Source organism: Zingiber officinale, chromosome 6A (genome assembly GCF_018446385.1).
Source record: "Zingiber officinale cultivar Zhangliang chromosome 6A, Zo_v1.1, whole genome shotgun sequence".
Taxonomy (NCBI): domain Eukaryota; kingdom Viridiplantae; phylum Streptophyta; class Magnoliopsida; order Zingiberales; family Zingiberaceae; genus Zingiber; species Zingiber officinale.
Genome location: NC_055997.1, coordinates 31593395 through 31665483, shown reverse-complemented (window position 1 = coordinate 31665483; position 72089 = coordinate 31593395). Strand labels below are relative to the sequence as shown.

The 72089-nt window shown below is 35.5% G+C and overlaps 2 protein-coding genes and 1 pseudogene across 2 annotated transcripts; 2 read left to right on the top strand and 1 right to left on the bottom strand.

Moving 5' to 3' along the window:
* Window positions 1-52829: 52829 nt before the first annotated feature.
* LOC121996223 (basic leucine zipper 43-like) lies at window positions 52830-53680 on the top strand. The gene has a single exon (XM_042550101.1). The coding sequence runs from the start codon at window positions 53059-53061 to the stop codon at window positions 53521-53523; it is 465 nt and encodes a 154-aa protein (XP_042406035.1). The 5' UTR covers window positions 52830-53058; the 3' UTR covers window positions 53524-53680.
* Window positions 53681-53848: 168 nt separating this feature from the next.
* Window positions 53849-64243, bottom strand: LOC121996222 (annotated as a pseudogene).
* A 6596-nt stretch (window positions 64244-70839) lies between these two features.
* Window positions 70840-71603, top strand: LOC121993852. Its single transcript, XM_042548141.1, has one exon. The coding sequence runs from the start codon at window positions 70913-70915 to the stop codon at window positions 71393-71395; it is 483 nt and encodes a 160-aa protein (XP_042404075.1). The 5' UTR covers window positions 70840-70912; the 3' UTR covers window positions 71396-71603.
* The last annotated feature ends 486 nt before the right edge of the window (window positions 71604-72089 follow it).

Genomic DNA, 72089 nt, shown 5'->3' with positions numbered 1-72089 from the left:
GTTTCAAACTCCAATCGATTGGGGGGGGTTAAATTGATCAACCAATCAATTGGTTGATGTTATTTTATGCAGAAATTGTCTTGATCGATTGGGTAATCGATCAAAACTTCCCCAATCGATTGGTCAATCGATTGGGAGAGTTTTTGAGTGAACAGTGAGCTTCTGAATCAATCAGTTGATTGATTGAAACCTCCAATCGATCAGCCGATCGATTGGGAAGCTGGAAATCGTGCGATAGAGGCTGAATCAATCAGGCAATCGATTCAAGCATTTTCCAGAGAGCACAGAGGTGCTCTAAATCGATCAACCGATCGATTCAAAGCCTCCCCAATCGATTAAGAGTCATTCAATTGATTGGGATCCGGTCATTGCGCAGGTTATAGCCGTTGGCGAGCGTCTTCTTCATGATCCCTCTCCAACGACGACAACGACAATTTATGAGCTCTCTCCACACTTTCACAATCAGTTCTTGAAGGTGCTTGGAGGCAATTGTAATTATACTTCCAAGGTTCAAGAGGCAACAACAAGCAACAAGTAAGCAAGAAGAAAGAGTTTTCATTTGTATCTTTTGTATTTTCTTCTTGTGGGTGTGTATATTGTTGTGTGAGTTTGTACGAGGCTTCTCCGCCTTCGGCTGCGACCGAGAAGGAGTATTTTTATTAGTGAAGTGTGTGTCGTGTGTGGAGCCTTGGATTAGTCACCTCTTCTTGAGGTGGATACCAAGTAAATCCTTGTGTTAGAGTTGTAATTTTATTTCTTGTTTATTTCACTGCATATCATCACCAAGAAGCAAGCAACGAGCACGCGATGAGCTATTCACCCCCCCCCCCTCTAGCACTATTTTGACCCTAACAATGTTAACAATATGCAACATGTTTATGTTAATGATATGCGCATTCATATGTTTGTTTATGTTGATTACTCCACTTGATGCATGATAATATATTCAATGCAATATACTCTTTGATTAGTTCATTATGAGTATAATAATTAATGATTTGTTCATTCTATGATTAGTTCATATATTAGGATGTGTGTAATAGTATTTATCAATGTTTATTTGATTAGTCATACAAATGATGAGTGGAAATGAAGTTATCACTTAATTTTATAAACTAACTCAAATTAATATTGAGTCAATCATAAATTATATGCATATGAATTATACTGAAAACTGAATAATGTGTTTATTTATATTAGATCATAACAACTAAAAACATCATAGCCGAACTCAATAAGGGTGAAAACTTAATGGAGATAACTATAAAATCTGGCACTCAGGATGCAGTATATACTTGAGGAATAAGAAGTTTTGGAGACTGTAAATCAGGTTATGGTAGAACATGTAGATGGTCTCACTACACAAAACAGACAAGATCTTGATGCCTATAAGACATGGAAGAAAAATGACTCCACTGCAAAAGACATATTGATTAGTTCAATGGTTGATGACCTAGTTTTGAGTATGAGTCGTATCTTACGGCTCATGCAATTTGGGTAGCCCTTAAGGAGAAATACAATGGAGTAAGTCTGAGCAAGCTTCAACAACCGACGATCAAGTTTAACAGCTACAAGAAGCATCCGAATGTTTCAATGGTTCAACACCTCAGGTAGATGTCGAATATGATTCAGAAGCTTAAAACTATTGGTCATGAGTTAACTAATGAACAACATATTCAAGTAGTTATTTGTTCTCTTCCAGATTCTTGGGAGACCATGAAGCAGACCTTAACTCATAGTGAGTATCAAGACTTTCACTGATGTCTCACACTATGTAAAATTGGAGGTAGAGAGAGTAGAATCAACAAGGATTTTTGGAATGACCTATGTGGTTGTTGGTTCTGTTGGATCATTTGGATCAAAGAAAAAGAAATGGTTCAAGAAGAAGGCAAAGAATATAGGAGTTGTTACTGTAGGACAAGACCCAATCAAGAAAAAAAAGGAAAGAAACTAGGAATGAAACCTAAAAGCAAGTTGACTTGCTTTAACTAATTCTTATCCTTTGTGGATTATAGATTTAGTAGCAACCAACCATGTAGCTTGGGATCGAGTTATATTTGTAGAGTATCATCGGGTACCAGATGATAACAAATGGATCTATGTAAGAAACACTACAAAAGTTGAAGTCAAAGAAGTTGGTGTTGGTGCATTTGGCACCAATGATCAAACCCGAGTTTTTATGAATAACAAATGGATTAAAATTAAATGTGTTATTGATCTATCCTTATTATCGAGTGTGTAAGTTTAACTAACTTGATGGGTCAAGAAGACCTGACACCATGTAGGAAGCCCAGTCGGGATGTGCGATTCTCAATTGGTGAAGTCTAGATGTGGGATTCTAGCAAAAGGTTGGGATGTTCGATTCCCGACGGGAGGAAGTTTGGATGTGCAATTCCAGTAGAAAGACCTGGTGGGTTAGATTGGACATCAAGGAGGTAACTGTTAGGACCTTCGGATGGCTAGAGAGGGGGTGTGAATAGCCTCCTTTAAAAATCCAATCAATTTCCTCACAAGAGTTTGTTAGCACAGCGGAAATAAGTAAAATGAAAACTGATACAAGGAAAAGAACAAACCACCACTAACAAAACGATGTACGAGGTTCGGGGATAACTTGCCCCTACTCCTCGGCGTGTCCGTAAGGTGGACGATCCCTTGATCTTTCGGTAGATCACACCCCAGACAAAATCTGGCTAAGTGTTTCTCCTTCTCGGTGGAGTAACCTCTCCACAAAAGTCACAGAATAGATTTGAAAACAAAGCACAATGACTTACAGAGTTTTGTGGCTAACGGAATGAACAAATGAAACTTACAGCCACGAAGCAAAACGCATGCAAAGACAGAAGGAAGTCTTCAGTCAAGAGCTCAACAACACAGCCTCTTGATCGACAGAGAGTTTTTCCAGAACCTTAGCAAACCTCTCTTCTTCCTTCTTCTTATTCTGCTTTCTCACTGTCCCGAATCACTGCAATCAACTCAGGCATCGCCAATCACTCTTCCTTCTCATCTGGTTCTCTGAACTCACACCAATACCATCCATGGTCTTCACTGGTGTCTCTGAGCTCGAACCAATGAGCAAGAGTCCAACTGATCGCGGCCAGTGAACGTTGAAGCCCGAATTGCATCACTTGCAGTGAAATACAGCATAAAGGGCACTTGTTCTTATTCTTCTGATGGAGCTTCATTTGAAATTAACCAATGGCACGATACCTGCAACCTGTAACTTAAAAATCTCACAGCAGATGATTTGATCAGGTGAATCAGAAATCGAAATCAGAAAGCGCAGAAACAAACGACATGTTGTGGATCGGTCAGCATCGATCCATAGCTCTGGACCGATCGGGACTCATCCCGATCGATGCGGAAGAGTCGATCGGTCGTGGACCGATCGGCCTATGGTGGATCGGTCCACGATCGATCCCCTATCGCTTTGAGTCGGTGTCTTTCGATCGCTTTTTCGATCGGTCGTCCGATCGAGATAACCCAATGTATCGCTTCGATCGGTCCCCGCACCGATCGATAACCCAGAGACTTTCTGTGTGGTCACTGATCGGTCACGAGACCGATCAGGTGACTCATGTATCACTGGATCGGTCTGCCGACCGATCCAGACAACCAGAGTATCACTGGATCGGTCAACAGACCGATCCAATGTCCTTGTGTTAGTTTTAGAGCCTCTCAGCCCTAAACCCTAACGTCTTCCTGGTCCAGAGAATGAGCTATCAAGCCCTCTCTGACCTAGTCCGGAGAACGAGCTGCCGAGCCCTCTCCGACTTTGTCTGGTTTAGAGAACGAGCTACCGAGCCCTCTCTGACCTAGTCCGGAGAACGAGCTGCCGAGCCCTCTCCGACTTCGTCCGGTCCAGAGAACGAGCTACCGAGCCCTCTCTGACCTAGTCCGGAGAACGAGCTGCCGAGCCCTCTCCGACTTCGTCCGGTCCAGAGAACGAGCTAACGAGTCCTCTCTGACCTAGTCCGAAGAACGAGCTGCCGAGCCCTCTCCGACTTCATCCGGTCCAGAGAATGAGCTACCGAGCCCTCTCTGACTTTGCGTGCCAAGTATCCGTACTTGGACTTTTCCTCTCCTTATGATCATCCTTGATCATCAATCAGTCTGAGTTTAATTAATATCTGATACAAACTTAAATCAGTGTCAACATCAAAACAACAGCCAGGTCAGACTGTATCAACAATCTCCCCCTTTTTGTTGTTTGACAATACGATTTAAGTTTAGATAAGAAATGTTCATATTTCCATATTTCCCTAATTTTAGGGGAATCAAGATCCTTCCCCTAAGACAGATACGACACCATGTAAGGATAGGGGAATCAAGGTCCTCCCCCTAAAGTCAAACTTTCATTTATCTCTAAACTTAATTATTCTCTCCTCCTTTGTCAAACACCGAAAAGGTGCGAATTAGGTAAGAAAACTTTAAAAAAACTCCCCCTTAACCCATACTATCTTTTTCTTAATTCACCTAGAACACCCTCTAAATGTATTATAAGACAGTGATAAAGAAATAAGAGACATACAAGACATGGCATATGAACAGCATATTAAAAACCAATAAGGAGTGAAACATAAAGAAAGAAAATAAACAGCATAAATAGAAGAAATCAGTAAGTATCTAGGACAGACATACATATCCAACAACCAACATCCAAAACATAGACAGTCAAAATGACATCATAGAACAATGTATATCAATCAGCCTCCTCATCATGAGGAGCATCAGCATCATCAACAGGAGGAATGGGTCCCTGAGGTGGCATGCCGCTGCTCGAGAATGGATAGCCCGGGAAATCCTGTGGAGGTGGGTATCTGGCCATCCAATCCATAATCACATGATGTGTCACTAGCTGCTGACTGCGTAAATCATCGTAGCGCTGGTCAATTCGGACGCGCAACCCGTGAAGCTCAGCAACCAGCAGCTCATCATGTCGATCAAAGCGATTCTCTAGCTCGGTGATCTGCCAGCGCAGATCAGGATCGACCTCTCCATCATCAGCAGCAGGATGAGCAGCAACAGGAGCAGCTGCAACCTGTCGTGGAGGTCCCCGTGGTAACTCACCTAGAGCTCTCCCATCCTTCCACCAAACATCCCCATTTTGTCCTATGATTCCAGACTTGGAAAATGCCCGCTTCCCAAGTCTGCAATCCTGTCTGACCATCTTGACTATTCTACCCTTAGAGACATCAATCTGAAGGGTCTCGAGCCAATCTGTAATTATATGCCCATAAGGCATATAAACAGTGTACCCGCTCGGCTCACTATAGGAGATGATCGAAGAGTAGATGCTAGATATGATGTCAAAGTCGAGACGCCGACACAATCCATAAAGCATCAGGCAATTATATGGTCGGATCTTAGACAATGGTTTAGATGTGATAGGCAGAAGGCAGTTTGTGACAATTTTAAAAAGAATGTAGTCTTGAGGAGATAATCTCAAGGCTGCAAAAGTAGGAAAGTCAACATCTAGCTCATCAAGGCCACCCGGTCTAGGATGTCTGAAGAAGTACTCATAAATATCGTCAGATGAGATATCAAAGGGTGGAGGTAAAGGATCTGGTAAATCAGGAAATATCGAAAAGACATTACCGGAACACCTCCGACAACTGAGATAATCAAAGAAGGATGAGAAACTGAAATCAAGAGTCCGCTTGGCAACTCTTGTTTTATAACTTGCATCATTAGTCTGATGAAGGTTGTTATAAAACTCAGAGACCAAGTCATAGTTGATATCCCATTCTAAGTAGACAAGTGAGTCAAGTTTGTAGTAGGCAATGATTTCAGATACAGTTGGACAAAATTCGTCCATGAATTTACGATCTACAGACCTACAAGGGAGTAATTTAAAGGTTCTTTGACTAAAGGCTTCCTCAAAATTGTGGTTCGGGAATCTCCCGGAAACAGATGGTTGAGGTCAGGAAGGAGCCTTAGACTTCGACTTCTCAGGTGACTTAGAGGTCCCCTCACCCACTGGTTTCTTTCTAAGAGTTAACAAAGTGATATAATGGGGCAAGTAAGTGAGCACTGGAGCCACCCGAAACCAAAACCACAGATATGGTGAGAAATGAGACCGAAATGCCAAGTTCTAGAGAAGTAAGGAGTTACCTTGGTGCCATTGAAGGGGTTCCGGCGTGCAAAGAGAAGAGAAGAGGTGAGGTGTAGGGAAGAGTCAGCTAGGGCTTCCGCGTGAAGAGGGAAAAGAAAGGATCGGGAAGTTTTAAGGGTTTTCTGATGGGTGTACAGTTGATGAAATGATCGGACAGCTGTCCGATAAGGAGGTATCAGGAGCCTCCTGATCGGTCCATGGACCGATCCAGGAATATCCTGATCGGTCTGTAGACCGATCAGGAGACGATCAGTACTCGCTGATCGGTCCCTGGACCGATCAGGGAACTTCCTGATCGGTCTAGAATGATCAGTGGCCTTGCGTACCAGATTGATCTGATCGGTCTCCGGACCGATCAGGGAACTCCCTGATCGGTCTGTAGACCGATCAGAAAGTGATCAGTAGCGGGCTCTGCATGCAGGCTGACCTGATTGGTCCGTAGACCGATCAGTGTCTGATACTTAGATCTCTCCAGTAATTTCAGTAACTGAAATTAGTAATTTCAGTAACTGAAATTCATAGAGATGTTCGATAGTTCGTGGAAGTTTCTCTAGGAAAACTTCCAAGTTCAGAACCTAGAACCTGGAGGATCTACAAGCATAACGATTACCTAAAAATTATGGTCTGAACTTGTTTATAGCCCTAAAGTTGCAGACATTTAGAAAACAAACAACTTAAGGCCTGAAAATTGAAATTTTTGACCTTTGTTATGTTCAGTTTCAAGTTTGTCAAAATATAACCAACTTGCTATCATTCTTTCAAGGACTTGTCCTAGTATCAATCAAAGTCATGAAAAGCATCGTTCAAGTGTATCAAACAGTCCATCAACCAAAGTTTCATAATTTCTAGGTAAAGGTCCAACCAAGTTTCCTTGGTTGGAATATATGAGTAAGATCTAGGAACCAAATACACATGAATTATGTAATGGTCTTCCCCATACTCAATTTATGTCTCTTCAACCTAATTATTCAAGGGATGCATGATACATTTTGAATAATTCGGCTGATCCTAGCATCTCACCCCATTTCTAGCAAACAAAAATCATTTGTTAAACCTTATAGTTTGTGTGAGATGTTCCCAAGTTGCCCAAATTAATTTCCCTATTTCTCTTGTTGTTTTAATTGTCCTTATTGATCATGATGAAGTCCTAATGGCCTATTGAGCCAAACACATTCTCAATTCTCTCCTCAAATGACTAAATTCATTTTCCGGAAGAGGTTTGGTGAAAATATCGGCTAGGTTTGACTTTGACTCAACATAGGTGAGTGCAATGTCTCCCCTAGCTACGTGATCTCTAATGAAGTGGTGACGCACTTCAATATGTTTGGTCCTTGAATGATGGACTAGGTTTTTTGTTAGGTTTATTGTGCTGATGTTGTCACACAACACTTGCACTCCCTTATACGAAAGTCCATAATCTTCTAGAGTGTGGATCATCCACAACAATTGTGATACACTCTCTCCTATGGAAATGTATTCAGCCTCGGTCGTGGAGAGAGCAACACAATGTTGCTTCCGACTTGACCAACTAACTAATGATGAACCTAAAAATTGGCAACCCCCACTAGTGCTTTTTCGATTCAATTTGCACCCAGCGTAATCGGAGTCGATATAACCTATCAAGTCAAAAGACTCCGTGCGAGGGTACCATAGACCTACTCGAATTGTGCCCTTAAGGTATCTCAGAATTCTCTTAACTGCAATTAAATGAGATTCCTTGGCACAGACTTGATATCTAGCGCACATGCCCACAGCAAAAAGTATGTCCGGCCTACTAGCTGTGAGATATAGAAGACTACCAATCATGCTTCTATATTGCGTTAGATCAACTGGTTTTCCACTCTCATCATTGTCAAGGTGAGTGTTTGTCACCATTGGAGTGGATACTTCCTTAGAGTCACTCATTTTGAATTTCTTGAGCATCTCTTGAGTATATTTTGTTTGATAAACATAAATGCCATCTCGAGTTTGTTTGATTTCAAGTCCAAGGAAGAATGTCAATTCTCCCACCAGACTCATTTCAAACTCACTTTCCATGTGAGTGATAAATTCATTCAAATAACCCTTGTTATTTGAGCCACAAATTATGTCATCGACATACACCTGGGCTACAAATATGTTTTCACAATCTCTACGTAGAAATAGTGTTGGGTCTATTTGACCTCTCACAAAACCCTTTTCTAATAGGTAAGTTGACAACCTTTCGTACCAAGCTCGAGGTGCTTGTTTAAGCCCATAAAGAGCTTTCTTGAGCTTGTACACGTGGTTTGGAGCTTCGGTATTCACAAACCCCGGTGGTTGTTCAACATAGACCTCTTCTTTAATGAAACCATTTAAGAAGGCTGATTTGACGTCCATTTGATAGAGCTTGAAGTCTCTATGTGCAGCAAAAGCTAGCATTAAGCGGATGGATTCTAATCGAGCCACGGGAGCATAAGTCTCATCATAATCGAGGCCTTCGACTTGACTATAGCCCTTGGCTACAAGTCTTGCCTTGTTTCTTACTACTTCTCCCTTTTGGTTTAACTTATTTTTGAAGACCCATTTGGTTCCAATAATGGTGGTCTTCTTAGGTCTAGGAACTAAGTCCCACACTTGGCTCCTTTCAAATTGACCTAACTCATCTTGCATAGCTATGATCCAATCAGGATCGTGCAATGCCTCATCAACTAATTTTGGTTCGATTTCTGAGATCAAGGCGACCTCATTAGACTCATTTCTAAAGAATGACCTAGTCCTAACCCCTTGTTGAATGTCTCCCATAATCTGGTCTTGGGGATGACTAGAGGCTATCCTAGATTGCCTTGGTGTTGGCGGTGCCTCATGAATGGTCTCACTAGACACAGGCAAGGGCTCAGTATCAGGTAAAGGATCAGACTGAGTCCTGTCTTGCCTTTGCTCATCGTCATCAGAGTCAACTTCGACTCTTTCTATGTTTTGATCATTTAAACTTAGATTTCTAAGTTCAAATTGAATTTCTCCTACATCCTTTGATTGATCATTCGATTTAGGGATTTCTTCAAATGCTACATCCGAGGACTCTTCAATCAACTTAGTCCTAATGTTGTAGACTCGATAGGCTTTGCTGGTTAGAGAGTACCCGACTAGTATCCCTTCGTCAGCCTTAGCCGTGAACTTTCCAAGATGATCCTTGGTGTTCAAGATAAACACCTTACAACCAAACACCCTAAGATGTTTAATTGTAGGGGGTTTCCCAAACCAAAGTTCATGGGGAGTCTTTCCTAAAAACCTATGTATCAAGACTCGGTTTTGAACATAGCAAGCGGTATTTACCGCTTCAGCCCATAAGTAGCTCGGTAATGAGTACTCATTGAGCATGCTTCGTGCAGCCTCTTGTAAGACTCGGTTCTTTCTCTCCACAACCCCATTTTGTTGTGGGGTCCTTGGAGTAGAGAACTCATGCCTATATCCTTTTTCTTGACAAAATTCTAAAAATCTATGGTTTTGAAATTCTCCACCATGATCACTTCTAATTGTTTTAATTGTTGTCGATTTTTCATTTTCAGTTCTTCTACAAAAAGAAACAAAAACATCTATGGTTTGATCCTTATTTTTCAAAAAGAAGGTCCATGTATATCTAGTAAAATCATCAATGATCACTAAACAGTATCTACTCCCATTCAATGAAATAACATTACTGCAATCAAACAAATCCATATGCAATAAATCTAAAGCAGTAGATGTACTTACAACGCTTTTACCTTTATGAGCCGCTTTTGTTTGCTTACCCTTTTGACATGCATCACATAATTTTGTCTTTTGATACTTGATGCTTGGTAAGTCTCGCACTAATCCTTTGTTGGCCAGCTTTCGAATATTCTTCATGTTTACGTGGGCCAATCTTCTATTCCACAACCATGATTCTTCTTCTTTTGACATGAAACACTTAGCAGAGGCATTAGTAGCACTTTTAAAGGATACTTGGTAAATGTTATCTACCCTTGTGCCTACTAGTACCGTGTCAAGTGTGTCAATGTGTTTGACCAGACATTGACTTGAATGAAACTCAATTGTGTAACCCGTATCACACAATTGGCTGACACTTAGGAGATTAAAAGTCATCCCCTTGACTAGAAGGACATTTTTTATTTGGAGACATTCGGATATTTGAATATCTCCAACTCCTATAACCTTAAGGCTACCATTATTACCAAAGGACACATTACCTCTATTTTTCTTTTGAAGGGTAGTAAAGAGTGACTTGTCCCCGGTCATGTGCTTGGAGCATCCACTATCAACAAACCAAGTTGATAGATGCTCCCCCTTGACAAATGCCTACAAGACACGAAAGATAGATGTTTTAGGTACCCAAATCTTGGGACCTAATGCATCTACAATGAAAGACCTAGGAACCCATGCCTTGGTCACACCCTTCCTAGTCTCATGAACCCTAGAAGCATGTGATCTATGAAATTGGGTTCTAGACACTAAGGAAATGAAACTAGACTCCTTAGGTTGGTATCCTAATCCAGCCTTGTTGTAGACCGCCCTTTGGGCATTTAGAATTATATCTAAGGTCTTAGAGCTAGTTGAGAATTTCTCAAGCATTTTCTTGAGTTTCTCAACTTCACTCTTTAGGGCATTATTTTCATCCTCAAGAAGCTCTTGATGAAGGTCATCAACCTCATCTTCCCTAAGAGTCTTCAAGTGTTCTACTTCTTCTTTTAATAATTTGATTTCAGTTTTTGATTTCTTAAGCAGTGTAGATAAATGAGCAATAGTCTTATAGCATTTTTCTAAATGTGGAGAGGTTACCTCTTCATCATCCGAAGATGATGAAGCCGCGGCTGATGTTTCACTTCCGGAGTCCGATTCCTCCCTTGCCATGAGTGCTAATTGACGAGTGCTTTTCTCCTTCTCTTCCTCCGATGAGCTTGAGGAGAATTCATCCAAAGAAGCTTTGAGAGCTTTCTTCTTCTTGGCCCTTTCTTCCTTCTTCTTGAGTTTCGGACACTCGCTCCGATAGTGTCCTTTCTTGCTACACTCATAACAAGTAACGTTAGTCTTATCAATATTTTGATCAATAGACTTACCTTTCCCTTTGTATCTTCGACTCCTTCTCATGATTCTTCTCACAAAGTTGGCCATCTCGCTTGATGATGATCCTCCTTCATCATCGAACTCAGAGGAGGATGAGGATGTAGGAATTTCTTTCTCCTTCTTCTTTTCTTTCTTCCTCCTTCCATCCTTGCTCTTTTCTCCTGCAACTAAAGCAATACCTTTCTCTTTTTGACCCTTGTTAGCAAGCTCATGAAGTTCTATTTCACAAAAGAATTCATCTAACTTAACAATTGAGAGGTCCTTGGAGACCTTGTAGGCATCTACCATAGATGACCACAAGGCATTCCTTGGAAAAGCTTTGAGAGCGTACCTTACGAGATCGTGATTTTCTACGCGTTCATCCACGGAATGAAGACCATTGATGATCTCCTTGAACCTTCCGTGTAGTTCACTTACCGTTTTGTTCTCCTTCATGGTGAGATTTTGTAATTGGTTTAGGAACAAGTCTCTCTTGGCGATCCGAGAGTCTCGAGTTCCTTCTTGGAGCTCAATGAGCTTGTTCCATAAATCCTTTACACTCACGAATGGACCTACCTTGACAAGCTGATCTTTGGCTATTCCACATTGTAGTGTGACCACCACCTTGGCATCGGCTTGTCCTTGCGAGTTTGCTCGGCGGACCACCTCGACGACTCTAGTTCCTTACCTTCTTCATCCTTCGGAGGTGTGAAACCTTCCTTGACCGAGAACCACATGGAGATGTCGGTCTTGAGATAATACTCCATACGACTCTTCCAATATTGGAAATCCGCTCCATCGAAGTAGGGTGGGCGATTGGTACTAAAACCTTCCTTCATAGCCATTTTCTTGCTCTTTAGGGTGTTAATCCGGATGAAGAGCGCCTTGCTCTGATACCACTTGTTAGGACCTTCGGATGGCTAGAGAGGGGGGTGTGAATAGCCTCCTTTAAAAATCCAATCAATTTCCTCACAAGAGTTTGTTAGCACAGCGGAAATAAGTAAAATGAAAATAGTTACAAGGAAAAGAACAAACCACCACTAACAAAACGATGTACGAGGTTCGGGGATAACTTGCCCCTACTCCTCGGCGTGTCCGTAAGGTGGACGATCCCTTGATCTTTCGGTAGATCACACCCCGGACAAAATCCGGCTAAGTGTTTCTCCTTCTCGGTGGAGTAACCTCTCCACAAAAGTCACAGAATAGATTTGAAAACAAAGTACAATGACTTACAGAGTTTTGTGGCTAACGGAATGAACAAATGAAACTTACAGCCACGAAGCAAAACGCATGCAAAGACAGAAGGAAGTCTTCAGTCAAGAGCTCAACAACACAGCCTCTTGATCGACAGAGAGTTTTTCCAGAACCTTAGCAAACCTCTCTTCTTCCTTCTTCTTATTCTGCTTTCTCACTGTCCCAAATCACTGTCACCTGTGTCGAATCGCTACAACCAACTCAGGCGTCGCCAATCACTCTTCCTTCTCATCTGGTTCTCTGAACTCACACCAATATCATCCATGGTCTTCACTGGTGTCTCTGAGCTCGAACCAATGAGCAAGAGTCCAACTGATCGCGGCCAGTGAACGTTGAAGCCCGAATTGCATCACTTGCAGTGAAATACAGCATAAAGGGCACTTGTTTTTATTCTTCTGATGGAGCTTCATTTGAAATTAACCAATGGCACGATACCTGCAACCTGTAACTTAAAAATCTCACAGCAGATGATTTGATCAGGTGAATCAGAAATATCAGAGAAGCAGCAGAAACAAACGACATGTTGTGGATCGGTCAACAGACCGATCCATAGCTCTCTGGACCGATCAGGACTCATCCTGATCGGTCTGGGAAGAGTCTGATCGGTCTGTGGACCGATCAGCCTATGGGTGGATCGGTCCACAGACCGATCCCCCTATCGCTTTGAGTCCCAGCGTCTTTCTGATCGCTTCTTTCTGATCGGTCTGTAGACCGATCAGATAACCCACAGAATGCTTCTGTGTGGTTACTGATCGGTCCCCAGACCGATCAGATAACCCACAGAGACTTTCTGTGTGGTCACTGATCGGTCACGAGACCGATCAGGTGACTCATGTATCACTGGATCGGTCTGCCGACCGATCCAGACAACCAGAGTATCACTGGATCGGTCAACAGACCGATCCAATGTCCTTGTGTTAGTTTTAGAGCCTCCCAGCCCTAAACCCTAACGTCTTCCTGGTCCAGAGAACGAGCTACCAAGCCCTCTCTGACCTAGTCCGGAGAACGAGCTGCCGAGCCCTCTCCGACTTTGTCCGGTCCAGAGAACGAGCTACCGAGCCCTCTCTGACCTAGTCCGGAGAACGAGCTGCCGAGCCCTCTCCGACTTCGTCCGGTCCAGAGAATGAGCTACCGAGCCCTCTCTGACCTAGTCCGGAGAACGAGCTACCGAGCCCTCTCCGACTTCGTCCGGTCCAGAGAATGAGCTACCGAGTCCTCTCTGACCTAGTCCGGAGAATGAGCTGCCGAGCCCTCTCCGACTTCGTCCGGTCCAGAGAACGAGCTACCGAGCCCTCTCTGACTTTGCGTGCCAAGTATCTGTACTTGGACTTTTCCTCTCCTCATGATCATCCTTGATCATCAATCAGTCTGAGTTTAATTAATATCTGATACAAACTTAAATCAGTGTCAACATCAAAACAACAGCCAGGTCAGACTATACCAACAGTAACTTGGCACTTGGTAAGTGAAGGTAAGTCACTGGAGGAGAGTGACTCAGTGAGGACGCGTCCCAGTTAAAGGGACAGTAGGCGTCAATCCAATCTAGGTCCATTCCAGAAATTTAAATTGAGACACTGACTAGATCCTGGTTTAGAGGACAAGGTCTAAGTCATAAATTAATCATATCATTATTGTGCTAACCTTATTTTGTAGGTTAAATATTTTTTATTGGACTAACATATTTTGCAGGGCAAAGGGAGCACGAAAGACCTCAGGTAAATAGTACCCGAGGCACCTTCCAAGTGACGAAAGGTGCCTTGAGTACTAAAGGTGCCTTCGAAGACTTGGAAGGTGTCTTCAAATGAATAAAATCAGACTTTGTTGATGATAAGGAGCATCTTTTTGCAGGATAAAACTTTGCCCATGGCAGGTGCCTTCAAGGCTATGGAAGGCACCATCCACACTCCATAAAAGAGCATCTCGACCAAACCATTGAAGACATCTCTCATACAAGCTTCTATGCGTTCAATTGGCATTCTGATTGCTCCAGCTTCCTAATGCTGCTCTGCTATGATGCTATTGCACTCTACTACTATTGAGGAGTCATCCAACACCGAGTAATCAGATCATCTTCAAAAGTGTTCGATGACAATGTTAAATTCTATACTTACTTTTTGCAAAAGAAAAAGTGTTGTTACCCAACACTTTCAAAGATGAAAGAATTGCTCAGTGTTGGACGGCTCCTCAGCAATAATAGGGGTAGCAGTGTCGTAGGCAGAGCAGAAGTAGGAAGCCAGAGTAGTCAGAATGCCAATCGGACACGTAAAAGATTGTATGAGAGATATCTTCAATGGCTTGGTCGAGATATTTTTTTTATGGAGTGTGAAAGGCATCTTCCATAGCCTTGAATGCGCTTTCCATAGGCAAAGTTTTATCCCACAAAAATTTGCTCCTTATCGTCGACAAAGTCTGATTTTATCTATTGGAAGGCGCCTTCCATGAACATTACTCAAGATGTTGTCCGTCATTTGGAAGGAGCATCGGATACTGTTCACCTGAGGCCTTTTGTGCTCCCTTTGCCCTGTAAAATTTGTTAGTTCAATATAAAAATATTTAACCTATAAAACAATGTTAGAACAATAATGATATAATTAATTTATGACTTAGACCCTATCCTCCAGACCAGGATCTAGTTAGGGTCTCAATTTAGATTTTTGAAATGAATCTAAATTGGACCAATGTCTACTGTCCCTTCAACCAGGACACGCCCTCATTGAGTCACTCTCCTCTAATGACTTACCTTCACTTACCAAGTGTCGAGTTACCTCCTCGATGTCTAATCTCACCCACCAAGTCTTCCTGCCGGAATCGCACATCCGGACTTCCTCCCATTGGGAATAGAACATCCTGACCTCTTATCAGAAACTCATAGTTAGACTTCACCAATCGGGAATCGCACATCCCGGCTGGACTTCCTGCCTGGTGTTAGGTCCTCTTAACCCGTCAAGTTAGTCAACCCTGCACACTCGGTAATAAGGTTAGATCAACAACGCATTTAACTTTAATTCATTTATCATTCATAAAAACTCAGGTTTGATTATTGGTGACAAATACACTAACAATCTCTCTTTTTTTGATGTAATGACAACCTAGGTTAAAGTTAGAAAAAAATATACAAAAAGAAAATAGAAATAACATGATTCAAGAGAAATAAAATTAAGAAATTTCAATTTTCGTTTTATTCCCTTGATTATTTTAGGCTTAAGATTTTCAAGATTTAGTTTATTTTTTTTCTTACTTAACTCTTACCCCTCCTTTGGTATTCATCAAAAAAATACAGATAAACATAGAAGATTATGAAAATTGTAGTAAAACTTTAGTAAATATAAAACTTTCAAAATAAAAAAAAATCTGCAGGATTTATGGGAGGGAGGAGTTATTAAATTTCTAAAGAAAATTTTTAAACTTTTAAAAAATGTTTCAAAACTTTGAACGTTTAATTTGCTAAAGCAAATCATTTTGCAAACCTTAAACTATGAAAGAAGTTTAGAAATCATTTTGCAAGATGGATTTTAAAACACTTTTAAAAAATAAGATGTTGCACGAATATTATAAAACATTTTAAAGTGTTTTCAAAAAAAAATTTGCTAAGTAAAATAAGTTTGAAAGGATAACTTGTGCAAGAGTTTTCTAAAATTTTTCAAAGTGTTTTAAAAACATCTTTCAAAATATTTTTTAAAGTATTATAAAGCAACTTTTTCAATATAATTTTTAAAACACTTGCCAAAAGTAATTTTTTAAAGTATGATTTTGCAAGAAAACTTTTGAAAAGAGATTTTCAAAGTAATTTTGAAACAAAATAACTCTTCAAAATGATTTTCAAAGTACTTTTCAAAAATATCTATCACAGAGATAAAATACTTTCTCAAAATATTTTTCAAATTTTTTTTGCAACACATTTTCTACAAAAGAAGTTTTTAAAATATTTTGAAAAATAGGTTTCACAAATTTTGAAATATCTAGATAAAACATAAAAAATGAGTAAGTTTCAAAATCTTCTTTAGTTTGCAAAAAGTAGTTGGAAAGGAAATAAATCATTTTGAAAGCTATTTTCAAATATCCTCTCCTGAACCTGATATTTTTTTAAAATAAATATTCATCTAAAAATTGACCTTAAATGTCTAACCGTTAGTTACTAACTGTTGGATCGCCAAACGTCGATAGAGGGGGGGAGTGAATATCGATTCGAAAAACAATGAGTATAAATGTAGCGGAATAAGAAAATTGAACACAGTGGATTTACTTCGTTCGCAGCATGTGACGACTCCTACTCGAAGGCCCGTACTCCGTGAGTACTTTCGTTGGGCAATTCACTAGCAATTCGAAATATAGATTACAATTTAAGTACAATTGCTAATAAGGAAAAATTACCGACAATAAAAAGACTTAGAACAGAAAGGAAAAACTTGTCAGAGATCGCAGCGCAGCAGGAGCACAAGGAAGCAGATTCTTCGTTCTGAGAGTTGTGTTCTTGAAGCTTGCTCACCCCCTCCTTTTATAGCCCTTTGGAGGGGTCTCCAGAGCTTATCAGATCCCAAAAATTCGGATTAGATGAGGAGAGTTCGAATCTGGCTGATTCGAGTCGTCTCCAACTACTTGTTTGACACAGTCATCTTCCGAAGGTCATAACTTTTGATTCCGAACTCAGAATCAAGCTCTGTCAGTTGCTACGCGTGCAGAATTTGAAGCTCTACATTTGTATCTAAAAAATAGAGTTAGAAAAATATGTGTATAGACATTTTATATAGATTTATGAGTTAGGTCCTGTCTTCCCGAGACCAGAACCTAGTCAGGGTCTCAATTTAGGGATCCAAAATGGACCTAAACTGGACCGACACCTACTGTCCCTTAACTGGGATGCGTCCTCATAGTCACTCTCCTCCAGTGACTTACCTTTACTTACCTGCAAGACGTTCGGTCAGCCCTTCGACCCGTCTGGACTTTGTGCCAGCTATCCGGTCAGCCCGTTGACCTAGCTGGACTTCGTGCCAAGCATCCAGTCAGCCCGTCGACCCGCTTGGACTTTGTGCCAGCTATCTGGTCAGGCAGTCGACCTAGCTGGACTTCTCGCCAAGCGTCCAGTCAGCCTGTTGACCCGCTTGGACTTCGTGCCAGACATCCGGTCAGCCCGTCGACCTGTCTGGACTTAGCCTGCATACTCGATCAAAGCATTAGATAATGACAAACCTAACTTAACCTATTTGTCATTCATCAAAACCTGGGTTAAATTGTTAGTGCGTCTGGACTTAGCCTGCATACTCGATCAAAGCATTAGATAATGACAAACCTAACTTAACCTATTTGTCATTCATCAAAACCTGGGTTAAATCGTTAGTGCTAACCGCACTAACAATCTCTCCCTTTTTGATGGAATGACAACCTGGTTAAGTTAGTGAAAACATATGCAAGAAAAAACAAGTAACAACATACATTTGTGTGGTTTTTAAGTTAGTTTGTATTTTCAGTTTGGTTTAGCTAACTTAACCACCTAACCCTCCCCCTTTGGCATTCATCAAAAGTAAGCATGGATTAAGTAAGCATAAATACAGACCTCAGACAAAGTAAGAAATAATGTCAAGTTAATCTGGGGGAGTTTAAAACATAGATTATTTTGTAACGACCACCCTTCTTACTACTACTATTCTCTAAAGATGACCGTTGCTTAACTACTAACTCTACTTAACCGGTGTGATTAAAAACCACATGAAAACTCTACCGAAAAATTTCGACAGAGTCTCCCCTGTACCGGTGACCATATTCAACAATACATGCAGTATATATACTCAGCCACAAGCGGCTGGAACACATAACTAACAACCACGCAGTATAATAAATCTAACTCAGCAACAATAAAGGAAAACTAATCCACAACCACAACTGAATAGCAAACACAGTATCAAGTGTCCTTATAAACAGTTATCAAATTTCCTTAACACATAAAAAAACTTAATTAACTCAAAGAACAAATCATAATTCATCTTATTTGCAAGGATCCCTAGAACTTCCATAGTGCAGACATCACACACCCCTCTTGCATCTCCTTGTCGCCTTCCTTCATATTAGCTTTCCTTTTTCTTTATCTGCAGTAGGAGAAAGTGCAGTCTATAAGCATAAAGCTTAGTGAGCGCTATCTAACTCACAAAAACTCGATATGCATGTATACAAATAAAAACATGCTAAAACTGAATGCTAATCTGTAAAGCTACTCATGCTCATAAATAGCAAAGAAATCAACTAACAGAAAAGATAACATGTATAACTACTCATGCTCATAAACTAATAAAGAAAGCAAACTAACTGGAATGCTAACATATAAAGCAAAACATGTTCATCAACTAGCAAATAAATAACATGTAAGAAACTAAACATGTAAAAGCTGCTAGCATAAAAGAAAGCTAAACTTGCTGATCTTTAAAACAAAGTGAAACTTACTTCTTTTACTCTAATCTTATTCTTTTATTTCACTTGTTTAAAATTTATACTTTAATACTTGAAAATAATAATCAACTTCTCTTGGGCCGAGGCTTAGTATCATTTTATGCGCATTCCCTAATAGGTTGGGGTAGCGAGCCGCCAATCCTAAAAGAGCAGACCTTGGTCTACCAGGGCCAAGACCTTGGAATTGGACACCTGGATTTGTTTAACGACAACCTTGGAAGTCGGGTACTAGCCTCTTCTTAAAAGTAAAATACTTTTTATCTTAAATACTTCTTCTTTAAATGCCTTGGCATTTTAATAGCATCCTATGTGCTAAAATCCCTAAAGTCTTGACTTTGGGATTTACCTAAGGCCTTGGCCTTTTCTTTCTTTTCTTTACTTATACTTCTCATACTCCTTGATTAAAGCTTATTAAAATCCTGTAGATATATCTATCAAGTGTAGAATTACAACCAACCAAGCATGCTATATAAAAATAACATAAGGGAAACAGATCTAAACTCTCTAAGCATGTTATAAAACAAAGCAAAGGAAAACAAATCTGAACTTACTAATCATGCTATAAAATAGTACAAAAGAAAGCAACTTTAAGCTTCCTAAACATGCTGTAAAATAGGGTAAAAGAATGCAACTTAAAACTAGAAAAATCTGCATATAAGACTAATACAAATCTGCACTGTGAATGTTACAAAAATTCTGCCAACATTCCTACCTCGAGAGAAAACTATTGAGGCATATATACACCTAAGAAAACTAGGCTGAATTCTATACCAAATCATGCCTAATGAGCTAGAGAAAAATGGATCTTACTTCTACTTAAACTCGATGTTTACTAACTACTCAGCTAAATCCCTAGCAACCATTCTGCACAACAAATTGCGAAATAAAGGAATCAAGCTTGCCGAATTGAAACTTTAAAAATTAAACTTGCTGAGTTATCAAAAGAAAGGTTTTCCTATGCTCTAATAGAGCTGTACGTTTCTGCAGTGAACTCAAAGAAAACTTGAACTAGAATAAGCTCCAAAGGGCTGTTCTAAGCTCTAGTAAAGCTGTTCGTGGTTACAAAAATGCACTGATATGCTAAACTACACTAAGAAGGAATTTAAATCTGTGTCAAAGAATTAATAACCCACAGTCTAGCAACATGTTAAGGGTTAATAACACTAAGTCTAGCATCATGTTAGGGATTAATAATACCACCAAACCTGCACAGCAACTCCAACTCAACCTAAAACCTGCTGGGATAGGGTCATATGGAAGGGTGTACTTTGCAATTCTAAACAATGAAAAGCCCAAAAATCCACCGAGTATAAACCCAATTCAAACAACTACTAATCTGTTCGATACAAAGGAATAGACAATCATGCAAAGATAGGGCTACATAACTCCAACATTCTAACTTCCAAAAAGAATTAGAAATCAAGCGATAACCTATATAACACTCACGGCAGAAATCTTGAAAGACAAAACTCCTTACAGCATGCTTCAACAATCAAGAAGAACAAGCATAATCTTTACAGCATGATTCGAAATCAAGAAGAACAAATCCGAAATCCCCTCCTACCACATGCTTCAGAAATCTATCTCACGGCAAAACCATAAAACCAAAATCCTTTATCACGGCAGCAAGGAAAACAAAACTCGGAGCTATCCTACTGCAGGTGAGTAGCAACTCACCTCGCTGTTTTGAACTTACAACCGGAGAAGGGCAAAATTCTAGGGTTTCGGGTGAAGCTTGAAGATCTCGGCGATTTCTTTGCGTCCGCGAGCTCCCCACGACGAGAGGGTCACGGTGGAGTGAAGACCGGCCGAAAAAAGCCTAGCTCCGTCGCCTTCTCCGCCCCAAACAGTGGAGTCACCGCCGTCGTCGCCGTTCGCGCGAGAGAGAAAAAGATTTCGAGAGGAAATTTAGATTTTCCGAAAATAAAAACCTAAATTTCTTTTCTTATACTAGGGTTTAAACCGAACTATACCTTAAATCAATTTGTTCTCATATCTAGTTAACAAATCGAGCACAGCTCGGTTGGTCGGGCTGAGTTCTGCTTGGGCCGAGGAGCTGGGTTCGAACCCTAGCTTCTACAAACTTATTTTTCTTTTATTTTATTTTATTTTTAAAACTTCTTCCTCTGGGTAAAAATACCAAACGAACTCCAAAAATTGCATAAAAATACTCTAAAAATTCCTTAAAATCTCTAGAATATTTTAAAAGTATTTCTAAATATTTTTATGGACTTTTAGAACTTGAAATAGGGAAAATTGGATCGTTACATATTTTGCTTTTATTTCTTAAATCTTTGAAAAAAAACTAAGTCTTGAAAGATAGCTGATTTATAACTTTGTAATTTTGAAAGATAGCTAATTTTTCAAGTATAGTTTTTAAGGTCAAAGTTAAAAATTCAAGTTTTCAAACATAAGTTTTCAAAATCAAAATTCCAAAACTAAGTTTGAAAAATCTATTTTTCAAAACTGATTGAAATTTATTTTTCAACACTAAGTCTGTAAAAGATTCAATTTTCAAAATTAAGGAAAATGATTTTGAGAAGCTTAGTTTGTAAACTTAAGTTTTGAAAAATCTAATTTCCATAATTTTCAATAACAAAGCAATTTTTAAAACTAATTTTTGTAAAATTTAACTTTCAAATCAAATTGTAAAAATTAAGTAAAATCAAATTTTAAGAACTAGATTTTTAAATTCAATTTTCAAAACTACGTGAAATCTAATTTTCAAAATAAATTTTCAATAAAAAGTAAAACCCAATTCTTAAAAACAACTTAGTTTTATAAGAGTTAGTTTTCAAAAATAGGTTTAAGAAATTTTTAAGAAAACATTTTTCAAACACAAATTTTAAAATATTTTAAATAAAGGGAAAATTTTAATTAATTCCTCCCCCTGAACCTGACATAAAATTTTGAAAATATTTGCTAAAAATATTCAAAGTAGAATTTTTTTTTAAATTGAGGTAGAATTTTCTAGAGAGATTTTAAAGAGAAGATTAAAAAATGACACTTAAGGAGATAATTAAAAAATAAACCTCCCCCTGAATTTGATATTCCTTTAATTTATTAATCCTCCTTATTTATTACTCCCCCTTAATATAATGCTAAGGTTTAAGTGTGTTAAATTTCAAGCCCTAACACATTTGTCTACCTAAGTGTTCTAGGGGATTTGGTAACACTTATATTATTTACATATTTATCTCTGTATCCTTGATATAATTATTTATTTGAGTTTGATTAATCAATAATTAATATTAGATTCAGGCGCTTAAGCTTCAGTTTAAGGTTTAATAAGATAAACTTTATTAAATCAAAAATAGTTGACCATTATTAATAATTTATTGATTAATTTTTACTTGATTTAATAATTTAATACTTAATAAAATAATTTAAATTTCATATTAATTGATTGAGTTAGTCAATGAAAATGTTAGTTATAATTATTTTTTTTATTTACTTCCTTTTAAGTGGGATTAATTTAGTTTGAAGTTAGCATGAAGTTAAAATTATTAGACACAGTTAAGTAAGGTTTAATTCAAGTCAATTTTAGTTCTCAAATGAAGTTAAAATTAAATAGTTAAGTTCTACTTATTAATTACATAATTAAGTTTAAAGTTAAAGTTAACGGAATTTAAGTTATTAAGTTAGGTGTCTAAGTTTTAAATGAATTTAAAAAAAATATTATTATTATTATTTTTAAGGGATTTCTATCAGGATTTCTAAAACAGTGTTTAAAAAGATTTTAAAATGATTTTTATAATTATTTAATGGCAATTAACATACGTTCAATTCAGTTTTGATTTTAGATTTAAATTAATATCAGTGATTAATTTAGGTTTAAGTTTAAAGTTTAAGTTAAATTTTTAATTTTTAATTGTAATTTCAATATTAAGTTTTAATTTAAGTTTTAATTTTCAGTTAGGTAAAATTAACTTTAAAAATAATTTTAAGATAAAAATAATGTTTAAGGTAAAAAAAAGTTTAAAATCTAAATAATAATTTTTAAAGTTTAAATAATCAATAAGAATATTTTTTTTTTAAGTTAACAAAATTTTATTAAAGTGAAAAATAATATTAAGAAGTATTTTTCAAAATGATTTATAAAAGATTTAATTTTTAAAAGACTTCTTTTTTTTTTTAACTGATTTTTGAAAGGGTTTAAAGTAATTTTTAAATAATTTTTAAAATGGTTTTTAAAAGAATTTTTAAATAGATTTTAAATAATTTTTAAAATAAATTTTAAATGATTTTTAAAAGAGTTTTTTAAAAAATTTTAAAATATTTTTTTAAAAGAATTTTTAAAATAATTTTTAAAAGAGTTTTAAAATAATTTTAAAAAAAATAAAACAAAATAATTTTAAAAAGAGTTTTTAAATAATTTTTAGAAACAATTTTTAAAATAATTTTTAAAATGATTTTTAAAAGAGTTTTAAAATAATTTTTAAAAGAGTTTTTAAATAATTTTTAAAATGATTTTTAAAAGAGTTTTTAAATAATTTCTCAATAATTTCAAAAGAGTTTTTAAAACAATTTTTAAAAATGATTTTAAAAGAGATTTTTAAAATAATTTTTAAGAGTTTTTAAAATGAATTTTAAAAGAATTTATTTTTAAACTAATTTTTGAAAGGATTTTTAATAGTTTTTTTAAATAATTTTTAAAAGAGTTTTTAAATTATTTTTAGAAACAATTTTTAAAATAATTTTTAAAAGGATTTTTAAAAGAGTTTTTAAATAACTTTTAAAAGAGTTTTTAAATAATTTTTAAAAGAGTTTTTAAATAATTTTAAGATGATTTTAAAATAATTTTTGAAAGGATTTTTAAAATTATTTTTTTAAAATAATTTTTAAAAGGATTTTTAAAATAGTTTTTTTAAAAATATTTTTAAAATAATTTTTAAATAGTTTTTAAAAGTATTTTTAAAAGGATTTTTAAAATAGTTTTTTTTAAAGATTTTTAAAATAGTTTTAAAAAGTATTTTTAAAAGGATTTTTAAAATAGTTTTTTTTTAAAAAAAAGATTTTTAAAATAATTTTTGAAATAGTTTTTAAAAGGATTTTTAAAATAGTTTTTTTTAAAAGATTTTTAAAATAATTTCAAAAATAGTTTTTAAAAGGATTTTTAAAAGCATGTTAAAATAATTTTTAAAAGGTTTTTTAAAATAATTTTAAAAATAATTTTTAAAAGGATTTTTAAATTGATTTTTAAAATAGTTTTTAAATGGATTTTTAAAAGGTTTGTAAAATGATTTTTTTTTAAAGAAAATAATTTCTTTTAAGTTAATTTTTTTAAAACTAATTTTTTATTAAAAATATTTTTAAAATAATTTTAATTTTAGCTTATTTTTAATTTTTATTTTTATTTTACTTTAATGTTAAATTAATTGTTATTTTAATTTAAATTTAATTTTCTCTAATTTTAATTTAATTTTAAGTCCTTAGTCATCTCACCTCATCTAAATTATCAATTAGGGAATCATATTATTTTGTGAGATGAATTAGATTCCATTTTATGGTTTGGTTTAACTTTGTGTTAGATTCAGGTTTAGCTTTGGATCTAACAAATAGACATTCTTTGGATAAACTTCTGGGTTATGGTGAGTCACTTGGACATCATTAGAGTAACCATGCCTTCGAGGTTTTCCAAATAGTCCTATCCACTGGACTTAGTACAAAACCTTGGTCTAACTGGTTAGGATTCATAAAGGGTAGCTTCGGTCAGTTCCACTTAGCCAAATGCACCAGGTCGATGCCATATCTTCCTAGACATGCATAGACTAAGCTTCCCTAACGTACTATCATCCAAGACTTCACTAGTACCGTTGGTCAAGTTAAACTATTATCCCTTTTGAACTAGTCTTAATTACCCTGCCAGGTACATTAGTTATTTGTTACCCTATCGGGTAAGTTAGTTTTGGAGGTGCCAGCTATTCTGGAGCCTCCCCGTAAATTATTGATTTTCCTTTTAAGATTTTTTTTTGTTTTAGTTTTAATTTGTAATTTAGATTTAAGTTTTTAATTTTGAATTAATTAAATTGGTCAAATTATCCTTCTTTAAGAGAGTGTATTTAATATTTAAATTTTGTTTCAATTTTAATTTTATTAAGTTAATTGAACTGTCTTTATTTAATGGATTATCGTTAATGATTGAGTTTTTATTAATTTTTAAATTTGAATTAATTAAATTATATTTCTTTAAAGGTTTATCTTTTAATCTTTTATTAATCGTTAATTTTAAATTTTTCAGATTATCTTTGTTTAATATGTTATCTTTAACCTTTAATTTTAAATTTGTTAAATTTATTTTTGATTTTATCATAGTGTTTGAGTTTATCCTTATATTTTCTTTACCTTTTAAGTTGATATAATTAGTGGAATTTATTAGATAAGTTTTATCTTTAATATTTAATTTTTTGTTAATTAGATTATCTCGAGTTTGAATAAGACTTTCTAGATTAATATTGTCTAGATTAAATAATTTATTAATTTTATCTAAATCAATATTGACCTTGTCATCTTTTTTGTTTGAATTTTCAAATTTTTTTTAGGTTTAAATTCGAATTTTTAGATTTATTAATTATTTTCAGATTTTCTGCATTTTCTAAATTAATTATATTTGTTTTATCAGAAAATATCCTAGGGGTATTTTCTGTATTTTCTGAATTAATTATATTTGTTTTATCAGAAAATATCCTAGGGGTATTTTTGCAAGTATTGTCATGTACACTATTTTCACATATACTTTCAAACATACCCAAATTAACATGCACATATTTTAAACTACTACTAGTAAGGGTGTTTTGGTAAATATTACTAACCTTGAGCGCAACCCCTAATTCAGCAGGCTTCTCCGTTGGATCTGACTCGAGTTCGGATTCAATTTTGGCTTGATCGTCTGACTCCAACGGCTTCTCGTGAAGCTTGATCAACTGGGTCCAAAGCTCACACGCATTCTCGCACTTTTCTAGTCTGCATAAAACATTGTTAGGTAAAACACTACAAATAATTTTACTTACATTTTTGTTCAGTTCCGAGTCCTGAGAGGGTTTTCTCAATATTAGCACATAATCAAAATCTAAGCTTCCTAAGAAGCATTCCATTAATCGCTTCCAGTAGTTGAAATCTTGATCGTATGGTGGTGGTTCGTGAGGGTTTCGTCCTTCTAGAAGAGTCATTGAATGTTGAAGATGGAAAACTAAAAATTGGTGCCAAGACTTGGTCTTGGATTAGCAGTGCGGGAAGAAAGAAGAGTAATGAAAAAGAGTTAAATCGGTGTTGCACCAATTTAGTTTTAATTATGAAAAAAAAATCAAAAAAGTAATAATACCGGTTTAAAGTTATGCGAAAAACTGAAAGCCGAAAAAAATTAAAAGAAATGTTTCTCCCCCTGTCTGATTGGTGGTTGCACCAAATCAGAGCGGTACCTGCTCTGATACCACTTGTTGGATCGTGAAATGTCGATAGAGGGGGGGGTGAATATCAATTCGAAAAACAATGAGTATAAACGCAGCGGAATAAGAAAATTGAACACAGTGGATTTACTTCGTTCGGAGACTGTGACGACTCCTACTCGAAGGCTCGTACTCCGTGAGTACTTTCGTTGGGCAATTTACTAGCAATTCGAAATATAGATTACAAGTTAAGTACAATATTGCTAATAAGGAAAAATTACCGACAATAAAAAGACTTAGAACAGAAAGGAAAAGCTTGTCGGAGATCGCAGCGCAGCAGGAGCACAAGGAAGCAGATTCTTCGTTCTGAGAGTTGTGTTCTTGAAGCTTGCTCACCCCCTCCTTTTATAGCCCTTTGGAGGGGTCTCCAGAGCTTATCAGATCCCAAAAATTCGGATCAGATGAGGAGAGTTCGAATCTGGCTGATCCGAGTCGTCTCCAACTACTTGTTTGACACAGTCATCTTCCGAAGGTCATAACTTTTGACTCTGAACTTAGAATCAAGCTCTGTCAGTTGTTACATGTGCAAAATTTGAAGCTCTACATTTGTATCTACAAAATAGAGTTAGAAAAATATATGTATAGACATTTTATATAGATTTATGAGTTAGGTCCTGTCTTCCCGAGACCAGAACCTAGTTAGGGTCTCAATTTAGGGATCCAAAATGGACCTAAACTAGACCGACGCCTACTATCCCTTAACAGGGATGCGTCCTCACAGTCACTCTCCTCCAGTGACTTACCTTTACTTACCTGCCAGACATTCGGTCACCCTTCGACCCGTCTGGACTTTGTGCCAGCTATCCAGTCAGCCCGTCGACCTAGCTGGACTTCGTGCCAAGCGTCCGGTCAGCCCGTCGACCTGCTTGGACTTCGTGCCAGCTATCTGGTCAGCCCGTCAACCTAGCTGGACTTCTCGCCAAGCATTCGGTCAGCCCGTTGACCCGCTTGGACTTCGTGCCAGACATCCGGTCAGCCCGTCGACCTGTCTGGACTTAGCCTGCATACTCGATCAAAGCATTAGATAACGACCAACCTAAGTTAACCTATTTGTCATTCATCAAAACCTGGGTTAAATCGTTAGTACTAACCGCACCAACACTAACTAACTATTAGAAGATAGTAGTGTTCACTTGGTTAGTCAAGTTAAGTAAATGTATCCAGTTAGTGTTTGACTAAAATGGATTACTTAACCTGATCACTGTAATTTTAATATTTTTCGCCTAGACTTATCTTGATGCACTATATAAGCATTTGATGTATAGGCAAGATACCTACACATCTCACGTCATTCTAAGTTTTTGAATACACAATCAAGGTGGACCTAATGTATTTATGAGATGCTCATTACCTAGAGATATAGGATCATGCTTTCTATAGGTTCGATCTAGTCTCAAGCTAAAACAAATTTTGAAATACTAAGGAAATAAGAATTTTTTAAAAATCATAAGTAAAGAATTTTCCTAAAATTTGTAAACCATTTGAAAATAATAGTCCTAGTTTATCGTATACATTCTGATAATGGTTTAGTAAATATGTCAACCAAATTTGATTTTGACTTAACATAGTTAAGTTCAATATCACCTTTGGCTGCATGATCTCTTACATAATGATGTTTAACTTCTATATGTTTGGTTCTTGAATGATGCACTAGATTTTTGGTTAAATTGATTGAACTTATGTTATCAATAAAGATTTTTGTATGTTTGTAGTTTAAGTTAAAGTCTTGTAATGTGTGCATCATCCATAATAATTGTGCTACACACTTACCCATAGCTATATATTCTGCCTCAGTTGTAGATAAAGTAACATAATATTGTTTTCTACTAAACCAACTAACAAGTGATGGTCTATGTAATTGGCATTCACCATTTGTACTTTTTCTATCTAATTTACAGCTAGAGCCGTCAATTTGGGTTGGGTCCGTCGGGTTGGCCCGCCCCGCCAAACAATTTAAGCGGGTTGGGTTGGAATTTATCAACCCAAGTCCGCCGTGGGCCGACCCGCCTAGGCCCGCGACCCGCGCGGGTCGGCCCGCTCGGGCTTGGGTTGGCCCACGGGTTGAAAAACACATGTAAGCGAAGTTTTAGGCCAATTTATTATCTTTCATTGTTATAATTTTGAAATAAAAATAGTACTTTTCATCTAACATAAGTACTCGTTTGTGTTCATTTATATTTAAAATACATGTTTATGTATACATTTAACTGTAGAAAATTTTTTCGAAGTAAAATGTTGAAGATATGAAATATTTTTTAATTTTTTTAAAAAAATTTTATGGGCCCGCAGGTTGGCCCGCTAAACCCGCAACTCGCCTTAGAATGGGTTGGGTTGGAAATTTCCCAACCCGCCAAGTTGGCGGGTTGGCCCGCCACGCCTCGCCAAATGATTAGCCCGCCACGGGTCGACCCACCCCTCCACGGGTTGGCCCGTCTGACAGCTCTATTTATAGCCAGCATAGTCTGAGTTACAATTAGGTATAACAGACTACCTATGATACTTCTATAATACTTTAGGTCTACTGGTGTTCCATTGGGATCACTATCTGTATTTTCATTTATTGCCATGGGTGTTTTTATTTCTTTAGAATTATTCATTCCAATTTTTTTAAGTAATTCCTTTATATATTTTTCTTGATAAACATAATTACCTTTATTAGTTTATTTAATTTGTAAGCCTAAGAAAGTTAACTTACCTACTAGACTCATTTTAAATTTTTATTCCATTAGGTTTATAAATTCTTGTAGAAAGTCTGAGTTTGTAGATCAAAAAATTATGTTATCGACGTAAACTTGGACGATAAAAATATCAGATTTAAAGGTTTTTACAAATAAGGTTGGATTAATTCGACCTTGTTTGAATTCTTTTGAAATTAGATGGATAGATAATTATTTATATCAAGCCCTAGGTACTTGTTTTACACCATATAGAGCTTTTTTAAATTTGAAAACATAATCAAAGTGTTCTAGATTTTCAAATCTAGGTGGTTGGTCTACATATACTTTTTCTTTTATTAATTCATTTAAGAAGGTTGATTTGACATCCATTTGGTAGAGCTTAAACCCTTTATGAGCTGCATAGTTTAGTAGCATTCTAATGGACTCAAGTCTGGTTATTAGGGCATAAGTTTCATCATAGTCAAGTCCCTCTACTTAACTAAAACCTTTAGCTACTAGTTTAGTTTTATTTCTGACAATTTCTCCATTTTCATTTAACTTATTCCTAAATACCCACTTAGTCTCAATGAATTTTTATTCTTGGGTAGAGGAACTAAGTCCTAGACTTGGTTTCTTTCAAATTGGATTAGTGTTTCCTGCATAGCAATAACCCAGTCTGGATCAAGCAGGGATTCTTCTATGCGTCTGATTGGCATTCCGACTGCTCTGGCTTCCTGTTGCTGCTATGCTACGATGTTGTTGTGCTCTACTACTGCTGAGGAGCTGTCCAACACTGAGTAATCTGATTATCTTCGAAAGTATTGGGTAACAAAGTTAAATTTTGTACTTTTTGTAAAAATAAAAATGTAGTGTGTTACACTTGTTCTTATTATTTTGTACTAGATCCTCTCTTCTGGTGGTTCTTGAAGAGGTATTTAGTGGATTACCCGTTGATAGGTCCACGAGACCTGGGTCTTGGAGTAAGAGTTGTCGAAGGATCCGAACTAAGTAAAATCGACCGAGTTATGTTTTCTTGTTTTCTATTTTTGTGTTTAAATTTCCGCTGTGTATACGTTAATTTCAAAACCAAAAAAAAAAGTTTTAAAACCACGTGATACAACACCCCCTCTCTCACGTGCATCTCAATCTAATAAGTGGTATCAATGCTAGGTTATGCTCTGAATTGGAGTAACCACCAATCAAGCTGGGGGAACTGTTTTATTTTTGGATTTCAGTTTTTCGTAATTTATTTGACTTGGTAAACTTTACCTCTTCAAATAACTCTTTCTTGTTTGGTTTTTTACTTGAAGTTGGTGCAACACCACTCGAGTTATCAATATTTCTATCTTAAAACTCTATTAATCCAAGATCTAGTCTTGGGATATTTTTTTCTTTATTTTTTTTACAAGATAATGCAAATGGCCCAGCTTGAGGGAAACAACACCGCTCATCCTCCTCTCTTCAAAATAAATGATTTTCCATATTAGAAGAAGAGAATGGAGGTCTCTGTTTGAAGACAGGCATCGAGCAATGGTTCACCATCTGACAAGGATATCAGGCGCTTGTAGACGAAGCAACTAAAATACCCCTTGATCCAGAAAGATGGAATCCAGATAATAAAAAGAAGACCCAAATTGACTTGAAGGTGTTGAACACAATCCAGTGTGGACTCACGAAAGAAGAACTTAACCGAGTTGGCCCGCACGAGAACAAAAAGGAGCTATGGGACAAGCTCATTGAATTACATGAAGGAACCAACGATGCCAAGGTAACTAAATGAGATCTGCTTCTAAATACTTTATTTAATATTAAAATGCAGGATGGAGAAACTGCAAGCTAACTACATGCGAGGATCAAGGATATTCTCAATGGCCTACACATTATCGGCATCAACTCTAGAACTGCGATGTTATCAAGTAGAGGTGAGTATTCGGTTAATTTGGTATTAATTTTGTATAATTTTGTATTATTTTTTTAAACAAATTTAGTTAATTCTGTGTTAACTGATATAATCTATTTTAAATTTAATTTAGTTAATCCGGTTTTAGCAAAACTTTGATTTGATTCGGTTAGCCAACATTAAATCGATTTTTGGTTAATTCGATTAATTTATATACCGAATTAACCGAATACACCGAATTAACCGAATACTCACCCTTATTATCAAGTACACTTTGAATTCGTTTCCTCGAACCACACTGTGGGCATCGATCATATATACCTATAAAGTTTCAAGGAATCTTTCAAAGCTAAAATTAGATGAGTTATTTTGTGAATTATAGTTGCACGAACAAACTAACTCCACAAAGATCAAGAAAGGAATTGCATTTCTTGCAAGCACTTTAAAGGGGGCTAGACCCGAAGTGGAAACTGAGTCTGACTCGAAATCAGATGAAGAAGTGCAGTTAGTGAACATGGTAAGGAAGATGTTCACTAGATGCAAGAGAAACTTCTCCAAATGCGACATGAAGAAGATGTCCAAGTCTACATCAAACAACTCAAAGGCGAACGTCACGTGTTATGGCTGCAACAAGAAGGGACACTTCGAACATGAATGCATGAATGAAGACAAGATCAAGAAGACAAAGCAAAAGAAAAAAATCAAGGTGACTTGGGACAAGTCTTCCTTGGATAGATCGAAAGGAGAAGAACTAAAGCAAGCAAGTTACCTCGTGTTGATGTCAACCGGAGGTGAATCAGATCAAGAAGATGAGTTTGAATACCAGTCGAGCAATGAATCCGCATCTGGATGAACCAACTAGGGTAATATTTAATTATACTTAAGGAACAACTAAGCTTGACTTCCTTAACTAACCAAGTTCAAGACAGAAATTCAACCCAAGCTGCAAACCTTGAGAAAGAAAATTTTATCTTGAAAAGTTAAGTTAAAGAATTAAAAAAATAGTTAAAAAAGTTTATCTCAAGATCTAAGTATCTAAACATGATACTTGAACCCCAAAGAGTTGTGTACAATAAATCCGGACTTGGATACAAGTCTAACTCTACCTTTAAATCATTCCTAATCTTAGCTCAAAATAAAAAACCATCTAAAGCTTGGGTTCCAAAAGTGTGTCTAACCATGCAAGTAGGGCTCAATCAATACTATGTACTAAAAAATAAAATACAATACCTAAAACCAAATCAAAATAACTCAACCTTAATCTCTAAAATTAAACCCTCTAAGCTAAATTCAATAAAATCAAATAAATTTAAAGGTAAACCTAAATTAAATAAATATGAAATTAATCTAAACTCAAACTATAACCAAGTTTATTATAACTATAAAGCAAATTGACACAAACCTAAAACCTAAACCTAAAGTTCAATAATTCAAGGGGAGGCTCCAAATTAGTTGACACATCCAAAATAATAATTTACCTAGCTGGGTAATTAAGATTAGGATAAATAAGGATAAAAGTTAATTTCATAAACGAAACTAGAGAAGTTTTGAATGATAGTAGATTAGGGAAGCTCTGTCTATGTATGTCTAGAAAGATATGCCTTTGACCTAGTGCATTTGACTTAGTGAAATTAATTGAAGCTATCCCTTACTAATCCTAATTGGTTAGACCAAAGTTTTGCATTAAGTTCAGTGAATAGGACTATTTAAAATTTTTTGAAGGTGTGGTTACTCTAATGATGTCCAGGTGGCTCACCACAGCTTAGATGTTTATCCAAAAAATACTTGTTTGTTAAACTCAAAGCTAAACATGAATCTAACATAAGTTAAACCAAACCTTGAAATTCAACTCAACTCATCTCACAAAATTATAGGATTCCCTGATTGAAAATATAGATCGAGTGAAATGAATAATACCCAAATTAAATTAAATTTTAATAAAATAATAAAAAATTAAGATTAAAATCGAAATAAATGAAGTTAAACTAAGTTCACACTTAAGTTAAAAAAATTTCCTATTCTTTGTAGGATCTAAATGGATATTGGTGTAACGACCCACCTTCTACTAACTAGGCTGTAAGGCCAGTCGTTACATTATGCTGTGCTAAACTATTCCCTGACCATCACTAACACTAGATGCGGAAGCTGTGCTAATTAAAATTTTACTCAACTACTAACATTTCTTGGTTCTATACATACTAAGGTAGGTAAACTAACTATTCATGACATGTTTTACCTGCCCCATGGTCAAGGAACTGAACTTAGACATTTTCCCGCTGATATCAGACCTCCCAATCGATCCATTGATCGATTGGAACGTCGGATCGATCCAGTGATCGATCCAGCACGCTACTGTGCTCGGGCAATAATTTGGATCGATCGGCTGATCGATCCAGGCTGGTCAATCAATCCATTGATCGATCCCAGAGCTCTCTGTTCGCGACGGAAATGGCTGGATCGATCAGCGGATCGATCCAGAAGCCTACTGTTCGCGGAACAGATTGTCCAATCGATCAATTGATCGATTGGGAACACCCAATCGATCCACCGATCGATTGGGGTTTCTGATTTTGCAGTTAAGCTCTGATTTCAGCACTGTTTCGTGCCTCAATCACATTACAAGTGCTAAAATGACTAAGAAATACTCTAACGACAACAACTAACATTCTAACAACATAAAAGAGGTGTTCTAAGCATAATAAAGTGCATGGCTAACTAATTCATAGCGATTAACATACCAAAGTGCAAAATGATAAAAAAAAAAACACTGAAAAGTTCTAATGTTTGAAACAAAGCTTGCTAAGGTTCCCCAAGATCTCTATTCCAAGTTCCTGCCCACACACATCTTCGTAGCATTGCCCTCCAGCCTCCGCTAGTCCATCTTCCCTTTACCTTTATCTGCAGTATAAGGAAAAGAAAGTATCTATAAGCTTTCGCTTAGTAAGAAACCATCTACTCACAAAAACATGCATACGATGAGTTCATGCTTTGAAAGATGCTGATTGAAAACATGATGGAGAGTGCTAGGCATGGCATACTATCATACAAGACATAAAAAAAAAACCAAGAGCTGCTCATGGCAATAACTGAAGTATCAACAAGAAAGAACTAAACTGAAACATAACTGAGTTAACTAAAGCTGAACTAAAACTGATTTCAAAACATAATCATATAACTGATTGTGAGTTTGGAAAGCTATTACCATAATAGATCAAAATACATAATCGTACTGCTAATGGGCCCGGCAACTGTACGTGCTATGCGCGCATCCTTAGCTAGACCCGGGGTTGCAAATCCCGAATTTAGTAAGGTTTACTAGGTTATCTAAACCTAGGGACCGACTATGGGAGCCCAGCCCAATGGATATCTAATCCTGTATAGTGCCCCTACTGAAAATAAAATACTGAATCATAGATAACTAATTTATCCTGCTTTTACTAGGTTATCTGAACCTAGAGGCGACTGTGGGTGCCCACCCATTGGACCGTAGTCCCATATAAGCTGTAGCAAGACTAACTAAACTATTTAAATGCTTCTATTTCATTTACTGAGCTATTAAAAATTGTCTACTGTAGCATTTTACTGAGCTAAGCATTTTATCAAACACTTAGTGTGCTCCAACTCTCCTCTCTATTAGGGAGACCACCTCTAGGCACCCGACAACGTCTAGAATCTCCAACTGAAAGGAGGAAATGTGTCTGGCCCATCTAGAGGTGCTCAACTAAATCCCTAAACCTGCGAGAAGGGTTAAATACACCCTATGCGTCGAAAAGTCTGCATATAACTAATTTAAAGACATAGAATCGTACGAAAAGCTACTTATACTGCAGGTGAGGGGTTTCTTACCTCCTATTCGAAGTTTCTTACGATTCTAATCGCTAGATTTCCGGAGGAGATGATCCTTTCGACGATCTTCTCGCGTCTTCGCGTTCCTCTCGCGGAGGGGAGCGTCCTCGTGTCGAAGTCGTCGCCGGAAAAGTGCCCTTGGGCGGAGCCCTAGCCTTCCTTGTGGTTGGCGCCGAAAGGAGGAGAGGAGAAGTGGACGGCGGAATTAGGTTGCGGTGGAGAAAAGCTACGATCCAAGAAAATAACTCTTCACTTAATTATTTCCTATTTATATTAAGTGATAATTCCGGCCCAACTCCAACTTAAATAAAATTGTTTCCCTTTCCTTTCAGCACGGCCCTGCTGGGTTCACTTGGTTAGCATGGTTCACCATAAGGCATAGGACCCATAGGTCTCGGGTTCAATTCCCGCTTAGGTTATTTTCGTTTTCTATTTACTTTTGCTACTTCCGCTACTCCAAAAATTCCATAAAAATATTCTAAAATTCCAGAAAAAATCATAGAATTTTCCTAAAATAATTTTGAGAATTTTCGGGCGTTACAATTGGACAGTAGTTACTCCCAACACATGACCGAGGATCAAACAATGTATTGGTGCAGTTTGCACTAACGGTCTAACTCAGGTTTTGATAAATGAAAAGTGAGTTAAGTTATGTGTCTTTGTGATCTAAGTACTTTACCAAGTGTGCAGGAGTTGACGGGTTTGAAAGAGCTGACACCAGGCTAAAATTTAGCTAGGTCCGCGGGACTGAATAGATGGTGTGAAGTCTAGATAGGTCAACGGACCAACCTGATATCTGGCGAGAAGTCCGGTTGGGTCTGTGGGACTTGACAACCGGTAGAAGTCCAGTTGGGTCTGTGGACCTGATAACTAGCATGAAAACCTAGTGGGTCATGAGGCTAGTCAATTGATTATGAGTTGGTAAGTAAAGATAAGTCACTGGAGGAGAGAGACTTAGTGAGGGCGTGCCCCAATTGAGGGACAGTAGGCGGCGATCCAGTTTAGGTCCATTTCAGATCCCCAAACTGAGACCTTGACTAGATCTTGGTCTCAGGGAGATAGGATCTAATTACTACTCAGTATTATTGTGCTAACACTTGTCTTGTAGGTTATTATTTAGTTTATTGGACTAACATGCTTTGCAGGGTGAGAAGAGCACAAAAAGCTTAGGGTGAACAGTACTCGAGGTACCTTCAAGCATCGAAAGGCGCCTTAGGACTATTCATGGAAGGCACCTTCGGTGCTTTGAAGGCGCCTTCCATAGGATAAAGCTTAGATTTTGTCAAATATAAGGACCAGACTGTTCAGGATCAAACTTGCCACATTGGAGGCATCTTCAAGGCCTTTGAAGGCGCCTTCCATGCTCAATAAAAAGAGTGCTCACCCAAGCCATGAAATCAATCACTTATACGAACTTCTGTGCTTCCAATTGGACTTCTGACCTCTCAGACTTCCTGCTGCTACTTCAAAGAAGTCTGTATACTACCAAGCTGCGATCCTGAGTCATCCAATCATTTTTGGTAGACCGATAGCAACACACGAGGGCGCTCTAAAGTATTGGTAAATTTAAATAGTGTTACATTCTTTATATTACTATTTTAAAAAGGGAAGTGTAGGCTATTACACTATCCCTATCTTTTGTACTCGATCCCCTCTTCCAGTGGTTCTAGAAGAGGTATTTAGTGGATTATTCATCGATAAGTCCACAGGACCTGAATCTTGGAGTAGGAATCGCCAAAGGCTACGAACCAAGTAAAAATCCTTGCGTTTGTGCTTCTTTCATTTTTGTCTACTTTTTCGCTGTGTACTTTGTTTTAAAAACAAAAAGGCAAGTTTTTTCAAAACCACGGGATTCCCCCCCCCCCCCCCCCCCCCTCTTTCATGTGCAACTCGATCTAACACAATGTTCAAAAACTTGACATTCAAAAGACTAGGAATAGTTTCCTTTGGAAACAAAGATAAATTTAAGGTAATTGGAATAGGTAACATTAAACTAGAGTCTAATTTCATTATTCATAGAGTACTACTTATTGAAAATTTTAAATTTAACTTGCTTGGTGTTAGTCAATTATGTGATTCATAGTATAAGGTTAGGTTTACATCTATTGAATGTTTAATTAAACATATGAAAGACCCTATAATAAAATTAAAAGAATTTATGAATAATAATATTTACACAATTAACCTAGCCAACTCCTCACTTACGTTTCACTTGACACAAAAGAAGGAAACCTGGCTATGACATAGAAGATTGTCTCACACTCACTTTAGAAACTTCACCAAATTAAATGACTTAGTTAGATGACTACCAAAACTACCTAATCTAGACTCAAAAATTTATAATGTTTGTCAACAATCGACACTTACAAACTCAACCTCTGTGGTTGTAGTGTTTTATTTCTATATGATGTCCTATATGCTCTTAAAATTTGACAATATCTTATTTTTGTTACATGTCTTCTTGATTTAGGGTATTGTATTAATTTTTATAGCCAGTGTATTAAACTTAAGATTGACTCAGTATCAATCGGATATAGTTTTTTAACAAATAGTTTTATAGTTCTTGATGTAGAACCAAATATCAATTGTGTTATTGAGAGTTATTTTTTGAACATTGCTCTAACTAATGATGCATGTATAACTGATGAGATTTGACATACTAGATTAGATCACATAGGACAAGAACGTATGAATCGATTAGCTAGAGAGGGTGTATTGGGCACTCGGGCTAAGATTCACTTGTCTATATGTGAGCATTGTCTTACTGGAAAAGCAACTAGGAAACCATTTAGTAAGGCTATTAGAGTTGAATTATCATTGTAATTAATTCATTCAGATATTTGTGGTCCAATGAATGTAAAGGATTAACATGGACCTTCTTATTTCATTACATTTATTGATGATTTCTCTCGTTTCGATCATTTGTATTTGATTTCTCATAAATTTGAAGTATTATATTATTTCATTCGTTATATGAATAAAGTTGAGAATCAAACAGAATGTAAGGTTAAGACTTTATACACTGACCATGGGAGAGGGGAATATTTATCTAATATATTTAAGACAATATGTAATAATAGAGAGATTTTTAGACAACTGACAATCCCTGGAACTCCATAGTAAAATAGGGTAGCTGAAATAAGAAATATGACTCTTCTTGAAATGATTAGGTATATGATGGCATAGGCTATTTGTCGATCTCCTATTGCGGAGATGCATTATTAACTGCGGCCTATATACTTAACAAAGTATCTTTAAAGTCAGTTTCATCTATCCCATATGAACGTTGGATAGACAGAAAATTGGATTTGAGTAATCTAAGACCCTGGGGGTCAGCTACTTATATTCACGATAGTTCTCACAAGTATGAAAAATTGAGACCTAGGGGTAAGAAGTGTATTTTTATTAGATATTCTGAGGCCTCCAAAGGTTTTATTTTTATAGGTGAATAACTAGAGGAATCTTCTCCGCCTTTAACGAAAGAGATTTTTTATTGCACTTTCACTTGCATTGAATTAACAATCATCTAGGTTGTAATCAAGTAAATCTTGTGCCTCTTCTTTCTAGTCGTTATTTTAATTTATCATTACTATTGCTTTTAATTAGAGTTGAAAGAATGGGAAAGATATTATTTTCTTTTTCAAGCAATTCACTCCCTCAAGCCTACCGCCAAGGGTCATAACAAGTGGTATCAGAGTCCAACTGCCTCAGAAGGACTAACCGTTGACTAAAGCACCGAAATGATGATCGAACCAAAAATTTATCCACTAAAGTTTGAAAGAGAATTTACAACTTAGAAGAAACGAATGGAGGTATTTTTTAAAACTAATTTTGAATTATTGTTAATATTAAAATATGGATTTGTAGCACTGAAAGAAAAAGAGGAGTATCAATGGACCAAAAAGGAGCAAGCATATTTCGTGGCAAATGGAGAGACAAATTCCATCTATTGAGCATGCTACCTCCGCAAGAAGTCAACAGAATTGACACCTACGAATCATCAAAGAAAATTTGGGAGAAGTTCCTGGAACTATATGAAGGTACGTCCGAAGCTAAACTCGTAAAACGGGACTTACTTCGGAACCAAATAAGCAATCTCCGAATGGAAGAAGGTGAATCGGTTGCTCAAATACACGGAAGAATTAAGGAGCTAATTACTGGCTTAATGAACCTCGGAGAAACGATAACCAATCGGAACACCCTAAGGTATGCTTTAAATGTGTTCCCGAGAACACTGAATGGACATCTATAGTAGAATTCTACTATATCTCCAAAGATCTCGAGGTGAGTACTTTAAAAAAAAAATTCTCCACTTTCAAATTACATGAATCTCGGTGTGCAGGACAAAGAAAGGGACCAAGTCAGAACATTGTCCTAAATGCAAGAATGGGCGATCCAGACTCTGAAGAGTCAATTGATGAAGACAAAATGACTTTAATGGTCAGGAAATTTAATAAGTTTATTTGATCTAATAAGTTTAAATCACAAACAAAAAAGAATTATCGAAACAAAAGGAAGTTTCGATGCTACAACTGCAACGAAGAAGGGCACATCAAGGATGAATGCCCTAAACTAAAGAAGAAGGAGAAAGACAAGGGCAACAGACCAAAACACAAGAACTTGAAGGCCACATGATATGAATCATCATCCTCTGAGTTTAAGATCGAGGCCTTCTCTTGACTAGCCCTAATGGAAAACCATCAAACAGAAGATGAAAGCAGTTCAGAGATGAGCATCGATGAAGGGGGAGGATCATCAGAAGAAAGTTGCGATGAAGGGGAGCATTAGATCACGAGGTAAGTGAGGTACGTGTACTATCTCCCGAGCAGTCTTTTAATTTTATCAAAATACTTTCTGAAAATTTATACAAATTAGAAAAAGAAAGTATTGATTTAAAAAGATAATTAGTTAATGCATGCCCTCTAGATATATGATAATCTAAAATTAGAAAACAAAAAATTGAAGATAAAAATTGAAAAATGACCATGCATGCTTGAATTTGAATAATTGCCAAAAAATAAAAAATTAGAAATCATGATAGGATAAACTGGTATTTATGACTTCACAGGGGCCAAATTAGAAAGATCCCCAGAAGTTATATACCTCCAAAATTTCTGATTAATCCAGTAGATAAGAACCTATATTGGGTTTCAAAGTCATGCTTAGACTAAAATTTTTAAAACAGGGTTAAAATATCAGAAAAGAAATTAAATATTAATTTCTTTAAAAGACTTTGTCTAAGAAAGTGGTTATTGCTCTAATATATAAGAATGTCTAGTGCCTCATCACAGCTTGGAAGTCAATTATTAAATTTAATGTTTAATTGACTAACTGTTAAACGATTTACTGTTATAATAATTTAACAAGTTTTTTTAAGGATGAGCCGAGTTTTTAGAATTGACAAAATATTTTCTTTAAAACTCTTTCTTGTCGAATACAAAGTATGGCTTTATTGAATTTTTTTTAAGCCCCCTAAAATTTATTTCAAACTTTCTAACTTTTTATGCTATTTTCCTTTTTTTTTATGTGATCAAAGGGGGAGGAATATGTACAAGTTTAGGGGGAGATTTTAGGGGAAGATTTTAAATTTTGAATTTTAATTTTGAATTTTACAAATTTTGAATTTTGCAACATTATACTTAATGTTCCTAAAATGTTATTATTACAATTTCTTTACAATACTTTTATTGTATTATTTTTACCCTAACTTAAACCAGGGTTGATGCACATCAAAAAGGGGGAGATTGTTGGAACCTCGTGGTAGTTTTGATGTGATCAATCAGGTTAAGTTAGGTCATGTTATGTTTGATCCTTGTGTCTAAGTGTGTATGAGCTTAGGAACACAAGAAGTCGAGCAAAAGACATGGCTAGCGAGAAGGATGGCACGAGAAGGGAGTCGACGAGCTCGGTGCATCTGAGGGACGAGGTGCTATGGAAGAATATATCGATGGACGAGAAGGACATGCGCGGCGTTCCGAGGGAGGAGAAGCTGGAGCGGAAGCCTTCATACTATTCATCGAAGGCGCCTTCTAGCCCTATAGAAGACACCTTCGACCAAGCTGATATTGTTGTTGCCAAAGGATAAAACTTTAGCTTTTGGCACCTCGCTGGAGGCACCTTCTAGCTTGTTGGAGACGCCTTCCAACCTCGGATAAAGTTTCATAGGGGCTATAAAAAGACCCCAAGACTTAGAAATAGAAATTAACTTTTGTAATCATTTCCTAGCAACTGTTTGAGCTTTTCAACAAGTGTAAGAGGCTTCTCCACCTTCAACGAAGGAGATTTTTTATTGCGCTTTCACTTGCCTTGGATTAACAACCATCTAGGTTGAAACCAAGTAAACCTTGTGTCTCTTCTTTCTAGTCGTTATTTTTAATTTATCATTATTGTTGCTTTTAATTAAAGTTAAAAGAATGGGAAAGGTATTATTTTCTTTTTTAGGGCAATCCACTCCATCAAGCCGGCTGCCAAGGCTCATAACATGATGAACCTCAATCTATTGAGGAAGCATTGAGATGTAGAGTTAGAGAAAAGTGGAAAGCTATAATGGTTGAAGAGATGGAGTCTATGAATCAAAATCATGTTTAGGACTTAGTCGATCTTCCTCCGGGCTAAAAGGCTATCGGGAATAAGTGGATTTTCAAGATAACGAGGAAATCTAATAGATCGATTAACTGATACAAAGCTCATTTAGTTGCAAAAGGGTTTACCAATTGGAGGGTATTGACTTAGAAGAGACATTTTCTCCCATAGTGAATTTTGTGTTAATTCAAGTTATTTTGGCTTTTGTAGTACATTATGACTTGGAATTACATCAGATGAATGTAAAAACCTCTTTCATTAATGGTATGCTTGACGAGAAAATCTATATGGTTCAGCTAGAAGGTTTTATTGTTGAAGGCCAAGAGATGAAAGTATGTAAACTTTAAAAATCTATATATGGGTTAAAGCAAGGATGAAAACAATGGAATATAAGATTTAACAAAGTTATTTTATCTTATGGTTGTAAGATAATCAATGAAAATCATTACATTTTCTTAAAAAGAGAAAAAGAAAAGTATGTCATTTTATCATTATATGTTGATGATATAGTGATAGCTGGAAATGACATAAGGTATGTGAATGAAGTCAAAAAAATGACTATCATCACAATTTGATACAACGTATATAGGAGAAGTTGAGTACATCTTAAGGGTGAAGATCATTAGAGATTGTCCTAAATGGCTTCTACGTCTATCACAAGAGTCTTATATAAATACGATGTTACTTCATTTTAGCCTGTCTAATTACAACATAGAACATACACCTATTGTAAAAGGTAATTATTTTGAGTAAGAGTATGTGTCCCAAAATTCCTAAGAAAATAGCTAAGATGAATAAAAAATCATACACTAATACTATTGGTAGTTTGATGTACACTATGTTGTGTACACGTTCCGATATTAGCTATATTATTGGCTTAATCAATTGCTTCCAGTCAAACCCAGGATCGAGACACTGGAAGGTGGTAAAAAGGACATTCAGATATCTGAAGGCGACTAGAAATTATTGTCTTTGTTTTCAAGGATTAGATATGAGTCTGAAAGGCTATTCAGATGCAGATTAGACTAGGGACTTGGATGATAGAAAATTCATATCAGGCTATGCGTTCTTGTTGAATAGCGGCATTATCTCATAGAACAGCAAGAAATAGACTTGTGTAGTTTTGTCAATTATGGAAGCAGAATATATGGCATGTTTAGTGGCTATGCATGCAGCAGTCTGGTTAAGAAAATTCTTGAAGCATCTAAAGATTGTTAAGGACAGTGGGAGTTCAGTAACTATCTACTGTGACAATTAAGCTGCAATAGCTTTCTCGAAGGATCCCAAATATCACAATAAAGGCAAGCATATAAAATTAAGTATAATTTTGTGAGGGATATTGTGGCTAAAAGGAAGATAACTCTTGAGTATGTCCATACACGTGTTATGTTTGTAGATTATTTTACTAAACCATTGACTAAAGAGTCATTTCAAGAATATGTGAAGTCTTTGGGACTTCATAAAATGTAACATTTTGTAAAGATAATTGGATATATGAAATGTCATGCTCTGCTTAGTGTACATATCTTTGTTACATTTGGATAAAGTCTCAGTAAGCATGTGACATATTGAGATTGATCCACTCACATAGACAATCATATCTATTTGTTAAGTATAAATAGAGGTAAGACTATTACTTATATGACAACTTATGTAGCTGTGAATAGAGACATACCCATAAGTTAAGGTCACCATGATAATTGTGTTAAGATGTGATCATTTATGTGTTAATGATGATCGAAGCAAATGAATCTATCATTTACTGAAATTGTTAGAAGCTAGATTTGAATTCATGAGTTGAATTCAGAATTAAACATTAGATATGTCTAGATCAAAATCTGTATAATGTTAAATTTAAGAAAAATATTTGTTCTTTTTAGTAAAGAGAAAAACATCATAGCATATGATTTATATACCATATGTGCTATAGCAACAATAAGAGTAATAGGAGAATGGATTCATGTTTCTCTACTATGTGAGACCTTTGAGATTATAAGTTAATCTCAGTTTTACCCTTTTAGTTGTTTACTTGAAGTTTTAATCAGTGTCTGTTACTTTAGCATATATCCTATGGCTATAGATGATTTGGTCTATAGAGCATAACTAGGAAAGCGACTAATTAGAATGAATAGATTCTAACTAAAAAGAAAGATTAAATATATTTATATCTTTTGATGTTATTCACTGGTCGACTCATTTCTGTTATGTATAGAAATAATTATGAATAATAAATTAATATAGAATATGCTCTTGACATAATAGTCATTATGAGGGGTTAGAGATGTTCATATTAATGTAAATGAAGATCATTCAATTTGGATAAATAACAAGACATGAATATCTCCAAGATAATGATTGTGTGCCACTGGGAGATTGAATGTTTCCTAAATAACGGATATGTACCCCCACTATAAGAGAGGCTATCTGTCATTATGAGAGCGTCTCTAATTCATTTGGAAGAGTGGCTAAGTAAAGTGTAACAACTTTGTTAATATTGATCACTTAAAGAGTGATTATGTAAGGTGTAATAATTTTTCTAGCAACTATCACTCAGTGTGTTTGCTGTCACATGAACTATTTTTTCTATGTATAAATTGGATGTTCTGATATGATCGTTGTGGCTAAACTCTTATATAGTTTATGTGACACATTTAGTCTTTGTGACTAACTATTCTTAGTGACTTACCTTGGACAAGTGAGAGATGTAGGAAGTGGGAACGTGCCCACGTTGCCTACTTTCGTTGGGATAAATATCCTTTTTGCCCCTACGATGATTCTCATTATAAAGGGAGCGTCCAAGGATGATTTGAAAGGTTAAGAACGTGAGATTCGTTTTCACCGTGGAAGAAGAATATCTGAGGCTGCAGTATTTTGGTTTGTGGATTTGTGAAGGGCTTTCCAATTTCACAACGAGGTATGGTTTAATTATTTTTTACAATTTCATTATAATTCCTACAAGCAGGTGCTTCTACTGTGATTTTAAAGAAAAGAGAAGAAGTTCTGCCGTGGGGAGAAGAAAGCATGGGTTGGCTGAGGATTCAGGGAATGGAAGAAGCTAGAAGGAAGGAAGAAGAAGGAGAATAAAAAGAGAAAGAAAGAAGATAAGAGAGCAAGAATGGAGAAGGGGAGCTTTGATGCGTGCCTTGCTACGGTAGAAAAGAAAAACATGGAGTAAGGAAACAATTTCAGTTAGTCTTTTTCTTTAATAGGGAGAAAAAAAGGAGAACCCACCATAAGAGAAGAAGACTTGTAAGAAAAAAAAAAAGAAATTGCAAAATTAAAGACTGGGGAAGGCCTATTGTTGTTGCTTGCTGAAAAGAGAGTGAAGACGGGATGGAAGGATGTTGCACTTGCTATTGCTGGAAAAGGAGATCGGTGTGCATATGGTGGTGGGGCTATCGCTGCATGAGTGGAAGGGAAAAGGGGAAAAGAGAGGAAAGAGAAAGGTATGAAAAATCATAGTTCTGATACCAGGTTGAACTGCATAATATGAAAACATATAGACATAATAAAAATAAGAGAATGAACAAATACAAAATAATCATTTTTTTATTATTTATTAATAATTATTATAGGCTAACTCATCTATTTATATATATTGACAAGATAATATATAAAAAATATAATTATAAATATGGTAATATATTATCTTAAATATGATAATAATAAATATAGAAATAATAATAATAAATATAGTTTGGATTGCAATCTAAATGTAGTAAATCATCAAATCAATTTATTAATCTACTGAACTGCTATCTTTGTTGTCATTAGTAGCAAAAAAATAAAAGTGATTACACTCATCTCATGCGCCCCTCACCGACCGTCTCCAAGTTATGTGAATGGAGGTAAATCACGAGGTCAGCTTATAGTCAACCATTAAGTGACTAGGGTTGAAAGTAGTTTTTTCACGATGGCATGTGTGCTACCGAGATTTGATTCCTGCACACATTGTAGCAAATATGTCACCCTCTAGCCAACTGGGCACCCGTGAGAAGAGATAGTTGGATGTTTGTTGTAGAAAAAGATGATTACATTCACCCTAGGTGTTCCTCACAGTACGTCTCCAAATTATGTGAAGGGGGGTAAATCAAAGGGTTGATAGTTGGATGCTTATTGCAGCAAAAAAATGTGATTATGCTCACCCCAAGCGCTCACAGCCTATCCTCAAGTTATGTGAAGGGAGATAAATCACGGGGATCAGATTATAGCTGACCACCAAGTTAGCTAGGGGATGAGAGGAGTTTTTTCCCCGAGGGCATGCGCTCCCAGGATAGTTGGATGCTCGTGACAAAAAGGGATGTGTTCCCCCCTAATGCCCCCGTCAACCCACCCGAGAACTAACATTAAGGAGGTAAATCATAGTAACTCAGAAGACAAATAGATAGGGGATGAGCTATACGGGGTGTAGAGATTTATGCTCTGCTAACCTCAAAGTTTGGCCCCTCAACCTCAAATGATAAATCTCTATCGATTTACTACCCGGCTATACCCATGAGGAGACAGTTGGATGCTTATGAAATATGATTTGGAGAAGTTAATAATTGTGCAAGTCACGTTGTGTGATCGATTATGAAATTTCATGAATTTGTTTATGGGAAATATTTTATATATTATTTTTTTGAAAAATGAAAATTTTAAAAATATTTTTATCATCATCTTACTATTTTATTAAAAATCTTCCCCATTTACTAACTAACTTTGGTGAAGCCTAAAATGTATTTACGTTAATATCCTTTTTTCTATTTACACTAAAAATAATTACAAGGTTTATTAGTAATTCCACAAGCGAAACAATCAGTGATCTAGAGTTCGAGATTCAGCTACAGCGTATTATTATGAATTTTTCTCATCATTAATTTTCTCTGATTGTTTTATATAAAAAAAATATATAGTTCTTTTTAGTCCCATATCTTAGAATTGACAACACTATGATCAAAGAAACTTCTATAAATAAATATTTTAGACCGATGATGTTAAAAAATATATTTTTCCTAATTTTTTTTACTAAGACAAGTATAATATTAAATTAAAATAATTTTTTACATAGGGAAAGTTGGTTTATAAGGGTGACATTAGAAAATCCAAACAATTCAGATTTTTAAAGACTCAAATAATTTATATATTATTATATTACACACGTGCGTGTGCACGATCACACTAGTTTTTATAATAATTCTTTATAAAAATGAATTTCGATCATTTTAACAATTTTGGAACTAACAAATTTAGTGAGTGGTTCATAAATATAATATTTTTAAATTTTCATTTAAAAATATGTAATAGATGTGTAGTTTTTTTAATCCATTATTTCTTTTGAATTTTAAAGTTCAAATTATCAATAATAAATTAAAGTAAGTAAATGTAGATATGTATATTATTTATTAAATTAATAATTTCACCGTGCCTAGTTCTATTTAAAGAAGTTATCGTTTTTTTTTGTCATTTATCTTTATAGAATAATAAAAACATTTTTATAAATTAAAACTTCTAATTTTTTTTTGATATAATCATCTTTTAAAAATAAAATTGAATCTTAGTATAAATTTAAATTTTACTTTTTTATTTTTATCATATTAAATATTTTACCAAAAAAATGTAAATTATATTTTATTAATTTAAAGTTATAGTATAATTTATTCTACTAATTAAAGGATTTTCAAATGAATCTACAAAATTTTGAGATGGTGTGTCTTTTGATTTTACACCTAAAGCTAACTATGTTATTAGTTTAGACTGATACGATTTTTAATAAAGATGGTTAAATAAGTTAAAGAAGGTAAAAGAATATAAAAAAAAAGTATTTTATTATTTATCTAAAAATATTGTTCTTTAGTAATTTTACTCCCACCCTATAAAAATAAAAATAAAAATATTATCAAATATATTAAGAAACTAACAATTCTCATATGAAAATCTTTTATTTAAGAAATTGTGGCAATAGTTTTATTTCAAGTAGATTGAAAGTAAATCGATTTGATTCAATTAAAGGAGAAATTTTATATTAAATTTCAAGTAGTTAAACATTCAATTGCCACTTAAAAGGGTTGATAATAGGGGTGTAAATGAGTCAAGCCGCTCGTGAGCTATTCGAAGCTCGATTCGATAAAAGCTCATTTGAGCTCGTTTAATGAGGTTCGTTAAGATAAACAAACCAAGCTCAAACTTCATAGTATTCGGCTCGTTAACTTGTGAACATGTTCGTTAAACTCATAAATTAACTTTTAAATAAAAAAATAATAGTTTTGATATTGAATTTATAGATTTTACACTATACTTATGAAAAGCATAGACAAATATATTAAATTTATTTATTAGAATAAAATTATAAATTTTAATAAGAATATTATAATTTTTTAAAAATATATAATTTAGTTTTTAATAAATATTTAAATTTATAATTTATATTTATTAAGCTTGTTTAAGCTCGATAAAAGCTCGAATAAGCTCGTAAGCAATGAATATATTCGTTAAATAAAGCTCGAGCTTAGCTCGATTATAAACGAGTCAAACTCAAACATCCAAGAGTTCGGCTCAACTCGGCTTGATTACACCCCTAGTTGATAACACTAAAAAGTTAGCCTTATGATTAGTCCTGAGATGATCAATTTAGGCCTATAAATTTTTTTTTTATCAATCATTAGGATATATCAGAAAGTGTTCACAGTGAACGATCAAGAAACCCAACATTCTTTGATAATCTATAAATTTAACATAACTAGGAATCAAGTATTGTAGCTCAGGACACGGATCTAACTATAAAGTAGATAGTTAACCTAGAACACTGGGTGTATTAATTAATTATTTGCTTGAGGCAATTGGTTTCTTTGGATTAAGTATTGCATGTGTGGTTTAATTTTGTTAGAAAAGTAGGAACGTTTCTTTCGATCTTGCAATATAACTAAAATATGAAAAAAAAAAAAAATCACTAGCTAGAAAGATCACTAACTTAACCCGGACTAGGTGTGTTAAAAATGGATCAGATTCGTCAACCCGATTCGAGTCGATCCGAAAAATATCGGATTAGTATTGGAGGTTTTTGGGTTCGAGTTGAATTTGGATTAGAGATTTTCAGATTAATTTAGGTTCGAGTTAAGTTCGAATTGACCCAACTTTAGGATTTAGAGATTTTTGAGGTAAAATTAAATTTTATTTTAAAAATTAAGATGATTTAGATATATAAATAGCAGAATGTTATTATAGCATAATGTTATTAAGTTAAAAGTAAAAAAAAAATATAGGAAAATAATAATAAAAAAAGATTTTTTTTTTGTTGGGTAGGGCGAGTTATTCGGATTAGTCAGGTTATTCGGGTTCAAGTTTAGAATTTTCAAATTGAGTTCGTGTTCGGATCGGATTCAAATTTAAGATTTTTTATAATATTCTTGTTACGATCCGACACCCTTAACCCGAGCAACAATGACTCGTACCAAGTCAATCCACCGGACCACAACTCTTTGTCTAGCCCAAGTTAAAGTTTTGTCTAAGATCCAAAACACTTCATTTCTTGGATACATATGCATTTGCAATTGCCTTCCCTAAGCCATGGTTCTTCTTTTTCAATTTGTTGAGTTTAATCTTTCTATTCGGTAGGTTTTCGTATTGTTTTGTAATACATGATTTTATATCATTGAGTGATCTAAGTGATTTTAATTGTGAGTTTGTGTTATTAGATATGGATTTTTATATATGCATAGAATCCATTAACCCTTATTCTATTATAAATTCACATATGATAACACAAATTCATAATTAATATCAATTAGATCACTTAATGAGTTTGTTTGTAATGACATAAAATCAAATTCAACACAAGTGTGGTATGTCTTCCCCTCAACGGCCTCGCGGTGACGATGGCATCCTCCTATCGACGATCGACTTGCTTTCGAGGATGATTTCTAACTCAAAACTCTGAATAAGTATTTGTTGCAAAAATCAGGTAGCTAGCAATGAACCTCCTCACGATCAAACTCCATTTGCTTCTGCCACCAGTGTTAAAGCAAATTAAAGCAAGTAGATGAAGTCGAGAAGAGTATTCGATTCGATTCGGTAACCTACCGACCGATCGAGAACAAAGCTGAGGAAGAAGAGGCGTCTCGGACTTGCTCCTTCCTGTCCCTGTCATGATATGCCTAGCTCCCTCCATTGACAGTGGCAGCAGCAGTGAGTTTCTTATTCTCGAATCTCCACTAATTGCTTTAATTAATTTGTTTAATCCTGGTGTCTAATCATGCTTTGTCGCCCACATTCTCAGTGCAGCAACATCAGTATCTCTTGCTCCTGTTGCTGCTCTTGCATGCGTGTGATCTTGACAGTCCACTAATTGCGTGCTTGAATTAGACAAGCCTTCTTAATCATGCCCTAATTAATTAATTAGGTCAAGCCAAAACAGATCATTAACTTTATTCTTTTGGTGATGTATGTATATATTAACTATATATGTAAAGAGTTGGTAATCCACGTATCCCGCTTGCGTGATCCAATTAATCTGGAGGTGATCGATCCGGTTCCATAAACAGTCCATCGAGTAATCAAATCCGAAAAGCACAGATGGATCACGGAAAGACGGTTTCACCAATGATTCGAACTCTATGAGCTTAATTATTGGAGGTAGGCAAGCAAATTTATCCCCGAAGCGACGATCCGATTGGGATGAACACATCACATCAGCGAAAAGGATATGAGTAGGAATGGGAGGAAAGTTGAGGTTGTGGGGTTGGTAGTGGACTCTGTGGGAGCAATTTGGGATCACTATCATGATGATGCAACTTCTTGTTCCAGTACTAAACACTAAATAGGTATTTAAGTGAGCATGTACCTTATTATAAAAAATTCATTATAGAAGAAATATTATCATAATTTCATGATTTTTTATTAATTGAGATCGAGTATTCAATTCATATCGATTAATCTTTAGATGATCAATCTGATTCTATGAAAATTTTTTATTTTTCATGGATCACTGAATAAATCGATTTATATTTGAGATACAAATGGTAACATAAGGTGTGAGTGCAATAAAGGGGAGATGTATTGCAACCTTTGCCAAAGCTGATTTGGCTGCTCTGCTATGTTCTGTTCTGTTCCTGCATGGCAGGCAGAGTTTGATAGGAGCTTTTATTCTCTGCGCTTGTTTGTCATACACATCCAGAGCAGTCATCATAAAGTATCGACCATCACCTGAATCTATTCATATAATCAACACAGTCTGCAACAATAGATTTAAAATCCATCATATATCCCAGTGCAATTTTATCATGATTTTATATTAAAAAGATAATTACATTCATTTCAGACATCCTTCACACTTTATTTCCATATTATACGAACAGAGATAAATCATAAGGTTAACTTTTAGCCAACCACTAAAAGACTAGAGGGTGGGAGGAATTTTTTTCCCAGAGTATGCATCCATCGGAAATTGATTTCTTGCCCCATTTACAATTTTATCACAAACAGTAAACTAGAATGGTAAATGAATGAAACATTCGTAGTAAATTCAGAGAACTTATTTATATTTATTTGATACATTTGAACAACTTATTAAATTAAATAAGTTTGAACACATATATTCGATTTGTTAAATGTAATAATCAACCAAACAAGTTTAAAATTATAAAAATTTTAAATAAGTAAATTGAATTGAGAGCTCGATAACATCTAAACAATTTATACTTAAGCTAGTAAAAAAGAAACTTAGTCAAGTTTAAATAATTATTTCAATGACTTGATTAATTAACTTGACTCAATTATCATATCAAACAATCTTGAATATTGTTTGAGGTTACAAGAAAGTCAACGGGGCTGCTCGATGAGCGAACATAAAATCAGACATGATTTCATGTTGGAATGATGTTAATTACTATTTGGAGGTTCATGAAACACAAAGGGACAAAGTGAAGTGATCCGACGAGCGTATAAACTGAAAATAGAAGAAGAGAGATGATAGAACAAAAGGAGGCAAGAGACAGAGTCAAAAGGAGAGATAAAGAAGATCGTGGTGTCTGAGAACAAGACAAAAGCTCGATCGATCGTGTGTCGGACGCACACACTTTGGTCTGCATCAAATCAAACCAATTCTAAGATTTTCCTGTCTTTTAATGAATCCAAAGATTCCAAGATAATTGGATTCTCCTTGTATTTGGAAGAATTTTCAACACCTTTCAGATTTTAGGGAACAAAAGTAGGATTCGATCTAATAATTAATGACAAAACCAACGGTGGTAAAACAAACTGATTCGATCTATCGACACAGAGGCGTGATGCACAAAGATAGATTTGGCATCAGATTCACAGCGGCTACATTACGGCTGAGTAAATTTGAAAGTCAAACGGATCAAAAGTCAACAAAGTGAATGATTTAATCATAATGCTAAGCTATTGTTTGCCTCCAACATGATGAGATCATTGACATGCATGTGGTGGAGTGGAGCTTGCATTTCATAAAGCTAATCTGCATCTAAGTACATCTAGAGGAAAGTGATACAACATTAGTTTGAGGTAAATAGAATTAACCGATTGAATGGATTGAATTTGAAATTTCGATTAATTTGAAAAAAAAAATTAACAAAAAAAAGCAATTTTTTCTATTATATTGTAATCAATGGATTGATGTACTTAATAGGATGCAACTCCTATTGATGACAATCAATTGATAAAAAAACAAATCAATTAATTCGGTAACTGATCGAATTAATTAATTTTTATATTAGTTTTATTTATTCAATTTTAGTGATAAAGTTTGATCAGTTCGATTTATTTAAAAATATTTGATTTAATTGGTTTAGATTTGTTCAAGTAAATGTCCTTATTATCCTCAAACCTAGAGCCTATGACTAGGATCTTAATTTTTATTAGAGCTCATTATTTTTAATATATTAAATATATTTAACAGAAATCTTATTATGATTCCAACGGATAGAACCATAAATGGACTCGTTTTTTTAACATTTTAAATTATGTATGTTAATTTATTAGATTTAATCTACTCCTTTTTAATATCTCTTAATTCTAGCATTCTCTCACTACGTTTCTTCTTCGTTGGTGACACTTTCTCCTCTGATCAGTTAGAACATAAATTAGAATTTTTTTATTCATAAAGGTAAAATACAAATGCTAATTATTTTAGAACTCTTTAGTGACACCAAGATTGATCCTAGACTTTAAAGGGCTCAATATAAAAAAACACTTTAATTCAAATAAAAAAAATCATCTAAATTGAAGTGTTTAAACACATACATTACTGTACTACTGTGTTTAAACACCCTGGGAAGTCTTTTATTATTATTAATAATCCAGCAAGCAATCCTCTCACTTTTTTCCCTTTTTATTCATTTTTTTTTTTTTGTTTTGTTTTGTTTTTCTTTGTTTCTTTCGACTTGATCCGTGCTCAACAATCCAATGCATGCACGAAAGCGATAACCACGCTTTTGTGTTTTTAGCCCATGAATGATCATGGCAAGCATCTTCCACCATCCTGACTAAAATAATTTCCCTTCCTTTTTCCTGATGATAAATCTAAAGTTGTGACAACAAAATCCCCAACGCCACGGCTCCAAAGTGATTCGATAGACATTTTTCTCCAACTGAAAGAAATCGTTCAACTTGTTATAAAGATCATCAACACTGAGAAAATCAACTTAGCTTGTTGAGACGTCTTTATCGATCGTCGTCTTAGCTTGGTCTCTCCACTCTCTAGCTATAAATTCAATTCTCCTCTAAACCCTGAAAGCTCAATCCCTTCGACTTAATTCACCAACCCACGTCCAAAAAAACTTCCCCGCCATGAGATGCCTCTGGCCTTCAAGCGTGACGTATAATTGCATGCCTCAGAGCAATAATAGCGTCCCCTGTTTCCACTTACCCGCCGGCGGCGGCGCTCTCTTTGGCTGCCACTCTCAGAGCCAAGTCCAGAGCTCTGGTTTTCTGGAGGTGGAGGAGGAAGAGCAGAAGCTGAGCCTCGCGGAGGAGAGACGGAAGAGGAGGATGATGTCGAACCGGGAGTCGGCGCGCCGGTCCCGGATGCGGAAGAAGAGGCAGCTCACTGAGCTGTGGTCGCAGGTGGTATGCCTCCGGTCGGCCAACTGCCGGCTTCTCGACGGCTTGAACCACGCTCTGAGAGAGCGCGACGAGGTTCTCCTCGAGAACGACCGGCTCAGGGAACAGGAAAAAGAGCTGCTGAAGAAGCTCGACGCAGCAGCAGAGTTTCAAATCCAAACAATCAACGAGAGCGAATTCTCAAAATGCTAACGAACACCAACGAGATCGTGTTCTCTTTTTATGAGAAAAAAAGATGCAGAGTGGTGTTGATCTCTTCGATTATTTTCCTTTAGTTGATCATGATTGTTCAATGATAATTGCTATTTAAATTGATTAGGATGTGAATACTGAATACCTTTTGAGCATACATCTTAAAAAATGTTCAGTATAGCTTGCTTCCTTTTTTAAAAAAAAAATTAAAAAAAGGGCATGTGAACAGTTTGCTCCCTTAAAACCAGAGATCCTTACACCAGCAAGATCCATGGTTTATTGCAGCAACTAACACACTAGCACGTCACGTGTATTAGATTCGAGATTATTCAATAATATTTCCTAAAGCAGTCTCAAATCAACAACAGTTTAGCAGACTGATCAGAAGAAGCGAAGCACCTAGCCAGAATAGAGACCCACACGACGATATAAATTGCATACCAAGTTTAGTCTTCAACTGCATGCATGACATAGAAGTGAGTGAATATTACTTTTAAGACACCACATGACTACTAGGTACTCTTCTTCGGACTCGGACTCAGCATTCTCGAGCAACTCGACGAAAGGTTTCATGTTCTTCCATATAATGGCATTCTTCTTCCAATATGTCTAGGTTGTAAAGGCATTTCGCCACCAGAACAACTTCCGTCACTGAATCCCCACTGGATTTCTCACAGAATGTCACAATACCACACAGCCGGAGACATGTCTGGGATTCTTCGCTCTCCACTGCAGCCACAAGATAGTTTTTCTTTTTGTCGACCTCTTTCACAAACCCTTTACCCACACCCTCAAACGTGGCTTCAAAGAGTGCCTCCATGATCTCTTGCTGCGGACCAGAAAGAGAGCTGAGAAATGGACCAAGGTCACTAGCTTTGCAGCATATCTTTGATTTCTGAAATGAGTCTGTCATGGGTGTTAGGTGTCTCCATTATTTCGACCACCTCTTTTGCTGCCTCATTTTATTTCTCTTGATTTGCTTTCTTTGTTCCATTGCTAGTCGTTTCGCCCGTGGAAAGCATTACCATTTCAGCAGTAGTAGCACTCAGTTGTTCCTGGATGCGCTGGCGAGCTGCTTCAGCAGATGTATCTGTTTGCCAATGTATGCTGTCATCGTCATCGTCGTCCTCAGCAGCCTCATTGTCATCTGCTGGACTACCTGGAGGGGAAGAATGTTCTTCATCTGAGCTTTTAGGTTTCTTCTTAGATACAGCACGTTTCAAGCTTTCTTTGTCATTGGATGATACAGGACCTTTCTTCTTGGTTTCTTTCTTCAGTTTTTTCTGTTCTTCATCTGCAGCGTCTCCTTCTTTGAGCCTTTCCTTCTCAGCGCGCCTCATTGCCTTCTTATCTTTTGCCGACTTCTTCTGCTCTGGTAGATTTTTAAGAATAAAAGTTGTGAGCTTGCCTCTCATGTTCACATCAGAAATAAGTCCACAAGCAGCACATTTGAGGGTGATCAACTGAGTTTTTGTAATTATGATATCAGTTTCGGGATTACCACACCCATAGCACTGCACATACTTCCTGATGAAGTTTTCCAAAGGGCCCGCTAATTTGGCAGTGTCATGCGCTCCATTGACAAGTGAAGTGCCAGTTTTGTCATCAAATTTTGACTGTGCACCAAGCTCCCGGCCGAAATACTTGATTGTGTAAGAGGCTGGTCTATGCAGGGCTTTTGCAATGTCAACCATGTTAACAACATTAGTTTTGATACCATTTCCACGACCTTCTCTCTTTGTAATCATCTTTGGCATCTTTTAACGATAGAAGGCATCGCCACTGTTTGAAGCACCTATATTTTGCAAGGCCATCTTCACTGATGATGACACTATAACACTAATGTCAGGCAATTGATGTAGAGACTAAATGTCTATTTGCCTTGATGAAATATTGAGAAGGCACTACAGAGAGAAATTCCTCTGGATTGTAGTCTTGGTTTAGGTTATAAGTCTCTAGGAAAGGCTCCAGATGCAAATAACCAAATTTTTCTAAAGGGCATATGTACTTTTTTCTGGAGGTCAGACAATATTCTCCAAGCAACCCAATTGATCCCAATAAGAGAGAGAGCCCCTGCAGACATAAAAGATGCTCTACACTTGACACACTCCCCTTTGACAGGTGAGAGAGATTGGAAGTGACGTTTGCCTTCAGTCAAAATTCAAGAAATTCTGTTTATCAGAAGACAAAGTGACTGAGGCTGTACGTATGGTAATTTGCAGGTTTCATTGCAAGAAAAGACAGTCAATAGAACCAATCCAGATATAGTTGGCAGAAAAAATAACTTGCTAATTTGTAAATGACACACTCAAGTTATACTTAAATACATTAGAAATAACACAAAAAATAGTTATCAAGCTCCCACTTACTTTTTAGACTATTTAATAGATTGATATTAATCCATTTTGATCACTAGTTTAAAGATTCGACCATTCTAGCCAAATTATCTTAGCTGATTCAATTTTGATACCCTTGTTTTTAAAAGAGCTTATGCAGTGTGAGAATTCAATCGGAACGGCAACAATTGCCTTTGTTAATAACAAATAATCAGCCTTGCCTTCAATGAATTGGTAAAGCCACATCATTGCATCTCCGTTATATTCAACCAGTAGCAATAAGAAATAACAATATAAGAAAGAAACATCTCAAAAAATAAATGCTAAATAATCAAAAGCTGGACTTGCAATGAATAATTGTTATAATAGAAAACCATTAAACAACTACTGTAGCATTTATTACTATCTTTAATAACAAAAGCAGAAAGCCAAAGCATTGTGCATATTCAAGCTACAAGATTTTTCAGCCTAATTTATGCAGAAGGCACGAAGAACATTCCTATCGAAGATGCAACTAGTCTCTATTGGTGCCATCACTAGATAGTAAACCAGTGCCACTTGATTTTTTTTTTAGAAAAAAAATCATCAAGAATTGTAACAATGTAGAATCATACAAATTGCTCAGTTTGTAGTTACACATATTGAAGTGCATTGAGATATATAAAATTTATCCAATCTAACAAAGTTAATCAAGTATCACCTTTTGCAATACATGTAACAGTCCATTAAGATTATTCTCATGCTTCTGATTACTTAAGGTCTCATAACTTTGTGGTAAAAGGGTCATCTTCAAAACTTTAGATGAACAATTACAGAAACCAAGCAGCATATTGTAGAAAGCAAAGAGAGTTAAATTACAGTAGCTAACTAATAGGATATGTATTTACATCCGTAATAATTTTGTTGAGTTGAATTATTATCACAAATTGATGAAGTGATGAACTAGGGAATATAAGCGCCTCTAGCTGTTTTCTCAAGCATCAGTAAATCAAAGAAAAAAATTACAGTACAAACATATTATTCTAACATGACATGCATGTTCATATAATCAGACATAATTAAATGAATTTCATACCCAATTATTTCTCAGATCGATTCATGACAACAAAATCCAGTAAAATATACGACGATAAAGAAAAGAAAATCAGATTAGAATCTTAAAACAAATGTATCAGATGAGCATGATCGAGCACGAAAATGAAATCCAACAAACAAGAGGCAAACTCAATCGAAAATTAATTGAACAAAGGGATCAAATAAAGAAAGAGGAGAAGGGAAGAAGGAAGGAAGCCGGCTACCTGAATAAGATCACAGCCAAAGATCACAACTACACAAGGCCGATTGGGAAGGTTAGCAACCAAGGGAAAGAGAGGAGATCAATAATTGAATATATAGAGTAGGGAAGGAGGGCCCTCAAGGAAACCCTAAGGTCCATAGATATTTGATGTGGAATCGTCCGCGTGACGCACGCCCTATTGAGCCTTTTCCACCCGCATACAAACTGTAAATACCCAAGGTAGTTTCGGTGTAGTCAGTCGAGTTAAGTTAGGTTCTGCAGTTTTGATCTCTTGTGTCTAAGTGTGCAAGGACTTAAGAACACAAGAAGTCGAGCGGAAGGTGCAGTGAGTGAGAAAGATGACACAAGAAGTGAGTCAACAGGCTCGGTGTATCAGAATAATGAGGAGCTATGAAAGAATATACCGGTGGACGACAAGGACGCGCGCGATGCTTCCGAGGGACGAGAAGTCGGGGAGGAAGTCTGCACGAGGAAAAGGTCGGAAAGTTGGGTTCGGGTGAGCTCAACTCTGGACGACCAAAGTATCACCCAAATGACTGGACGAGAAAATAGTAAACTCTAAGTTGACCGTGTCTAGGCGCTCACCCGAACTATTTTGCCAAGTCAGTGAGCTGTTGCCATGAAGAGGATCAGCACGAAGTCCACGTCAGCCGATTTCAGACGCCTAGGAAGTGAAGATCCATTAGAAAGAAGTCATTGTGGAGTGGATCGAGTCGACCAAATCCAAGCGTCGGATCGTGTCCAAGTGCCCGAGAGGTGTCACGTCAACCAACGGCTAGCTTCGACCAGTGGGCTATAAATAGAGCCCTAGTGCTCGAAGTCATTGTATAGCACACTTGTACTTTCATTTACAAACTCTGCCTTACTATTCTTATTCTTAATCGTTGTAAGGGGCTACTCTGCCTCCGACCGTTGTCGAAGAAGGAGCTACTTAGTGCGCATTTTAACATCTTGGATTAACCACCCAAGTTGTAACCAAATAAATAATTGTGTCCCCTACTTTCTATTTATGCTTTTATTTTGTTTAATTAACGTGTGTTTGCCCTTACTAAATTGAGAAGCAAGAGAAGTATTAAATTTTAATTGCAAGGTCATTCACCCCCTCTAGCCGGCATACCCGGACCTACACAAACTACTATGTGGGTGACAGATCAGCCGTCCGTTGTTGGATGATCGTGAACGAAAAAAACTCAAGACAATTTCCAAATTTTTCTATTTCCCTAAAACGAATATTTGTTTCTCACTACATTTAATAGATTTTTAAATTGTTTTAGAAAAATATGTGTGTTCTCCATATTTGAAATCAATAAAGCTCAATAATTATTTTAAAATTTATATTTTTAAAAATACTAAAATAATTTTTAAGAATATAGGTCCTCAATGAAAATCAATGGTAGTTTTTGAATTGCCCACCATTACAACAACAACAACAAAAAAACAGACGCGATAACAACTTTACAGTTGTGTGAATGCTCCCATTCCGCCAATCATCACAACCACTTAAAAAAATATTTATAAACCAGGCATAAGAATTTGACTATTTTCAAGAAATTTTATGGTGCTTTAGAAGCTCCATCTTTAAGATAATCCAGACTTCAGGATTCAACTCTGAACGGTTACATCTCACAAGGAGAATTGCTAAGTCGAATGAATATGAACATTCAAAGTGGATGGAAATTTAGATTAAAATTAAGAGCTTGTGTGCAATTATACATGTGAGTTCATAAGTTGATCATGTGTGAAACAAAACTTTGTTCAGCACAAGAAACTTCCTGAGGATATTTGAATTAAAATTACAATCTCCAAATGGAGAGGAAGAAAATGTTCATTGTACATTGAATGGTGATAATGAAGTTCTACTTGAGAAAAGTGCAAGCTAAAAATGAAAAAATGTCTTAAACATGATCACTCACCCAGTTGAGGCTCTCAAAACATTTTTCACCGTCATTCAGGAAATAGATACAGGACAGTAGTGAGAGTGCAACCTGTGCAAGAAAAGGAAATCATTGTCATCTGATCAGTAAATCAATCTTGTAACTAGTTTCCATACATCGGGCATTCTTATGTATATATTCTTTTTTGAAAAATATAAATTATCTGGAGATATAAAAGTATTTTAGAAACAATATCCCTTGCTTTAAGATTTATCTCTTTTTGAATAATAAAAATATCTACATGTACAAGAATGAATATGTTACATAGATAAAAACTTACATGAAGCACTTTTCCATGCATATGATGAAAGGGGCTCAAAATAATGACTCCCAAATAAATTTTCCAAAATTAATCTTAAAGAACAATAATACCCTGTGATATTGATCTTAACCCAAGTCACTACACCATGCCTACATGGCCTCAGCCTAGGTTAGTATCCTCGTCTATTCAAGAGGAGATTGTGAATCACGAGTACCCTCCCCTATCAGGTTGGCAAAGTCGGCATTTGCCATGTTAAGAGCAAGTTGTCTACTCATAGCTTGATCTCCCGAGCTCTCCATACATCTTGTTCTTTAGAGTTCTCCATACAGCTCAGTCTCTTGTCTCTTGTGCTCTTCATATAGCTTGGTCTCCCATGCTCCCTATACAGCTAGGCGTCCTGAGCTCTATACCATAACGACTAACAACGGACCCTCCATAATTGTCATCTCTAGGCTAGTGATGACTGAATAGTTGAAGTCGCTGCAATTAAAAAGCAATTAAACTGGGATTAACAAAGAAAGTGACTAAAACAGTGCCCCGATTTTCCTAGAGATTATGGTCACAATTTCCATAAATTCCTCATTTCTCTCACACCTACAAGTACTTAGTATATCCATCACTATCAGGTTTGGAATCTCTCACTATCACAATGTTGTTAGTATCCCGAGGTAGTTTTGATGTCGTCAACCGAATTAGAGTTAGGTCCTATTGTGTTTTGATGCCCTATGTCTGAGTGTGCAGGAACTTAGGAGCACAGGAAGTTGAGCGAAAGATGCAGCTAGCGAGAAGGAAGACATGAGAGAGAGCCGACAGGCTCGATGCGTCCGAGGTGCTGCGGAAGAGTAGGCTGGCGGACGAGAAGGAGGCGCACGATATTTCCGAGAGACGAGAAGCCGAAGCGGAAGGCTGCTCAAGAAAGCCGGGAAATGGGTTCGGGTGAGCCCTATTCCGGATGGCCGAAATAACCCAAGCGAGTGGAACCAGAGCGGACCGGGAGTTGACTTTGGTTCGGGCACCCAGATCAGCCGAGGCGCCCCGGGGCTGCAAACAAATCGAGCCAGCTCGCGAGCTTTTCAAGCCGGCTGGAAAAATATTCGATTCGTATTCGAATTTATCGAATTCGAGCCGAACTCGAACATGTTCAAACTTTTTTTCAAGCCGAACTCGAGCCCAAATTATATTGTTCGATAGTTCACGAGCCACTCGCAAGCCTTAATATTTTATTAATATAAATTAAGTATATATTAAATAAATAAATTTTGAGTCTTTCGAGTACCTATTTTTGAGCAATAATTCAAATAGTTCGCGAACATGTTTGAATCTTTTGAGCTGAACTCAAACCCGAGCCCTAACTCGAACCAAACTCGAACACAAAATTTTGAATTTTTCGAACTTCGAATCGAACTCGAACTTGAATATACCTATTTCGAGCCGAATTCGAGCCTTAGATTGTTCAGCATATTCGGCTCGATTCGATTCGTTTCCACCCTACCCGAACCAAAAAACTTATCGAAACGCACGTTGCCGCGATCCGGTGCGACGCTGATAAAATTCTATTCACGTCCACGCTCCTGGAACCCTTCTAGGCGCCCCGATCAGGGGTATAAATACAGCCCTGATCACAGTAGCTTAGAACAACTAGTACACGAGTTTCTTTATTGTTCTACTACTTTGATTGTGTGCTTCCAACGCTTGTAAGAGGCTTCTCCATCTACGACGAAAGGAGAATTTGATTAGTACTTCAAAGTCTTGGATTAACAAACTTCCCGGTTGTAACCAAGTAAAATCGGTAGCCTCTTTCTTTTAATTAGTTTATCATTTTTTTTATACAAGTGCTTTAATATTTCAAAAGATCGAGAAAGGTTTCATTTTATTTTTGAAGGGCAATTCACCCCCTCGTGCCGGCCGCACCGGTCCTAACAAATGTTTATTCTACTTTTGCTTCCACAAGAACCGTCGTGACTTAAGCATCACAGGAGTTTCGTCGGATAGCTCTAGCACCTTCTGACATTTCCTTTAGTGTGTGCAAGTCGAGTTGCACCATTAAAATCGGATCCTGAAGCATGGATCGGACGATACCTCCACTTCAGCACCCATCTCGTTGAAGATTGCCTCATCATTGACACCACCTTAGCATCTGCCTCGGCAACCGCTTTCCACTGCATCACATCAAAATTTGTTCTTGTGGGTTTAACATCAAGAAGTAGGCATCATGGTTCAATTTAACCAGGTGACATGATTTTGTTTTAATAGGTGTCACGATTCTGCTTTAAAATGTGCAACATAGTTTTGCTAAATGAGTGTGATTTTGGTGTTCAATTTCTACTATCAGTGAGTAACTGTCATGTTATGTTTAAACAGGTGCCACAGTTCTATTTTAAAATCCTGCCTAAACAAAATAGTGACAATTCAAGCACATGTTTAAATGGAACCATCGAACCTAGTAAAAAATTGTGGCGCCTGTAAAAATAGAATTGTGACACCTGATTAAACAAAATTGTGCCACATGTTTGTTGGTGGAAAAAATAGGACAATAAATTTGAGTGATTTAAAACAGTTGAAAAAAATTATCCACGTCTTAATTTTACCACCCACCCACCCTCCTCACTACACTCTTGCTAAGGGGATGTGACGTAAAATTAATCAAGTCGCACTGCCATTTTGGACATGCTTCAACACTAAACACTAGAATACATTAAGTAAATGTGTTTAAAATCATAGCACCTATTTGATTGTGGTAAAAATGTAACAACAAATTTGAATGCTTTGAAATTAGTTTGGAAGAAGTTATCCACATGTTATTGTAGTCCTTCTTCATCTATTTGCTTTGGCGAAAATAGAACACCAAATTTAAGTACTTTAAGATTAGTGTGGAAAAATTTATCCACATGCCATTACTTTAGTCCCTCTTCATCGGATTCTTGGTGAAGGCGGGCATTATGTAAATTTATCCAGTGGCATACAGTGCGGTACTGGGCATGCTTTAAAGTCTAAACACTAGTATGTATCAGACAAGTTTTAAATAGAACATAGGAAAGTATAATTGAGAATATACCTGAAAAGCAGGTCCAGTCTCAGAAGAGTTCATAACACTCCACACTGCCATGAAACCAAAAAGGAATAATGTCCTAAGAATCCCATCTGTTGTAGGAAGTTAGCCATAATCAAGCTATCCTTTTATATATCCATGGAGGTGACTCCTCTACTTTCTTTTTTAATCTGCTTTTCAGATAAATCTTAAACTTCTTGCACTTCCTAAAACTGGAGGCAAGTATCTTCACAAAAGAAGCTTCAATAGGCTCATAGCTGCTCTCATGCCCACCATATTGTTTCAGGAGAAAGTTTTTGAGCCTCTAGGATTTCTTCTTCAAAAGCATCACGCTTGCGCTTCCTAAAATTAGCCATAAGTATCTTCTCAAAAGCAGCTTCAATAGACTCATAGCTGCTCTCATGCCCACCATATTGTTTCAGAAGAAAGTTTTGAGCCTCTAGGATTTCTTCTTCAGAAGCATCACGAGTCATTCCAAGATGCTGATAAGGGTCCCATACATTCATTCAAGGAAATTAGGGAACATTTCCTTTAAGAGAAGACATTGTAGTTTATAACGCATCTCGGTAATCAGAATTACAAGGTAAAAGGAGATGTCTTCTTGGTATCCAGGTTACACAATATCTAAGACAAAGACAATACAATACAATTATTGAGATCATCAACTACTATAAATTAAGAAGCATAAATTTAAGTATTAATACACAATTCATATGATCTATTTATACATACTTGCATGAGGTAATGTTGTGGAAATCGAATCCAATGGGAGAAAGACTTAAATAGTCAGATTTGCGATGGAAATTGGATTTGTTAAATTAAAAATTTAACCAAACAACCATTAATATATGGTTCATGAGAGTTTGTAGATTGAGCTAGATACTTCAATTACAAAAAAAAAGGTTTGTAGATCATATTCACCACCAATTCACATTATCCCAAAATTGATCATTTAACACTGTTAACCCCAATACCAGCTTAGATTTATAAATATAGCACAAAAGTTGACAGAGATATTCATTCATTGCCTCTATGCTCTGCTTGAACATGCAGTTAATGGTCCATCAGCTGTTCAATATAGGAATTAATCTTAGTTTAGAAGTGAAAGCAATAAAGGATTGATAACTTATATCCAAATAGTAGTTCAGATAAGTTCAAAAATGAGAGTTTCACCCAAAGAGTATAAATTTGACACTGAAACACAGATTAAATCTAATATTCTAATTTGGATTCAAATTACTAGGCAAGCTTCAAAACATGGGCATATCATACCTGTAGTATCCATGCAGGGCACCAGTTCTTTTAAGATTTGTTATCATATTTTTTTAATCGTACACATTTTGAGAATAGACCCATGATATGCATGCATTGTTCAAAGGTCATGAAATTTATTTATTTCACACTCCATTGGCTTAGTGAGGTCTTCGTCAATCAATTATCAACTTGAATTCATTAGAGGATAATGAATTCATGTTCGCAAGATCAAAACAATTTTTCATCTTCCATTTTCGCTCTCCAAGCTTATACAGTCAGATTCTAAGAGCAAAGTGAATCAAAAGAAAAACATATTTTTCTAACAGAAATCGTAAGCCTCCGCCGCCACCGAGTGCGGCATCCATCGAACATCTGGCGATCGCAACACCAAATCCATGAACGTTGCGACTTGCAAATCCTACAAGACCCACCGTGAGGTATGCAGAACGAGACGACTCGGCGACCAATGTTGGCTCCGGCGAATCCAGAAGCGAAAGTATCAATAGATCGCAGGATTGGGGAGGAAAAGTGTGCTCATGGCTCACCCTAAACCCCTCGCTTCAATCGATTAAGACTTAAGAGGATGTTCTTCGGTGAGCAATGAAACGATGAGGCAAGTGCTACTATTTGGGCCAAAAAGGCCCAATAGTAGCCCACGTTATAGCAATTAGGCTGACTTTATAAATTTGGGTCCTAATTTTCATTATCATAAAAAAAAAATAATATATCCCTTTATCGAGTTGAGATCCTCTATCCCAAAAATAATATGTTCTTATATCATCTCATTGATCAGACGAGTCAGATCACATATCAAGAATACAATATATATCACGAGAATATCATAACCGTCTGATTAATAAGGGAACAAGGGGGAGTTGAGTTCCTCTGTCTCAAAAATAATATGTCCCCTTGCCCCTTTATTGATCGGACGATTATGACATCCTCGTGATATATATTACATCCTTGATATATGATCTAACCCATCTAATCAGCAAGAGAATACAGAGACACATCATTTTTAGAAAAGAGGATCTAAACTCCTAACTCTATCTCAGTTAAAATTATTTCAATTGTAAAAATTTTAATTAAAATTATTTCAATAATATTTGATAAATTTTGATTGGGGAAAAAAATTAAAAACGCATCTCACATTTAATAAATTATCAATTGGGCGTCTCTTTGAAGAAAAAAAAAAATCAAAAACGCGTCATACTAAATATTTTATACCAAATTTTTTTTTTCCTAATGTTGTTGTAGCCGTTACTAAGTACATACTAAAATGAGAAAAATTGACTTTTTCATTCTAAATTTTTTTTTTATTTAAAGTGAAATTGTATTAAAATACTTTTTTACCAACGAAATTACTTAAATTTTATCAAAATAGTTTTGAATTAATCAAAATCACTTTAAAATAATTGTAACAACTACTTTAAGTAACACTACATAATTAGGGGCTAGAATATTGATTTAGTGTTGGCCACAATATAATATAATTCATAAAAATAAATTAAGATTTTATAATAAAAAATACTACAAAATAATTATCTTACCATTATTCTTTTTTTTTTTTTTTTTTTTTTTTTGAGTTTTCATATTTTAAAACCTTTGTACAATTGCTTCATAGTTCATTATCAACAGTAAAAAAATATATTCTTCTCTTCTCTTGATAGATAATAAAACTATCATTCATTTAATCATTACTCATTCAATTACATAATTTGCCTTTCATAATTCTCATGACACAAAATATTCTATCTATAGAAACAATTGTAACCGGCATAATTAATGTTAATATTAAAATATTATAAATCAGTGGGGACACTATACCTTTATTTAACATAACTAATTTTTCTTCTGAAATATCATCAAAGTCTTTCAATTCTTGAAATGCTTTGTTAGAATATATACACATATATAAGCTTCAAATTGATCATCAAGTATGAGGAGATCAATACTTGAAAAATATTATAGATAAAATTCAATTAGTTGTATCAATTTTTTCTTATCAAATGTTGAAAATGAATTATGTGGACGCAAACAAGCTACATAAAAAAATAACTTCAATCCTGTCTCTGAGAAATGATCATTTAACTCTTAAAGTTGAATACCAATAACACCACAGGATAAATGTACATGATAGTGATGTAAATTTGTTACTTCTTGTGGATTAAGATCGGGATGATCATGTGGTGCCAACATGTAAACATATCATCCATTTTGAGAATATCAATGTAATATTGTCAATAAAAATAGTAAACGTTTTCTAAAATGAATCGCAATCATCATCTATCATTCTTTGGAGTCAGTGTTTGCATACTTGTAACAAATTCATTGCATTCATAATATCCTGATATTTCTTTTTTAATGTCGTCGCCAATTCACTCGAAAATCCTAAGATATATTTCATCAAGTGTAGATTGAATGAAAAATCAAATAAAAGTATTGGACCCCAAAAATTAAATGTCTCGGTTTTTATTAGGGCAACTTGAATAATCTTTTGAAATCATTTCGAGCACATCATTGACAGAAAACATAGAAATCAAACTGATCAAAGAATTGTAATGTGATCACCAACGTATATCCCCAGCACATTGAAGGTTGGTTCCTTGATTAAGTCCCTTGACCACTTAAAAATTCACCCCTCTCCAATGTCTTAACAATAAAATTTAAATGTTTCTCCTTAAAAAAATTAAGCATTTGCAAGATGATCCAACAATAATTACCACATCATTAACAATACGAAAGAAATTAGAAATTAGTAGTTTTGTCTTGGTCATAGTTATAAGAGCCAATTGAAGTTGATAGATAAAACATCTATAAAATACACATAGATTGACCTTTAAAATGAGTACTTTTAGACTATTAAATTTACCCTATATATTACTTACTCCAAAAAAGTCATGTCTTCTCAACTTAGACATGCTTAAGTTATATTTAGAGAACATCTTATCATTGACAATTTTAAGTGAGAGTGTTGTAGTACTAGTAACTTGCTCAATTATGATAAAACGATCATTTACATGTCTACTACTATCTATATAACACAAAACAACTATCATTTACTCCTTTACTGACACATCATGAGATTCATTAAATAAAGTAGAGAATAATGAATTATCAATATTTATGATAATAATATGAATTATTTCAATTACATAAGCACTTACTATATCCTTCTAAATATCAAATAATGTTAACGTGCAATTTTTAGAAGTATTTTTCAATATCACATCATTAATCTCTTTATTATAAGCACATAAAATCTTTAGTTTTATAATAAAGTTAATGAAATGAAGAGAATATTCAGTTTCATCATAACCCGAAATAAATTTCCTTATCACAACAAAATTTTAATATAATCAATTGAAACATTAAGACGAATACGATAATCATTTCATATTTGCTTTGACTATTTGTGAAAAAATGATTGAATGTGCTCATTTTAAGTCATCCAAGCTTAACAATTCATTCAAGCTTTATAATGTTCACTATCATGCTCATCAACATAATTATTTATCCTATTGTTATTCTTCTAGTTTGTAAATCCAACATTTGCAAGATGATCCAACAATAATTACCACATCATCAACAACACGGAAGAAATTAGTAGATTTGTCTTGGTCATAGTTATAAGAGCCAATTGAAGTTGATAGATAAAACATTTATAAAATACACATAGATTGACCTTTAAAATGAATACTTTTAGACTATTAAATTTACCCTATATATTACTTACTCCAAAAAAGTCATGTCTTCTCAACTTAGACATGCTTAAGTTATATTTAGAGAACATCTTATCAATGACAACTTTAAGTGAGAGTGTTGTAGTACTAGTAACATGGTCAATTATGATAAAACGATTATTTACATGTCTACTACTATCTATATAACACAAAACAACTATCATTTGCTCCTTTACTGACACATCATGAGATTCATTAAATAAAGTAGAGAATAATGAATTATTAATATTTATGATAATAATATGAATTATTTCAATTACATAAGCATTTACTATATCCTTCTAAATATCAAATAATGTTAACGTGCAATTTTTAGAAGTATTTTTCAATATCACATCATTAATCTCTTTATTATAAGCACATAAAATCTTTAGTTTTATAATAAAGTTAATGAAATGAAGAGAATATTCAGTTTCATCATAACCCGAAATAAATTTCCTTATCACAATAAAACTTTGATATAATCAATTGAAACATTGAGACGAATACGATAATCATTTCATATTTACTTTGACTGTTTGTGAAAAATTGATTGAATGTGCTCATTTTAATTCATCAAAGCTTAACAATTCATTCAAGCTTTATAATGTTCACTATCATGTTGGTCAACATAAATATTTAACCTATCGTTATTCTTCTAATTTGTAAATCCTTCTCTAATAAAAGCTTTCCCTCCTGCTTGTTTTTCTTTTAGTGTCTTGAAGAAATATCAATACAAACAATACGTGACATCTTTTTCTTTACTATATTCCAACCAATCATTAAAATTCATTAAACCAGGAAAAATTGAACTGTCTAAATTGACTTATTCCAAATTTTCATTTTAAAAATTCATATTCTGAAGGTTGACATGGTCCCTTTTGCAAATATGTCCTTCGATCTTGATCCCTAATGTCAGCAGTGTAATTATAAATTGGAGTTCTTAGTCTAAGATCTATTGGTAGTTGTGAAAAATCAAATTCTTCAACTCCAACCTCTCCAATATTTTATTCTTCTAGTTCTAGATGTTTTCTTTAAAAAATCTATGCATTATAAATATAATGATTTCCTAATGAAAATAAACAAAAAATGAAATGATGATTCAAATATAAATGAGATTAATTAAGAACACAATGAGTCAAACATAAAAAACAATGATGATGATGATTGTAATTGTAGAAATAAAGAGCAATGGAAGGCTGAAAGCAGAGTACTTAATTAATTAGCAATCGCATTATCATCGACGGACACTATCCCACCCAACAGCAATGCAGCCGCGCAAGGCAGTAATTGTGCAGTTGCCTTGCAGGTGACCATGTCCCTACCTAATAGGGCAGTGGTCACCTGACAAGCGAATTGCGTTATGAGAAGGGTTTATGTTGGCGGTAGCATCACCATTTGAACAAGAAAAAAAGTTTATGGATTTAGGGTTATCTTTGGCTTTGAGATATTTGGTTTATGTGGAGTGCAGAGCGGTCAACGGAGGACTTGGTTACTCTTGCTACAGTCTTGTGAAGTGTCAGCGAGTGTAGAGAGGGAGTGTGGGAGACGAACATCTTTTTTACCCTAAAATTTAAATGTTGCATTTTTTTTCTGAGCTTAAACATTGATAAAAAATTTGCATTGGTGAATGCGTTTATTTTTTCCGCTAAACTCTAAACATCATTATATTAAAATACTCTTTGGTCAAAATTATTTAAATTTCAACAAAAAAATGATTTAAAAATAGTTGTAGTAGTTGGAGCTTATAAAAATGATTTTTTAAAAATGATTTAAAAATAGTTGTAGTAGTTTAAAAATAGTTGTAATGTTTGGCTAAGCTTATAAGCTCTCTAAAACAGCTTATAAGTTGTTTTGGAGCTTATAAGCTCTTCAAATTTGTTTGGTAAATTTTTTTTCAAACAGCTTATAAGCTGTCAAAATAAGTTGTTTTGGAGCTTATAAGTTGTTTTTAAAAAAGTATGGCAGACCCTACTTTTTTTAAAAAAATCTTATTTTAATAATTTATTTCTCTAAAATATCCTTATATAATTTCATAAATCCCCATTTTATCCTCCATAAATTTTTATAAGCCTAATATCTTTTTATCTCCGCCGACTTTTCTTCCAACGTTGTGTCATTTTCTCCGCCAACGCCTCTTTCTAATTTTCTCTCCCTCGGTGCCGAAATTTGCCCAAAACCCTCTATTAATAAAAATCTCAAAACCCTCTATTAATAGTATTATATCCTTTTTGGTAATTTTATTAATAAAAAGATCTTATAATACCAAACACATCAATATCTTTAAGTTGATTGTAATAAGTTCACCCAAACACTTTAACAACTTATTTTTAAAATAAGGCCTAACAACTTATAAGTTCCTAAAACAACTTATAAGCTGTATGAACTTATAAGCTGTTTTTAATAAGTTTAGCCAAACACCCTTACTAAACAATTATAGCATCTACTAAGTAGTTGTTATAATATTACAATTTTATATTAGCTGCTAGCGGATCTACCTTTATAATAATATTTGAAGTAAGGTAGTAGCGCTGTTATTATAATTATTACATTAGCATTGGAAATAAGATATAACGTTGTAGCAGTGGCTCTACGACAACAATATTAGAAATAATTAATATTTAAATAGTTTTAACTCTCAAATTAAATGATTATGATTATAATTATTTAATAATTTAAAGCATATTGGAGTAGTTTTATATAAAGCCCCCTATAATTTAAAATATAAGGTATTTTTTTAGATGTGCCGTACTCTTTATTTGTTTATTTATTTGTTGTTTTAATGGGGTGTAAAGAGAGTTTTTTTCTCCAATAAAATAGATTTTATGAGAAAGAGGATTATGCACATCACTCCCACTATTATCTCAAATTTTAATTTTGATATCCGCATCTCCAATAAATTTTAACTTTTTTTTTTATAAATTTAATTATTTTAATCATCACTTTCAACTTATTAAACTCTTGAACATTATTATGTTTATATTATTATATACACTTTCGTGTTACACCTCAACCAATCATGATCATCTAGCCGAGAATAGCTGTCAATTGATCACTTTTAATTTTGGAAAAAAAAACAGACATTTCAACCTTAAAAAATTATTTATTTATTTTTTATAAAAATGTCCTTCATAATTTAAAACCATTAAAGTTATTAAAAACATAGAATTAATATGCCAAAAATATAATTATAAATAAATAAAATAAATTGATACCGAAGTATATTAATAATTTGGCTTTAGATATGTTCCTTTTTACTTAATTAAGAATATTTCAAAAAATAAAAGTAATTGCGGATCGTATTCTCCTTTTCAAAGTTGGCATATTTGACTCCTTCTAGAAGAAATCCGGAAGGAGCGTCTGCGTTGGAAGAAAACGACGTTACGCGCTTCGGAAACATCGAGCTCGTTACATCCGAAAATCGTTATATCCAAACGACACAATCCTCCGCCCGTTTTATTTATTCGCCTGCTTCGCGTCGGAGGCGAGGACATTTTGACGGCTAGGGTTTTGGGTGTTCGATTCGATCGGGGATATGGAGACGGAGCGCAACGTCGACACGTTCGACGAGGCGGCGCCTGCTGGCGGGGCACTCTGCTGCTGCTTCCCCTTCTCGAACTCCTCCTGGCAGCGGATCGACGCGCCGGCGCCGGGCGCGGATGCTCGGAGCCAGTGGGAGAGGGTGAGGGTCCTGGCGATGAAAGTGAGGGAGTGGTCGGAGTTGGTGGCCGGGCCGAGGTGGAAGACCTTCCTACGGCGATTCGGGCGGAACCCCAATAGGGCCAGGGCGGCGCCGCCGCCGGGGACGATGAGGTTCGCTTACGATCCATTGAGCTACGCCCTCAATTTCGACGAGGGCCACGGAGAAGACTTCGACGGCGACGATGGGGGACCTCAGGCGGTCGGCTACCGCGGTTTCTCCGCCCGCTTGGCAACGTCTCCGGAGAAGTCCCCAGCGGGCGTCGTCGCCGGCCTCGACGCTCCGCCGCCGACTCCCTTCGTCTTCGGCGGTCATTGAAGATATCGGAAGTTGGTCAACGGACGGCGTTTGTGGCTTGTGGAGCAGTGAAGGGATTGGTCAAAGACGTCGCGTTATATGTTTGGTCTCCGTTATGTATTTGATGTATACAAATTGTTAAATTGTTCTTGTGATATTTCTGCCCGTGATTGCGCTGTAGAGATGTGGATTAGGTTAAAAGGTTGGAGACAGAGGTTTGTTTTTTGTATTGGTTACCTTTTCAATTCTTTAATTCATATTAATTAATTTATTTTTATTAAATTCAATAATAATACAATAGTTTACCAAAAGATGTACTAAGTTTAATATATTTATCAAAAAGTGTATCATCGTTTGGTATTTATCAAAAGACGTAGTTTATCAAAATTTATTCTCAGATTATCCCTTTGGCTAATCTTGCAATCGTCTTTTTTAAACACATTTTTTCAAACATCCAAGTCGAAAATAGAATTGAAAAATAATTTGTGGTTCGGATGCATGTCTTGTCACCGTCTCTCTCCCTCCATCCTGCTGCGCTTGTCATTACTGCTCGTGCTGGTTGGCGAGATTGCAATAGACCAGTTAGGTTTATGGCATAATGACGTAAGAGTAGTTAGGTTTATGGCATAATGACGTAAGAGTTGCTAGAGGAGACCAAGGACAAATTAAGTTAAGAACGTCAGCCGAGAAGGACAAATTTCTTGTAAGAGGGAAA

Excerpts from the sequence above, each read along its gene's own strand:
- LOC121996223 (XM_042550101.1), top strand. The coding sequence starts at position 53,059 with ATGAGATGCCTCTGGCCTTCAAGCGTGACGTATAATTGCATGCCTCAG.
- LOC121993852 (XM_042548141.1), top strand. The coding sequence starts at position 70,913 with ATGGAGACGGAGCGCAACGTCGACACGTTCGACGAGGCGGCGCCTGCT.